The 72,089-nt window shown below is 35.1% G+C and overlaps 1 protein-coding gene across 3 annotated transcripts; it reads right to left on the reverse strand.

The window, feature by feature from the left end:
* Window positions 1–29,540: 29,540 nt before the first annotated feature.
* Window positions 29,541–47,047, reverse strand: LOC141708409 (importin subunit alpha-like). 3 transcript variants are annotated; one of them, XM_074512026.1, is made up of 11 exons: window positions 46,889–47,047; window positions 46,518–46,767; window positions 45,538–45,646; window positions 45,366–45,451; window positions 45,144–45,272; window positions 44,862–45,044; window positions 43,955–44,091; window positions 43,785–43,881; window positions 30,619–30,747; window positions 30,314–30,444; window positions 29,541–30,207 (listed from the first exon to the last, which is right to left on the reverse strand). In XM_074512026.1, the coding sequence occupies exons 2-11, from the start codon at window positions 46,743–46,745 to the stop codon at window positions 29,760–29,762; spliced, it is 1,677 nt and encodes a 558-aa protein (XP_074368127.1). In that variant the 5' UTR covers window positions 46,746–46,767; window positions 46,889–47,047; the 3' UTR covers window positions 29,541–29,759. The 3 variants fall into 3 exon arrangements, with proteins under 3 accessions (XP_074368127.1, XP_074368126.1, XP_074368125.1); XM_074512025.1 differs by having other exon boundaries at window positions 43,785–43,878; window positions 43,955–44,121; XM_074512024.1 differs by having other exon boundaries at window positions 43,955–44,121.
* Window positions 47,048–72,089: the final 25,042 nt, after the last annotated feature.

A 72,089-nucleotide genomic window follows, 5' to 3' on the forward strand; every position in this document is an offset into this window, starting at 1 on the left:
CTATACAGACATTTTATCAAACACTTTTCAGGCAGTCTAAATTCTCACTCATTTTCAATGGCACCCAAGGATATAATCTTTGATGGAGCAAAGTTCGTCCCCAACAACTATGATGCCATTCTCACTAAGAGTGAAGCTCCTTCGGAATTTCATTTTATCCAAGATTTCTTATCTCATAGTGAAATTGGGTTCGCATTGACACAGCCAACCAGTATATCTGGAACTCAAGTTCTGACATTCTGGCGTACTGGACATTATGATAATGGTGGTAAGCATGGGACTCCAAGCATTGTATTTACTGCAAATGAGGTTGAGTATGTTGTTACTCCCGGAGCAGTTCGTAAAACTCTACACCTACCTGAATCATGTTAATTCAGTTCTGCTGTGGAGGAGCCCTTGCTACAATAAATGATGGCTAATCTTGGGTATGAACGGAGTTTGGCTAAGTTGGGTCAACTCAAACGCCTATATTTTCGAAAGGAATGGAGCTTCTTCTTCGATTGCATCACGAAGATGTTTGCCAACAAATGCTCAAATTTTGATGTCATTCCTATTCTGACACAACAAATTGGAAGATGAACCAAAACTAGCAGTGAACTCATAGAACCTTTTAGGTTAGCAACGAGGGCTTTTACTGATCTTTTCACTGCTGACAACAAGAAGGGAGTCTTGAGACCTTTACAAATCCCTTTATCAGTAAAGCAAGAGCTGGTAAATGCTGATGATGCTACCTATTCATTGCTATATCCTGATGTCCAACCCACCAACACACAACAGCCACCAGAACCAACCATCACTCAACCACAGTAACCACAAACATCAACACATACAACTCAACCATCAGCACCTACAGTGAAGCCTTCTTCTTCTAGAGCAAAGAGGACAAAGACTGTACCTCAGACACAACAGAAAAGAAGGAAGATAATTTTAAGAGATGAGTCTAATGATGAGGAGGTACAGGTTCAACCATCAGAACCTGTTGCAAAAGTAGCTGAGAAGTTCTCTTCTCAGAAAGTTCAAGAAATTGGGAGTTCTAGGCCCCTCAAAAGGCTTAGAAAGATAAATTCTGATGACAAAGCTTCTAAAGTCTCTTGACCCTTGAAGAGATGGAAGAAACAAAGAGCTAACAGGGACACAGTTGAGTCAGATTCAGAGGATGTGAAAGCAACAGCTAGGAAGGGGATCAGGAATTTCTGATCTCAAAGGAGCCAATTCTGATTGAATCCCTTCCTTCTACACAACCAAAATTTGCTAAAGCTACTGAATCTACACCACCACTGTCACAATTCAAGTTGAAGACACTGCTCAAGATAGAGTGCCTACACCTCTTATGTCTCCTATCATTGAACAAGTACATGCTGAAGACCCAGGTACAAGTGCTGAAATAGATATTCACAAATGGGTTGTGCCTGAGGTTCTGTACTTGGAAGCTCCAACCATTCTTCAACATACTACACCAACAACACCAATTTTAGATGCTAATCTCAATGCAGATATTCCAACAACACCTCTTCTGAATCTAGATGATGAAGTTCATATATTAGGTGAGCATCAAAATTTGGATGTTGATTAGAACTTAGAGGATGATTTTGAAACCTCTATAGCCTCAGACACTATCATTTTATCAGAGAAAGTTGATTCTGCAGGCTCTGTAAGTTCTGATGCTGCAAATGTTGACACTACTGGTGAAGCTGCTATAAATGAAAATGCTGATGCAGCTGGTCCTTCAGGACATGCACCTCTACCAGCAGTTAATAAAGCTGATTTGATTAAAAAGTTTGTGAGAGGGGATGCACCAGTATCTTGGAGTGAAACTCCAAGAGGACAAGAATGCATCAAGGAGTGGAACAAAGTTGATTTTGTTCCGACTAAAAAAATTCTTGCTGAGCACCTGGCTAAAGCTGATGAGATGCTACTGAATGATGACTTCAAAGCACAGCTCAGAATTACTGCATTGAGTACAAGGCACCTTCAAGTTCAACACTCAATAACTCAAGCCAAGGTGAATAAAATTCAAGAAACTATGATTCAGGAAGACATGAATGTCAAATTGGAAAAGAACAGGTTTTTTAAACCAGCCTTTGACCGCATTGGGTATATTGAGAAAGCTCAGGAGAAACAGCAAGCTCAGATTGCTGAAGTACTGAAGAATCAAGCTTCTCAACAAATTCAACTAAATGAAATCCAATCTTCAGTGGAATTACTTCTCTCTCTCCTTCTACCTGATGATGCCAAAAAGGGGGAGAAAGTGATTAAGTCCAAATGCAAATCTGCTTTAGCACTAAAAAAAAGGATGATGGAAATGATGACCAGGGAAACTCTGAAAGGGGTAGAGGTCATGGTCAAGGCAAAGGCTCTTCATTCAGGAAAGCAGGAACTTCTACACAGAAATCAAGTTCTGATACTGATAGAAGAATAAGTTATGATAAGCAAGTTCTGACTAAGCCTGATGTTCTAATACAGGGTGAAAGTCGAGAATCACAAAAGTTTATGCAGATACTGAAGCTTAAGGGGAAGGAAACAACATTCTACTATCAAGACCCCAAGTTACAGAAGTTAGATGAAGAAATTTCAAAAAGACTATTTTTCAAAGACAATCCAGGAATGGAATTTAAAAGTCTGAAGAAAGAAGAAGCTAGACTTAAAGTAGAAAATATCAAGTCAAAGTCTAAAGCTCAAGTTATTGCAAAGAAACCACCTAAGCCTAAGGGCATTGTGATTAAAGAGAAGACAAACTCTTAGGCAATCAAATCTGAATCCAAAGCCAAATCACAGGTGGAAGTTGATCCTAGATCTAAGGGCAAAGCTAAAGTTGATGAACCTGTAAAGGTATATATGTCAATCATGGATCTAGAAGCAAAATCTGATGAAGATACTAGTTTGATTTTGAAGAAAAAGAATATTCAAACAACCTCTGACATAGCTCATGTTGTTCAAGATCAGGACTAGTAAATTATGATATTACAATGAAGCAAGCAACATCTGACAGAGCTCAAGTTGGCTTGATATCAGAAGATAAAGAAAAGGAAACCTCTGACATTGCTCATGTTAAACCTTCAAAAATTCTACTACCTGGGTTTACTAAAGCTCAACAATCTACACAACTTTTGAAGACTACATCAAGTGGTTTTGAAGCAAGAGTTATGAGAGGGAAGGAAGCTAGAGACAAATCAGGATTGGGTAGTTCTAAAAAAAGAGGGTAAATAATACTACCTCTGATCCAACTTCTTTGAGTGAACCAGGAGTAGGAACAACTCCTGAAAAATTGAATCAACTGGAGTCTGTACAAATGTTTTACCACTCTGTACTGAAAGAAGATATCATGCTATATTTCATGACAGATGGGAGGGTATTCCATATTAGAAAGAATGTTATTTGTTTGAAGTACTTTGAAGAATTGCAACATGTGCTATTTCTACTTCAAGTGAAAAACAGATCAACAGATGGTGCTGCCAATTACTTAAAATCTGATATTCAAAGGCAGAAGAAACTTTACACTGTAAAGTCTGACAGGCCATACTATCCTAAGTACAGAGCTCACAATGGTGATATAGTTGAGATGAAGCCTAATACCGCCAAAATCATCACTACATTTCTTGGTATTAAGGGACTTGAATTCAATCTAGAGTCTGATAAAGCCTATGTCATCAGACTAGATCAGGTTATAAGGAAAGCAAAAATAAATGATCTCAGGGCTGCTATGTCATCAGCCTATGTCATCAGACTAGATCAGGTTATAAGGAGGATGAAGAATGAACTTGAATATGCTGAGAGAAGTCTATTGAAGAACTATCTTAGAACAACTCCTGACATTAGAGAGATTACACACTGAAGCCAAGTCAAGAACTACAACTGTTAAATTCTGAAGGTTATACAGGTTAAAGCTGATATCACACTTTAAGGATGGTAAAAGCTACAAGGACTGTGAGTTGTAGTTACTTAGTCAAATTTTCATATGCATTTGTACTTAATGTTTTTGACATCATCAAATATCTACTGAACTTGTATATTATGCTAATTTACAAGTTGGGGGAGATTGTTAGATATATTTATGATGTCATGTCTAATAATGATTTGTGTTTAGTTTTCAGATCTTAACTAACAGGACAAATCAGGACTTAACTGGAAATCAGTACTTATACTGAAGTCAGAACTTAAGATATTAGAACTTAAGTCATCAGAACTTAAGATATCAGAAGATATTTATCAGGAGATAATATCAGGACTTAAGAAGACTTTCAGATAAGGAAGGTGGCTGACTGAAGGAAAGAAGATTAGGATAAACACAAGAAGAGATATGCATGGAGAAGAATTCTATGAAGAATAGAATACTTGAAAGAAAAGATAACAAGTTGATATATTTTATGATGCAAACTTATGTTCGATATCAATTAGAAGTTTATCTTGTGACTGTGTGTCTATATAAACACAACATAGGGCTTACACTATAAGTGTTATCTTAATCGAGAATATTATTCATTGTAACCCTAGCAGCTCTCGTGATATTTGTTCATCATAGAGATAGAATGGTTCCATTGTAATACTGTTTTACTAATAAGATTATTCTGTGTTTCATACTTGTGTTCTTAATTCGATTTGATTGTACTAGACACTGTATTCAACCCCCTTCTATAGTGTGTGTGACCTAACAGTGCAGACTGCTTGTTTTACTCAGAATGCAACACTTATCAACAAGCATGGAAAGACACCATATGAGATGGTGAAGAAAAAGAAGCCAAATCTGAAGTACTTTCATGTATTTTGATGCAAGTGTTTTGTTCTTAAGACTCATCCTGAACAGCTATCCAAATATGATCTAAAAGCTGATGAAGGAATTTTTGTTGGATATCCACTTTCCACAAAAGCCTTCAGAGTCCACAATTTAAGAACAAGGGTTGTCAAGGAATCTATCAATGTCTCTTTTGATGATAAGAAGATTACTGGACTTGAAGATTTCAATGATCATGATCAGCTGAGATTTGAGAATGAAGCTTTAAATTCTGATTCTGTAAATTCTGATAGTCTAAATCCTAATACTGCAAACTCTGATGGGTTAAACTCTGATGTTATTGAAACTTTGGTGACTACGTCAAAGGAAAATGCACCTGTGCAGGGGGAGCATATTGAAGATCCAACCACATCTCAAGAAGCATCAGAACCTAGAACAGGCTCTTCAAATTCTGATTCATCAAGTTCTGATGGGCCAAGTTCTGATAACTCTGGAAACTCAAATTCTGATTCATCAAGTTCTGATGGGTCAAGTTCTGATAATTCTGGAAACTCAAATTCTGAAGGATCCAACTCAAAGAGCATAATTTCAGGGGGAGCATCAGAAAATGTTGATGGAGACAACATGGATCATGGGGGAGCATCCAGTTCTAGAGATAACCTTCCTTCTGCAAGGAAGTGGACTAAAGTACATTCACCTGACTTGATTATTGGAGATCCTGAAGCATGTATTAGAACTAGAACAACAACATCAAATTAATGTCTCTATCATTCTTTTCTTTCTCAGACTGAACCAAAGAAAGTGGAAGAAGCTCTTCAAGATGCTGATTGGGTGCAAGCAATACAGGAAGAGTTAAACGAATTTAAAAGAAATAAAGTCTGGACCCTAGTGCCAAGACCAAAGAATAGATCTGTTATTGGTACAAAATGGGTGTTTAGAAACAAAACTGATAGTGATGGCATAATTATAAGAAATAAAGCAAGGCTGGTTGCAAAATGATATTCTCAACATGAGGGAATTGATTATGATGAAACATTTGCACTAGTTGCTAGATTGGAAGCCATAAGGATATTTTTGGCTTATGTTGCTCACAAAAAGTTTACATTCTTTCAAATGGATATAAAAAGTGCTTTTCTTTATGGAGAATTGGAAGAAAATGTATATGTTGAACAACCTCGAGGTTTTGTATATTCAAAATTTCCTGATCATGTCTACAGACTTGATAAACCACTTTATGGCCTTAAGCAAGCTCCAAGAGCATGGTATGAGACATTAGCTCAGTTTCTTCTGGAAAGTGGATTTAACAGAGGGACTATTGATAAAATTTTATTCTATCTCAACCATGGAAAGGACTTACTTTTGGTGCAGATATATGTTGATGATATCATTTTTGGTTCTATAAATGACAAACTTTGTAAATGGTTTGCCAAGCTAATGCAGTCAAGATATCAAATGAGTATGATGGGAGAACTTAGTTATTTTTTGGGCCTTCAAGTCAAGCAGAATGAAGAAGGAACTTATATTTGTCAATCTAAGTACACCAGAAATTTGTTGAAGAAATTTGGAATGCAAGACTGTTCAAGTGCATCCACTCCTATGGCCAAGCAATAAAATTGGATAAGGATACTGGTACATCAGTAGATATTACTGATTACAGAGGTATGATTGGCTCACTACTCTATCTAACTGCAAGTAGACCTGATATTATGTATGATACCTGTCTTTGTGCAAGATTTCAAGCAAATCCAAGAGAACCTCACTTAACAGCTGTGAAAATAATTTTCAAGTACCTTAGGGGTATAGCTGATCTAGGATTGTGGTATCCTAGGGAATCAGACTTTAAGCTAATAGGTTACTCAGATGCATGTTAGGTCACACACACTGTAGAAGAGGGTTGAATATAGTGTATAGCACAATCAAATCGAATTCAAAGAACACAAGTAACATAAAACAAACTTTATTAAACTATGTTACAATGTAGAACTGTCCTCTCTCAGTGATGAACAAATATCACGAGAGCTTCTAGGGTTACAATGAATAATATTCTCGATAATGATAATACTTATAGTGTAAACCATATGTCAGTGTTTATATACTACACAGTTACAAGATAATCGTTAATTGATATGGAATGTAATTCTGCTTCCTAAAATATATCAACCAGTTATCTTTTCTTCCAAGTATTCTATTCTTCATAGAATTCCTTCTTCATGCATATCTCTTCCTGCGTTTGTCTTGATCTTCTTTCCTTTCAATCAGCTGCCTTCCTTATCTGAAAGTTTCCTTTAAGTTCTGATATTATCTCCCGATAAATATCTCCTGAACCTTAAGTACTGATAACTTGAGTTCTGACTTCAGTATAAGTGTTGATTTCCAATTACGTACTAATTTGTCATGTTTAAGTAAGATCTGAAAACTAAACACAAATCATATTAGACATGACATTATCAAATATATCTAACTATCTCCCCCAACTTGTAAATTAGCATAATATACAAGTTCAACAGATATTTGATGATGTCAAAAACATTAAGTACAAATGCATGAGAATTTGACTAGATAACTACAACTTAAAGTCCTTAAAGCTTTACCAACTTTAACTTCTGATAACAACTTCAGTCTGTATACACATCAGAATTTGAGCAGTTGTAGATCTTGACTTGGCTTCACTTTCTGATCTATTCGATGTCAGGAGTTGTTCTGAGATAGTTCTTTAACAAACATCTCTCAGCATATCTGAGTTCATCAATCATCCTCCTTTTAGCATCTTTAAGCTCTGCAGTATCTTCACCAGTTTGGAAGATAGCATATCTGAGATCATTAATTTTTGCTTTTCTCAACTCCTGATCTAGTCTTATGACATAGGCTTTGTCAGACTCTAGATTGAATTCAAGTCCCTTAATACCAAGATATGTTCTGATCTTTGCAGTATTAGGCTTCATATCAACAATATCACCCTTGTGATCTCTGTACTTGGGATAGTATGTGCTGCCAGACTTCACAGAATAAAGCTTCTTCTGTCTCTGAATTTGAGTCTTCAAATAATTTGCAACACTTTCTGTTAATCTGTCCTTCACTTGAAGTAAAAATAAAACATGTTCTAATTCCTCAAAATACTTCAGTGGTATAGCATTTTCCCTTATATGGTAAACTCTTCCATCTGTCATGAAATATAACAAGATGTGTTCTTTCAAGAAGGTATGGTAGACCATCTGTATAGATTCAAGTTCATTTAATCTTTCAGGAGTTGCTCCAATACCTGGTTCACTTAAGGAAGTTGGATCATTGGTTGTGTTTTGCACTCTTCTTTCATCAGCACTACCCGATCCAGATTTATCTCTTGCTTCCTTTCCAGTAACCACTCTTGCTTCAAAACCACTTGCTGCAGTCTTCAAAGGTTGAGTATGTTTGGCTTTAGTGAATCCTGGTAGGAGTAACTTTGAGGATTTAACATGAGCAATGTCAGAGGTTTCCTTTGACTTATCTTCTGATATCAAGCCAACTTGAGCTATGTCAGAGATTGCTTGCTTCATTGTTATGTCAGAACTAACTATATCTTGACTCTGAACAACTTGAGCCATGTCAGAGGTTGTCTTAGAAATCTTCCTTGAAGTCAGAGTAAGATTAGCATCTTCATCAGAAATTTCTTCATCCATAGGAGGCACATAAACCTTTACAGGTTCACCAACTTTTTCTTTGCCCTTGGACCTTGGATCTATCTGCAATTGTGATTTGGCTTTAGTTGCCACAGGATTTGTCCTTTCATTTATCACAATGCCTTTAGCCGTAGGAAGTTTCTTTTTAACAACAAAAGCTTCAGATTTGGAGTTGACTTTTTCTAACTTAAGTCTAGCTTCTTCTTCCATTAGACTCTCAAAGTCCATTCCTGGATTTTCTTTAAGAAATAACTGTCTTGAAATTTCTTCATCAAGTTCCAACAGTTCATCAGAACTTATCCTTTTACCAGCATCAGAAGTTATTCTTCTCCCAGTATCAGAACTTGTTCTATGACTTGTAGTTCCAGTTCTACTTGATGAGAGACCTCCACCTTGACCATGACCTCTACCCATTCCAGAGTTTCCCGGGTCATTACCATCATCCTTTTTCCTCAGTGTCTTATCACATTTGCATTTGGACTTAATTACTTTCTCCCCCTTTTTGGCATCAGCAGGTAAAAGAAGAGAGAGAAGCAATTCCACTGAGGATTGGATCTCATTGAGTTGAGATTGCTGAGAAGCTTGATTTTTTAAAATTTCATCAATCTAAGACTGCTGCTTCTCTTGGGTTTTCTCAATGTTGGTAATTTTGTCAAAGGAAGGTTTGAAAAATCTTTTCTTGTCCAACTTGACAACTGTATCTTGCTGCATTAAGGTTTCTTGAATCTTGTCCACCTTGGCCTGAGTTACAGACTGTTGACCTTGAAGGTGCCTTGTACTAAGTACAGTAACTTTTAGCTGTCTTGAAATCATCATTAACTACCATCTCATCAGCTTTTTCCAAGTGATCAGCAAGAATCTTTTCAGTAGGGACAAAGGTAACTGTGTTCCACTCCTTAGTCCACTCCTGTCCACTAGGAGTTTCACTCCAAGGGACTGGTGTTTCCCCTATAACAAACTTTTTGACTATCTCAGCTTTTGAAGGAGCTTGTAGAGGTGCATGTCCAGAAGGACCAGCTACATCAGCATCTAAATTTGTAGCAGCATTACCAGTAGCATCAACATTTGCAGCATCAAAACTTACAGAGTCAACATCTTCAGCATCCTCTGATAAAAGAATAGTATGAGAAGCTATGGAGGCTTCAACATCATCCTCTAAGGGCTGATCTCCAACTAAGTTCTAATCAACATCCATATTCTGATGCTCACCTAAAATCTGATCTTCAGTATCTAGATGCAGAGAAGGTGGTGTAGGCAATTCTAGATTAAAATCAGCATCAGGAATTGGTGTTGTTGGTGGAGTGACTTGAGTTGGTAGAGTTTCTAGATACAAAACCTGAGGCACTTCCAAGTTATGTATGTCAATTTCATCACTTGGCCCCTGGTTATCAGCATGTATTAGAGATACTGGAGGTGTAGGAATGTGAGTAGTTTCTGGCTCATGTAGTGGAGAGTGATGAGTTGCATGAGGGTCTGGATCAGCACTAGGAGAATTGTGAGCTTCAACAGGGTCTTGTGAGATCAGAGATTCCTGATCCCCTTTCTTAGCTGCTGCTTCCATTCCTTTACCAGAATCTTCAGGCCTTTTTGCCAATGTTTTGAATCTTTTAGCTTTTAAGGTGACTTTAGGAGCTGTATCATCAGAATTATGCTTTCTAAGCCTTTTTAGGGGCCTAGAACTCCCAATATCAACATCTTCTTGAGAAGAGACCTTCTCAGTTTCTCAAACAACAAGTTCTGAGATAGGAACCTGTTCCTCAGCATCAGATTCATCTCGCAAAATGAATCTCCTTCTCTTTTGTTGTGTCTGAGGTACTTTCTTAGTCCTCTTAGGTTTGTAAGATGAAGGCTGCACTGTAGGTTCTGAAGTTTGAGGTGGAGAAGTTTGAGGTGGTTGAGTAAAAGTGGTAGGTGCTGATGGATGAGGTGCAGAGGGTTGAACATCAGGATATAGTGCAGTGTACTTAATAGGATCATAGGTTATTAAGGCTTGTTTGACAGATAAAGGAATTAAGAGGGGTCCTAACACAGCCTTCTTATTATCAGTAGATAATAAGTCAGTAAAAGCTCTTTTACCTATTCTGAATGATGAAAGTAATTCATCAGCATTTTGGGGCTTATTATCACAACAAAAATGATAGATAAGCTGACGGAATCTAGCAAAATAAACAGTAGATCTATCTTCATTCATTTTGTCCCCAATAAAACCTAAAACAACACGTGCATAGTCAAAATCAGTTTGATTTATAAGAGCATACCCGATTTGTTAGCTGAATATGGGAATTGCATCAAAACTGAAATATTTGTTTGCAAAAGCCTTGGATATGCAATCAAAGAAGAAACTCCATTCCCTCCTTATGAAAGATCTCTTCAACTGGCCCAGCTTTGCCAATGTCCTTTCATATCCCAGACTAGCCATCATGTTTTGAAGAACTGGCTCGTCAACAGTAGAATAAACACAGTTCTCATGTAGCTGCAGTGCTTGTCGAACCGTAGGCAATGTCATAACATACTCATCCTCCACTGATGAAAAAATAATACCTGAGGACCCTTGAGCACCACCATCATCATATACACTGCTTCTCCAGAATTCCAGGACTTGAGTAACAGAGACTGCTTCGGGTTCGGTCAGAGCATACCCAATATCAGAACTAGCAAGAAAGTCCTGAATAAAGTGAAGTTCAGATGGGGATTATGACTTGCTAAGAATAACAGAGAAGTTATTAGGAACAAACGTAGCTCCATCAAAAATCATGTCCTTGGGTGCCATGAGAATTCGTGAGAAAGAAAATTGCCTGTAAGGTGTTTGATAGAATGTCTTTATAAAAAATCGTCAGTAGATGAGAGAGAATAAAAGTAAAAAGAGAGAAATAAAATATGAAAGTAAATAAAAGATTTTACAATCTTTTCTCTCTTTTACTTATACACGGTAGAAAAAGTAACCGTTGAGACACCTGTCAGACATGCAGCAGTAAAAGATAATTAACGGGCACGGGTATTTAGTAACTGTTCCACTTACCAAGTAATCCCATTAATCAAGGTAGTTCAGTTTTATTTTAAATTTTAAAAACTGTTCCCACTTAATAATTTTTTTTAATACTGCCTTACCAAAATTCTGTAAAATTATGACCAATGAGAGAATGACCATTAATAAACCAAGTAAACAAATACTGCCACATCAGAATCAGAACTTGATTTGTATCAGAGCTAAAAAGGTCATCAGAATATGGTTAGTGTCAGGATTTAAAATGTTATCAGAATATCAAATGACTCAGAGATAAAATCTTGCATAAAGTTAAAATTTTATTAATATATTGAGGAAATACATTTCATGAACTTTAAACTACATGCTTAAAATTACAAGATTGTCCTAAGCTACAAATCCTAACATCAACAGCTTTAGTCCTAAGCTAAGAAGCCAGAAAAAGCTGACGGTGAAGATAAACAGATAGCTGCAATTATTTCTTCTTCCTACTCTCAACAAAAAGAACAGCAAGACGAATGATTCGCTCCTGCTGTCGGAGAGCTTCTCTCCGTTCCTCTTCCAAACGCTCAAGATGGCGATGATAGTCCATGTAGAAGAACAAGAGGTCTGTGAGGACCTCTTGGGGAACTGCCATTTAGGACACTTCAAATTGATAGTGAAAGTGTCAGAGTTCAAAACTAAGTTGAAATGAACCATATTTGTGATGAGTAAAAAAATGAGTTTGAGAAAATGAGAGATGTGTTGGCTGGAGTGAGGTGTTGGTTTATATAGCCAATAGAATACCAAGAGACGCTAGGAAAATTAAATGGTTATAGGTAGAAATAATTACACCTCATCTCCCTAGACTGATGAGAATAATAACAGCCATTGGAAGTTTAAAACAGGATTTAATACGCACACGAAACAAGTAAAAATTACTGTGCATAGATGAGTACCACTAACCCAAATTATGTTGACTGTTAGTATCTCACCCAAACATATTCTGATTGTAAATAAGATTGTTTCAGATTTTAACCACAAATAAGTCAAGTAAAGAATCAGAGTTTAATATCAGAACTTAGACTTATATCAGAACTTAACAGTCATCAGAACATGATTTCTTAACTCGAAAAGTGAATGCGTATTTCTGTAATTCTTCACACAAATTCTGTTTTCGTTTCTTCAGAACTTAATCATCAGAACTTCCATCAGAACTTGTCCTCGGAATTTATGCAACTGACACGTAAACTGTTCATCTAAAAGAACATTTATCACCACAGTAATTTTTATCATTCATATGGAGTGTATGTGTGTGTAGTAAGCTAAATATCAGATAAAGATTAAAGTCTGATTCACTTCAATACATCTTAAAAATAAGGCATAACTAAGAACTTTGCTTAAAATCTATCATTAGTTTAAAGCCTACTATAGAATGAGTTCATGCATGAGTCCACCTCAACTGTTTTGTGCTCATTTTATGCATCTTTTGAAATTCCATTTTACAGTGGCTTCTCAGTGTAAGTGAGTCACGACTGCTTATCAGAATTTATACTATTATCAGAGTATTTCTCCAGTAACCATAGAGTGTGAAAAGTCACCAAGAAAAATATTTATTTTGCTTTTCTGATGCATATTACTTAATACCAGCAATGCACTTGGGTCTTCCCTTCCACATTTTTACTCTAGATCTCAAAGGAGTACCTGATTTCAATTTCTTTTTCTTTTTCTGTTGATGAGTGAGGTTTATCAGCACTTAGTACATCCATCAGATCTACTAACATCAGAACTTAAGAGATAAGAAGCACTATTCCAGTTTGTGACTTAGTAATGAGATACACAAAGTAAACTTCAACTAAGCTCAGTATCAGAATTTGCTTATTTTGAGAGATTTCCACATAAATAATTACTTCAAACATGGGATCTTTAGTATATTAAAGACTACTAAGTCAGCATCTAGCATAGTTATCCTCATCGGATTGAATAATCACAGAAACATACATATCACTATCAGAGTTTAGAAATTCACATTAGACAATAATCAGTACTTAAGCAATTTTCAATTAAGTGCAGAATACACAAAGATAGTAATATCTGTAAATACTGATCATAAAGTCTGATGCATCAGAACAAAAACTAAGCAGATTTAGAGAAAGAACCTGAAACCATTCCAAGTTCATTTACCAATCTTGTATAAGTAGCTTCACACAGTGGTTTTGTGAAGATATCTGCTAGTTGTTGATCTGTTGGAACAAAATGCAATTCCACTGTACCATCATCCACATGTTCCCTTATGAAGTAGTACCTAATGTTGATGTACTTTGTCATTGAGTGTTAAACTGGATTACCTATCATAGCAATAGCACTTTGATTATCACAGTAAATAGGGATTTTAAAATATGTTAACCCATAATCCAGTAACTGATTCTTCATCCAAAGAATCTGGCACAATAGCTTCCTGCAGCAATGTACTCTACTTCTGCAGTTGATGTGGAAATTGACTTTTGTTTCTTGCTAAACCAAGAAACCAATCTGCCTCCAAGAAATTGGCAGCTTCCACTTGTGCTTTTCCTGTCAATTTTGCATCCTGCAAAATCTGCATCTGAGTAACCTATTAGTTTAAAGTCTGATTCTCTAGGATACCACAATCCCAGATCAGCTGTTCCCTTAAGATACTTGAAAATTCTTTTCACAGCTGTTAAGTGAGGTTCTCTTGGATCTGCTTGAAATCTTGCACAAAGACAGGTAGCATACATGATATCCGGTCTACTAGCAGTTAGATAGAGTAGAGAGACAATCATACCTCTGTAATCAGTAATATCTACTGATATACCAGTATCCTTATCCAATTTTGTTGCAGTGGCCATGGGAGTGGATGCACTTGAACAATCTTGCATTCCAAATTTCTTCAGCAAATTTCTGGTGTACTTGGTTTGACAAATAAAAGTGCCTTCTTCATTCTGCTTGACTTGAAGGCCCAGAAAATAGCTAAGTTCCCCCATCATACTCATTTGATATCTTGACTGCATCAGTTTGACAAACTTCTTGCAAAGTCTATCATTTGTAGAACAAAAATTGATATCATCAACATATATCTGCAACAAAAGTAAGTCCTTTCCATGGTTAAGGTAGAACATAGTTTTGTCAATAGTTCCTCCGTTAAATCAACTTTCCAGAAGAAACTGAGCTAAAGTCTCATACCATGCTCTTGGAGCTTGCTTAAGGCCATAAAGTGCTTTATTAAGCCTGTAGAAATGATTTGGAAATTTGGAATCTACAAAGCCTGGAGGTTGTTCAACATATACTTCCTCTTCCAATTCTCCATTGAGAAAAGCACTTTTCACATCCATTTGAAAGACAGTAAACTTCTTGTGAGCAGCATAAGCTAAAAATATCCTTATGGCTTCCAATCTAGCAACTGGAGCAAATGTTTCATCATAATCAATTCCCTCCTATTGAGAATATCCTTTTGCAACCAGCCTTGCTTTATTCCTTTTAATTATGCCATCATTACCAGTTTTGTTTCTGAACACCCACTTTGTACCAACAACGGATCTGTTCTTTGGTCTTGGCACTCGGGTCCAGACTTTGTTTCTTTCAAATTCATTTAACTCTTCCTGCATTGCTTGCACCCAATCAGCATCTTGAAGAGCTTCTTCCACTTTCTTTGGTTCAGTCTGAGAGAGAAAAGAATTATAGAGACATTCACTTGAAGTAGCTGTTCTAGTTCTGACACATGCATTAGGATTTCCAATAATTAAGTCAGGTGTATGTGATTTAGTCCACTTCCTTGCAGATGGAAGGTTTTCTCTAGAACTGGATGCTCCCCCATAATCCATGCTATCTTCATCAACATTTTCTGATGCTCCCCCTGAAACTATGCTCTCTGAGTTGGATCCTTCAGAATTTAAGTTATCAGAACTATCAGAACTTGGCTTATCAGAACTTGATGAATCAGAACTTGAAGAGCTAGTTGCATGTTCTGATGCTTCTTGAGATGTGGTTGTATCTTCAGTATGCTCCCCCTGCATAAGTGCATCTTCCTTTGGCGTAGTCGCCACAGTTTCAATAACATTAGAGTTTAATCCATCAGAGTTTGCAGTATCAGGATTTAGACTATCAGGATTTTCAGTATCAGAATTTAAGTCTTCATTTTCAAATCTCAGCTAATCATGATCATTGAAATCTTCAAGTCCAGTAATCTTCTTATCATCAAAGGAGATATTGATAGATTCCATGACAACCCTTGTTCTTAAATTGTAGACTCTGAAGGCTTTTGTGGAAAGTGGATATCCAACAAAAATTCCTTCATCAGCTTTTAAATCAAATTTGGATAGCTGTTCAAGGTGAGTCTTAGGAACAAAACACCTGCATCCAAATACATGAAAATACTTCAGATTTGGCTTCTTTTTCTTCACCATCTCATATGGTGTCTTTCCATGCTTGTTAATGAGTGTTGCATTCTGAGTAAAACAAGCAGTCTGCACAGCTTCAGCCCAAAAATAGGTTGGTAGCTTTGCTTCATCAAGCATTGTTCATGCAGCTTCAATAAGAGTTCTATTCTTTCTTTCAACAACTCCATTTTGCTGTGGAGTTCCAGGAGTAGAAAATTCATGTTTTATTCCATGGTCTTTCCATAATTCTTCCATGATCAAATTCTTGAACTCAGTGCCATTATCACTTCTTATGATCTTCACAGAATCTTTGACCAATTTATCCAGTTGCTTGACATGATCAATCAAGATAGATGTAGTTTCACTTTTTTTGTGCAAAAAATATGCCCATGTATATCTGGTGAACTCATCTACTATGACCATATCATATTTCTTCTTTGCAATAGACATGACATTCACTGGACCAAATAGATCTACATGTAATAGGTGATAAGGCTAAAGAATTGATGATTCAGTCTTGCTCTTGAACGAAGATATTCTTTGTTTAGCCTTCTGACATGAATCACAAAGACCATCAGGAGCAAATACTGATTTTGGCAGTACTCTCACGAGATCTTTCTTGACTAGTTCATTTATATTGTTGAAATTTAAATGATAGAGTTTCTTGTGCCAATCTCAGCTTTCTTCAATTGATGCTCTACTCAACAAACAGATTACAGAACCATCAGTACTTGTTGAAAGCTTGGCTTCATAAATGTTACCATGCCTGTATCCTTTCAGAACAACTTTGCCTGTAGATTTGCTTACAACTTCACAGTGTTCTTCAAAGAAATCCACATGATAACCTCTGTAACAGATTTGACTAACACTCAGCAGATTGTGTTTAAGTCCTGAGACCATAGCTACTTATTTAATGATGACATTCCCAAGATTGATATTGCCATATCCCAGTGTTTTTCCAATGTTGCCATCTCCATAAGAAACACTTGGGCCAGCTTTCTCCACAAAGTCTGATAACAGGGCTTTATTTCCAGTCATATGTCCTGAGCATCCACTGTCCAGAACTAGGATGTTTTTCCTGTTGCCCTGCAATCACAAAACCACTAATGATTAGTTTTAAGGACCCAGACTAGATTGGATCCTTTAGCCTTATTAAGTTTGTTAACATTTGCTGCGGATTTAGCATCAGAGTTTATGTTAACATTTTTCTTATCAGCATTTACACTATCAGACTTTGTATCAGAACTTACACTAGAAGGAACAATGCTAACTTTCTATAAGAAGGTTTTATTTGATAATAATCACAGTACAGACTACGATATTCGTTACAAGTATAAATGGAATGCCATAAACTACCACAATGAAAACAAGGATTTTGTGGCCTATATCTAACAGACTGACTCTTAACTCTTGACATTGAAAGTAAGGAGTTTATGTTCTTATTCTTCCTGCAAAAAGAAAACCAGATGGTTAGAACTTCCACAGTTATGACATGTTTTTCTAGGAGAATTAGAAACAGGCTTCTAATCATTGCTTTTATTCAAACCTTCCTTTCCATTCCTATTTTTCCTAGGTGACTTTACCTTGTTTACATTCTTAACATCTTTCAGCTTATGCTTAAGCTGCTTCTTTGTCATTAAGCCTACGTTAACTTCAGTTGTCTTTTCCTGTTTTAGTTTGTCAGAAGTTGATTCCTCTTTAACTTCTGATTTCTCAGTATCAGACTTTACAGCTACAAACTTAACAAGTTTTAACTTTGGCTTTTGTTTACAAACTATAGGCTTAATTTCTACAGTTCCTTTATCATTCTTATCATCTCCATAACCTAAGCCCTCTTTCCAGTTTCCACTACTTAACAAATTCTGAGTTGTTCTTCCAGAGTTAGTCCAAGTCCTGATAATCTCTCTTTCCTTTCTAACTCAGTTTTTAGAGATTCATTCATTTTAAGTACGTCATCCCTAACATAGAAAGCATCATCTCTATCTTTCTGAGTTTGATGGAACATGACTAACTCTTTTTCTAAATAATCATTCCTCTTTTTACAAGCAAGATTTTCAGAAGTTAATCTTTCACATGTTAAAGTTTGATCTCTATAACTAATGAACATGGTTTTAAGATATCTTCTCAACTCATTAATGTCATCAGTATGAAAGGCATAAGTAGTTTGAGGTACCTTTAACTCAGCAGCTTCAGAACTGCTATCAGCATTTGCCATCAAGGCATAGTTCACCTCACTTTCAGAATCTGAAGTGTATATCCAGCTTTTCTTTTTTGTGACAAGAGCCTTGCCTTTGTCACTCTTCACTTTCTTGCAATCAGGAGATATGTGGTCTTTCTCACCACAGTTGTAGCATTTGACATTTGTGTAATCTCCTCTGTCAGACTTCCCTCCTTTGCCTTCAGATTTTCTGAAATTCTTCTTCTCAGAACTTGCACCTTTCCTGGAAAACTTCTTTCCCTTCCTGAACTTTCTGTATGCAATCCTTATGATTCCTTTCACCATAAGAGCACACAGCTTCATCATCTCTTCATCAGCATCCATCTCAGGCAAACTTTCAGTTTCTGAGTCATCATCACTATCAGAACTTGATGACTCAGTATCAGACTTTGTGATGAGCACTTTTCCCTTGCCTTTCCTTGAGGTAGCTGCCTTGGGGGATTCTTCCTCAGCCTTAAGAGCAAATGTCCTTGACTTTCCTTATTTCCTCTTGCTTCTTTGTCCCATCTCAAGTTCATGAGTCTTGAGCATCCCATAAATTTCATCAAGAGTTGTTTCTTCAAGATTATAGTTGTCTCTTATAATTGTGGCCTTTAAATCCCAACTTTCAGGAAGAGCTAACAGGAATTTAAGATTTGAATCTTCAAGATCATACTCCTTATCAACTAGTGACAAATCATTCAAGAGTTTGACAAATTTGTCATATAAATCAGTCAATGACTCATTAGGCTTTGAGTCAAAGTGTTCATAATCTTGAGTGAGTATAGTCTTCATGTTCTTCTTAATTGAATTAGTTCCCTGGCATCTTGTCTCCAAGGCATCCCATATCTCCTTTGTAGTCTTGCAGTTAATTACCCTGTTTGACATTACATTATCAATGGCACTATGCAGCAAGTGCCGTACCTTAGCATCCTTAGCAATTGATGCGATATCTTCAGCAGTGTAATCACTCTTCTCCTTTGGTACAGACTTTGCTGCTTCACCTGCAACTACAACAGCTAGTTTTGTTGGCTTGTGAGGTCCTTCATTGATTTTATCAAGATATTCTGGATCTGTAGCTTCCAGAAACATAGTCATCCTCACCTTCCATATGGGATATTCAGATGGTTTCAGTATGGGAACTCTAATAGCCTCATATCTACTATAGATTTGAGTCTTTGGAGGTTCTTCAGTTTTGGTGGGCTTGGTTGGAGTTTCTGCTTCAGACATGATTGTTTTTGGATCTTAAACTGTTTGTGTGTTAACAGATAGGCTCTGATACCACTTGTTAGGTCACACACACTGTAGAAGGGGGTTGAATATAGTGTATAGCACAATCAAATCGAATTCAAAGAACACAAGTAATAGAAAACAAACTTTATTAAACTCTGTTACAATGTAGAACTGTCCTCTCTCAGTGATGAACAAATATCACGAGAGCTGCTAGGGTTACAATGAATAATATTCTCGATAATGATAACACTTATAGTGTAAACCCTATGTCTGTGTTTATATACTACACAGTTATAAGATAATCGCTAATTGATATGGAATATAATTCTACTTCCTAAAATATATCAACCAGTTATCTTTTCTTCCAATTATTCTATTCTTCATAGAATTCCTTCTTCATGCACATCTCTTCTTGCGTTTGTCTTGATCTTCTTTCCTTTCAATCAGCCGCCTTCCTTATCTGAAAGTTTCCTTTAGGTCCTGATATTATCTCCCGATAAATATCTCCTGAACCTTAAGTACTGATATCTTAAGTTCTGACTTCAGTATAAGTGCTAATTTTCAGTTAAGTATTGATTTGTCCTGTTTAAGTAAGATCTGAAAGTTAAACATAAATGATATTAGACATGACATTATCAAATATATCTAACAATGCAGATTTTGCAGGGTGCAAAATTGACAGGAAAAGCACAAGTGGAAGTTGCCAATTTCTTGGAGGCAGATTAGTTTCTTGGTTTAGCAATAAACAAAAGTCAATTTCCATATCAACTGCAGAGGCAGAGTACATTGCTGCAGGAAGCTATTATGCACAGATTCTTTGGATGAAGAATCAGTTACTGGATTATGGGTTAGAATTTTCTAAAATCCCTATTTACTGTGATAATCAAAGTGCTATTGCTATGACAGGTAATCCAGTTCAACATTCAATGAAAAAGCACATCAGCATTAGGTACCATTTCATAAGGGAACATGTGATGGAAGGTACAGTGGAATTGCATTTTGTTCCAACAGATCAACAACTAGCAGATATCTTCACAAAACCACTGTGTGAAGCTACTTTTACAAGATTGGTAAATTAACTTGGAATGGTTTCAGGTTCTTTCTCTAAATCTGTTTAGTTTATGTTCTGATACATCAGACTTTATGATCAGTATTTACAGATATTACTCTCTTTATATAATCTGTGCTTAAATTGAAATTTACCTAAGTGTTGATTGTTGTATGATGTGAATTTTTAAACTCTGATAGTGATATGAATGTTTCTGTGACTATTCAATCTAATGAGGATAACTGTGCTAGATGTTGACCTAGTAGTCTCTAATATACTAAAGATCCCATGTTTGAAGTAATTATTTATGTGGAAATCTTTTAACACAAGCAAATTCTGACATTGAGCTTGGTTAGGTTTAATTTGTGTATCTTATTACTAAGTCAAAAACTAGAATAATGCTTCTTATCTGTTAAGTTCTGATGTTGGTAAATCTCATGGATGTACTAAGTGCTGATAAGCCTCACTTATCAAAAGAAAAAGTAAAGAAAAGAAATAAATATCAGGTACTCCTTTGAGATCTAGAGAAAAATGTATGTGGAAGGGAAGACCCAAGTGCATTGCTGGTATTAAGTAATTTGCATTAGAAAAGCAAAACAAAATTTGCTTGGTGACTTTTCACATTCTCTGATTACTGGAGAAATACTCTGATAATAGCATAAATTCTGATAAGCAGTCGTGACTCACTTACACTGAGAAGCTACTGTAAAAAGGAATTTTAAAAGATGCATAAAATGAGCACAAAACAGTTGAGGTGGACTCATGCATGAACTCATTCTATAGTAGACTTCAGACAAATGACAGATTTTGAAGTTCTTAGTTATGCCTTATTTCTAAGATGTACTGAAGTGAATCAGACTTTACTCTTTGTCTCATATTTATTTTAAAGCACACACTTACACTCCATATGAATGATGAAAATTACTGTGGTGATCAATGTTGTTTTAGATGAACAATTTAAGTGTCAGTTGCATAAATTCTGAGGACAAGTTCTGATGGAAGTTCTGATGATTAAGTTCTGTTGAAACCATATCAGTATTTGTGTGAAGAATTACAGAAATAAACATTCACTTTTTGAGTAAAGGAGCCATATTCTGGTGACTTTTAAATTCTGATAATAATCAAGTCCTGATGCTGATGTGGCAGTATTTATTTCCTTGATTTATTTTTAGATCAATACTTTAACGGTTATATTTTATCGGAATATTGGTTTAAGTGAGATAAAGACAGAATAATCATTTGTTTAGTGGGAACAGTTTTTTTTTTAAAAACTGCATGTGCATAGTAATCATTACTTATTTCCCGTGTCCATTAACTTTTGTTTTAACTGCTGCATGGCTGACAGGTGCAACGTCTGTTCCACTTCTCAATAACTGCTGTCAAGTGGCGTGTATAAGTAAAAGAGAGAAAAGATTATAAATCTTTTATCTACTTTTGTATTCAATACTCTCTCTCTTTTCTCTTACTCTCTCTAAATTGACTTACGGTTTTTACACAGACATTTTATCAAACACCTTTCAGGCACTCTAATTTCTCACTTATTTCTCAATGGCACCCAAGGATAGAATCTTTAATGGAGCAAATTTTGTCCCCAACAACTATGCTGCCATTCTCACTAAGAGTGAAGCTCCTTCGGAACTTCATTTTATTCAGGATTTCTTATCTCATAGTGAAATTGGGTTCGCTTTGACGCAGCCATCCTATTTATCTGGAACTCAAGTTCTGACATTTTGGCGTACAGGACTATATGATGATGGTGGTAAGCATGGGACTCCTAGCATCGTGTTTACAGCAAACGATGTTGAGTATGTTGTTACTCCGGGAATAGTACGAATAGCTCTACACCTACCTGAAAATTGTCAATTCAATTCTGCTGTTGAGGAGCCATTGCTACAGTAAATGATGGCTAATCTTGGGTATGAATAGAGTTTGGCTAAGTTGGGTCAACTCAAACGCCCATATATTCGAAAGGAATGGAGCTTCTTCTTCGATTGCATCATGAAGACGTTTGCCAACAAGTGCTCAAATTTTGATGCCATTCCTATTCTGACATAACAAATTGGGTATGCACTCCCAAACCAGTCTCATTTTGATTATGCAAAGACTGTATTATGTTTTATAGGAGATAGAATGAAAGAGGACAGGAATGTAGTTTACTTTGCTAGGTTCTGTCAGTTAATTTACAGCTACTGTACATCAGATGAACCACAACCAGCAAGTGAACAAATAGAACCTTTTAGGTTAGCTAAGAGGGCTTTTACTGATCTCTTAACTGCTGACAACAAGAAGGGAGTTTTGAGACCCCTTAGGATTCCTTTATCACTAAAGCAAGCTCTGATAAATGCTGATTATGATACCTATTCATGGCTATATCCTGATGTCCAATCCACCAACATACAACAGCCATCAAAACCAACCATTACCCAAATACAACAACTACAAACATCAGCACATACCAATCAACCATCATCACCTACAGTGAAGCCTTTTCTACTAGAGCAAAGAGGACAAAGACTGTACCTCAGACACAACAAAAGAGAAGGACGATGATTCTGAGAGATGAATTTGATGATGAGGCAGAGGTTCAACCATCAGAACCTGTTGCTGAAGCAGCTGAGGAAGTGTCTCCTCAGAAAACAAAGGAAACTGGGAGTTCTAGGCCCCTCAAAAGGCTTAGAAAGATAAATTCTGATGACAAAACTCCCAAAGTCTCTCCACCCTTGAAGAGATTGAAGAAACAAAGAGCTAACAGGGACATAGCTGAGTCAGATTCAGAGGATGTGGAAGCTGCAGCTAAGGAAGGGGATCAGGAATCTTTGATCCTAAAGGAGCCAATTGTAATTGAATCCCTTCCATCTACATAACCAGAATTTTCTGAAGCCACTGAATCTACACCTCCACTGTCGCCAATTCAAGCTGAAGAAACTGCTCAAGAAAGAGTGCCTACACCTTCTATGTCTCCTATTCACTCTTCAGTACATGCTGATAATCTAGGTACAAGTGCTGAAATAGATATTCACAACTTGAATGTGCCTGAGGTTCTGTACTTGGAAGCTCCAACCATTTTTCAACACACTCCACCAGCAACTCCACTACTAGATTCTGATGTTCATGTAGATGAATCTTCTATTGCTTCACATACAGTAATTCTATCACAAGATGCTGATACTGAAGATTTTGCAAGTTCTGTTGAAATAAATGTTGAACATACTGGTGAAGCTGCTACAAATGAAAATGCTGATGCTGCTGGTCCTTCATGACATGCACCTCTACAAATAGTTGATAAAGCTGATTTGATTAAAAAGTTTATGAGAGAGGATTCACCAGTACCTTGGAGTGAAACTAATAGAGGCAGGGAATGGTTCAAGGAGTGGAACAAAGTTGATTTTGTTCCTACTGTAAATATTTTTGCTGAGCACCTGGCTAAAGCTGATGAGATGCTAATGAATGATGACTTTAAAGCACAGCTCAGAGTTACTGCATTGAGTACCAGGAACCTTCAAGGTCAACACTCAATAACTCAAGCCAAGGTGAACAAAATTCAAGAAACACTGATTCAGCAAGACATGAACTTTTTTTAACTAGATAAGAACAGATTTTCAAGCCTGCCTTTAACAGAGTTGAGGCTATTGAGAAAGCTCAGGAGAAACATCAAGCTCATATTGCTGAAGTACTAAAGAATCAAGCTTCTCAACAAGTTCAACTAAATGAAATTCAATCTTCAGTGTCATTACTTCTCTCTCTCCTATTACCTGATGATGCCAAAAAGGGGGAGAAAGTGATTAAGTCCAAATGCTTTACTGATTTAGCACTAAAGAAAAAGGATGATGGAAATGATGACCATGGAAACTCTGAAAAGGGTAGAGGTCATGGTAAAAGCAAAGGCTCTTCATCTAGGAAAGCAGGAACTTCTACACAGAGATCAAGCTCTGATGCTGATAGAAGAATAAGTTCTGATAAGCAAGTTCTGACTAAGCCTGATGTTCTGATACAGGGTGAAAGTCAAGAATCACAGAAGTTTATGCAGACACTGAAGTTCAAGGGGAAGGAAACAACAGTCTACTATCAAGACCCCAAGTTATAGAAGCTGGATGAAGAAATTTCAAAAAGACCATTTCTCAAAGACAATTCAGGAATGGACTTTGAAAGTCTGAAGGAAAAAGAAGCCAGACTTAAAGCAGAAAATGTCAAATCCAAGTCTAAAGCTTCTGTTACTGCAAAGAAACCTTCAAAGCCTAAGGGCATTGTGATTAAAGAGAAAACAAACTCTGAGGCAACCAAATCTGAATCCAAATCCAAATCACAAGTAGAGGTAGATCTTAGGTTCAAGGGTAAAGCTAAAGTTGATGAACCTGTAAAGATATATATGCCAACCATGGACCTGGAAGCAAAATCTGATGAAGATACTAGTCTAATTTTGAAAAAGAAGAATATTCAAACAACCTCTGACAGAGCTCATGTTGTTCAAGATCAGGACTTAGTAAATTCTGATATTACAATGAAGCAAGCAACCTCTGACAGAGCTCAAGTTGTCTTGACATCAGAAGAAAAGGAAACCTCTGACATTGCTCATGTAAAACCTTCAAAAATTCTACTACCTGGGTTTACTAAAGCTCAACAATCTACTCAACCTTTGAAGACTACATCAATTGGTTTTGAAGCAAGATTTATTCGAGGTAAGGAAGCTAGAGATAAAACAGGACTGGGTAATGCTGATGAGAGAAGAGTAAACAATTCTACCTTTGATCCTACATCTCTTTCTGAACCAGGAATAGGGACAACTCCAGAAAGACTAAATCAATTGGAGTCTGTACAAATGGTCTACCACTATGTGTTAAAATAAGATATCATGCTATACTTAATGACAGATGGGAGGGTATTTTAGATAAGAAAGGATGTTATTCGTTTGAAGTACTTTGAAGAATTGCAACATGTGTTATTTCTACTTCAAATGAAGAACAGATCAACAGATGGTGCTGCCAGTTACTTAAAATCTAATATTCAAAGGCAGAAGAAACTTTACTCTGTAAAGTCTGACAGGCCATACTATCCTAAGTACAGAGCTCACAATGGAGAACTAGTTGAGATGAAGCCTAATACTGCTAAAATCACTACATTTTTGGGTGTTAAAGGACTGGAATTTAATCTGGATTCTGACAAAGTTAATCTGATCAGATTGGATCAGGATATAAGGAAAGCAAAGATTAATGATCTCAGGGCTGCTATCTTTCAGACAGGAGAAGATACAGTTGAACTTAAAGATGCAAAAAGGAGGATGCAGAATGAACTTGAATATGCTGAGAAGAGTTTGTTAAAGAACTATCTCAGAACAAATCCTGACATTCAAGAGATCACACATTGAAGCCAAGTCAAGAACTACAGCTGATAAATTTTGAAGGATATATAGGTTAAAGCTGATATCAGACTTTAAGGATGGTAAAAGCACTAAAGACTGTGAGTTGTAGTTATTTAGTCAAATTCTCATATGCATTTGTACTTAATGTTTTTGACATCATCAAATATCTATTGAACTTGTATATTATGCTAATTTACAAGTTGGGGGAGATTGTTAGATATATTTGTGATGTCATGTCTAATAATAATTTGTGTTTAGTTTTCAGATCTTGACTAACAGAACAAATCAGGACTTAACTGGAAATCAGTACTTATACTGAAGTCAGAACTTAAGATATCAGCACTTAAGTTATCAGAACTTAAGATATCAGAAGATACATATCAGGAGATAATATCATGACTTAAGAAGACATTCAGATAAGGAAGACGACTGATTGAAAGGAAAGAAGATCAAGATTAAAACAAGAAGAGATATGCATGGAGAAAAATTCTTTGAAGAATAAAAGACTTGAAGGAAAAGATAACTAATTGATATATTTTAGGATGCAGACTTATATTCGATATCAATTAGAAGATTATCTTGTAACTGTGTGTCTATATAAACACAGCACAGGGTTTACACTATATGTGTTATCTTAATCGAGAATATTATTCATTGTAACCCTAGCAGCTCTCGTGATATTTGTTCATCACTGAGAGAGAACGGTTTCATTGCAATACTGTTTTATTAATAAGATTATTATGTGTTTCATATAGACGTTGGGAGTCCTTGAATTCAACCCCCTTCTACAGTGTGTGTGACCTAACATATAGACGTTGGGAGTCCTTGAATTGGACTTGAGTTAGGAGACTTGGTGGACAAGTCTCAGAATTAGAATAGACTTTGGAGTCCTAGGAAGTAAGAAGCTGATTCCTTATCCCACGGGGTTCCTTGGAGGTCAATCTACAATGATTTATTTCCCTACCAGGACTCATCTTCTCAGCTAACTTATCCCTTATTAATTAATTACGAAATTAATTAATATTCAGGGTTTTGGGCCCTCTCAAATGGGCCTAACTTTCAGCCCAATTCTGATATAATTAATTTAACATTAATTACATACTCAGGCCGCCTTATTGTATTCCCTATCAGGAACCATGCCGTTTTTTTCTTAAACTATGTAGATCACCCTGATATCGATGTTAGCAGTATAAAGGTCTGTGAGAAAACTGGTCACGGACCCCAGCATTGAGTCATTGTTGCAGTAAGCATCGAGTCATTGCGGAAGAAAGTAACTGCAGCATTGACTCAATGAGAGAGACATCATATTTTACACATTTCACAGTTTAGTCACCCAAATATTTACACTTACAGTTTGAAACCCTGCGCAATGAGTGGTTGCTGGGAGTCTGATATTTTTCTACAAAATTAATATTTAATAATTGAATTAATTAAATGTCTTTATTATCCATCATTTTTATTTAAAATTAATATTTAGTCATTTAATTGATTAAAATTTTCTATTATCCATTTTTTGTCACTAAAATTAATATTTAATTATTGAATTAATTAATTGTCTCTTTTATCCATCATTTTTCTTTATAATTAATATTTAATTATTGATCCCATTAAATGTCTCTATTATCCATCATTTTTATTTAAAATTAATATTTAATTATTGAATTAATTCTCTATTATCCATCATTTTTATTTAAAATTAATATGTAGTTGACTTTTTAAACTTGTAGTTGACTTTTATGATTAAATATTAATTTACAAAAAATTTGGTGAATATCGTATATTAAACTTATTTTAAGAGTTTTCTGTTGAAAAATGTTTACAAAATATTATTATAACCAAATTTAATTTTCCTAACCTAAGAGAGGCAGTGAGTTCGCGTGGAACAGAGCACCCAGCAATTAAGCATTGCGGCAATGTCCACCTCCAGCAATGTCTAATTGCTAGGTGCTCTGTCTCTACGGTCCTGTTGATTATTTTAAGGTCTAGTTGACTTTGTTTATTAAATCACTTTTTTCAAATTTTTCCAGTTACTACTGCATATTTAATTATTTTAAGAGTTTTGGTGTTGATGTTTAAAAAATATTAATATTACTAAACTTGGTTTTGTTAACAAAAAGAGGCAGTGAGTTTCGGTTGGAGCAGAGCTTCCCGCATTACTTCAATGCTGCATCGCAATGAGACATTGCTGGGTATCAAAAAAATTGTCTCACGCTAGAAAATCCTTTAAATAAAAAAATTATTTAAATCTGTAATGTATCAAAATTTCTCACACTAAAAATTTTAAAATAACATTAATATGCAATATTATGTGTAAATTTAAAAATAACGTTATTATTATGTAATTTAAATAGAAAAGTTAAAAGAGCTAATTTAGTACTTGCCAACAATTTTTAGGTTAATACAATACATAATTTCGAATACTAGTCCCTAGTTGTCCTTAGGTGGATTAGGACAATTTCTTCGATCATGTTTTCCTCCGATCTCCCCACAATTATTGCACTTGCGAGGCTTGATCTTTGAAGTTGACGTCTCAATTCCACTTTTAAACTCCTCGTTTTTTTTCTTCCTTTAGTTTCCGACCTTGGAGGATCGAATATTGGATCATGTTGGTAGTCCTCTTGAGTTTCCGCCTCATGGGTTCTTTCGCTACGCTCTTCATCCGCAAAAGCATCTTCCAAGTATCTCTTCTCTCTATCAATCACACCCATTAAGTATTTATACCGTGAAACGGAACAACTACCAAGAGCAGCTAAATCTTAAAAAGATTTGCACAATGCACCATACCTTAATGATTGTGATGCACCATCATTACCAATAGCGGGAGGAGCATATGGAAGAGGCCCCGCAATTTTGTTGTCGTTCATTGTCCACCCACCCATGATGAGACTTTCCAGTATCTTGATTTTTTGTTTTTTGTCAAGATAACGGATTATGTGTTTGTAAATCATCCCTGAATGTTCAAACTTCTTACACGAGCATTCAATTTTTTCGTACATGAAAACCGTCACTCAGTATTTTGTTCTGCAATTCTCCGGCACGGTAGCCTTCTCTACCAAATAAAGTTTCGACATAAAAGTTTGATTGTTTTTGACACTGTTCACGATGTAACATGTACTTTTTATAAGCTCCTTTTGAAAACGTTTGAACATTTCTTTCATTTAGATTTTAAACAATTTTAACAATAATGCATTCATAAAATAAATGATTTCTACTCCGTTATTATCGAAACAAAAATTAATTCATAAAATTCCTGCCGCATGTAAGCATTGCGACAATTGTGTCCAGCGTTATTTCAATACGGGTGGTACAGCGTAATGAACCAATGCTGGTTTCCGCAACGAACCAATGCGAGGTACTGGGTGGTTACTACAACCACCCGGTGTTGCAGACCAAAACCCATATATATATATATATATATATCCTATATAGCATTCACATACTTAAGATGAGAATATGCTTGGTAACCAGGATCTATTTCCGAAAGGAACTAAAAAAATTTTACGTAAACGCGAAAAATAAAAACTACAAATCATAATGCCAAACACCTTTGTATAAGTCAACCTTTAATCTAAAGGACGAGGGACGAGCTGCCTTGAAAGACTTGTCAATACATTATATAATCCTTACTCGGTAAAGGAGTTTGGACCTTGTTTAAATATTAAAAGGGACCCAAAGAGTCGCTCCGTATACCAAAAAATTTAATACGATGAAAATTATAATATACAAGGAAAGTTCTCATGTACGGGGACCTGCTCCTTAAAAATAGCAGTAAGGGTCTAATAAGGTTCCAGTACTAAAAAAACATGCGGGCTTGATTTCTCATAGGGCAGGCACCATGATCCGAAATTCTATAATCCTTTGTGCATCTCCAGATATCATAAACCCTAATTTTGTCCTAATATTATCAGTTCTCTATGGTTTTATACAAAAACCCGAATAAAATCTTAATTCTTATGTCTTGCCTGTGAAGGAACTTGGCATCAGCACTGGTTTAAATAAAAGTTTACTTTACAACCAGTGTTTCAATTCTTATAAAACCAACAGAAACTGCTGACATTCAGACATACATGATGCATCAAATTTAATAAGTTAATCGTTCAAGCGATACTGACATTAATACTAAATGAGCAGAATAACTTCACACAACCCTAGTAAGTTTTAAACATTCGCTGGTTATTTTAGAACTAAATACACCAAAAACTCTTAGGCTGATCTACTTCCATTTCATTCGCTAACATGTCACTGTGCCTCAAAGCGTACTTTGTCTCTTTTTCCAACCTCTCATAAACCAGACAAATTTGTAAATCAGGCTGCTGCATTTCCTCTTTGAATGTACCAGTTACATGAAGTATAATGTCGCTGTCATCGTAGGATCTTTTAATATTTTCATCATACCGGGGTTTCTTCCAGCTTCCCAGCCCCTTGGTTACATCAGCCAACTGAAACTGTGCCCCTCGTAGTCTTACCAGAAGTTTCTTTAATTCTGCTGCATCAATTGGTTGATCATTATAAGAGACTTTCAGGCCTCCTAAAATTATTAAACCTTCTAAAAGAAAGGAAACAATTTCCTGATCAGCACGGAATACTTTCAGGATAGACCAAAAGGGCTCAACACATTTACTCCTCAAGTCTCTGTCCGTAAAAAGTAAAAAAAATAATTGCATCAAATTTTATTAATAAAATGGATAGAATAATGTTACAAAATGAAAATATAAAAAAAGGTAACACTAGAACATACTCAATCCGATCAGGGCCAACACCATATATTGCATTAGAAATTGCCCAAGCCGCCTCCTTTTTTATATCAAGCAGTTTATAGTTTTCCACAACCCCGCAGAGACGTTCAATCAACCCAGAATCAATTACAGCCTATCGAACTCAATCAAAAGGATTAAATAGCTGCAACTAATTAAATGTGCAATGCACAATGATATGGACATAAAAGGGACTAAAAAAATCAAAAAGTAAAAGTATGACTTTAAAATTGCATGCAATTAGAATAGTTTATCAATTTATACAATAAACTTATAATTCAACACTGACCTTTATATGATTTTTTTTCCCAGCAGTTATGTTTGAAATTATCCAGCAAGCATTCTCCACAAAATCCCTTTCTTCCAAATGTAACGCGTGCCCTAGGATCGGCAGTGCATCCTTCTTTGAAATTATAACCTAGAAAGCAAAAAGTTAAGAGGATATATCATGTAACACATCATAACTATCATGAAAATCAAACAGTCTACAAATTCCAAACACAAACTAAAAGGGATAAGCTAGGAAGCACGGGTGGGGGTGCGTAGTTCGGGGATACGAGAATTTGGGAAATTTCAAAATTTGGGGATTCAGGTGCGCGGTGATACGGCAAATATTAAAATATTAAAATATATTTTATAAATAATTTAGTAGTCATAACTCATAAATTAAATAGATAATAAAACAATAATGTATCATCCTTAATAGAAGTATTTAATAGAGGTACTAAACAGCTGTCAAAAAAGGGAGTAAGTGATGATCTGCCTAACACATGTAAAGTAGGCACGTGAACCGTATCTTATTTATAGAAATAATGATAAAAAAAATAAAACAAAACAGTCAACCGACTTATATTCACACAGCCAAACAAAACTGATATACCCCATATATACACACATACATACAGAGCTGTAGTACACATCTCAACTACTATATCAACACAGATCGGCGGCCACGACAGAACTAATAGATGGAACTCCGGAAAACAGCTACGAGAACAACGACGACGACTCTCTTTCTTTTCTCTCCATCTTATATTTTAATTACGATTTATGCCCTTCCCGCACCCCCTTTCCCACAACCCCACGAATAGGAACAGTAAAATATGCGGACAAGCCACGTGGTGCATCCCATACGTATTTGGCCTCACCCCCGCACCCGAACGTATCCTGTGCGTAGTACGCTGGGTAGGTGCCGCACCCCTGCTTTCTAGGGGATAAGAAATGGGAACAGATTAAAAAAAAACCAAAATTCTTTTATTGACACATTATCGTGTATATCCACTGTCTTAAGAGAATAAGAACCGACTATATTGAATCTTTAGTAGAAAACCAAGCACAGTGCACATTTATTCTATCTTGCACACAACAAACCACATTACAACAAGGGAGTTTGGATGGATTTAAATATACATGCTTTCTACGATATCCAAGAAAAATCATGCATTTAGTATTATGTTGTAAAAAAAGAAATTATTTTAGTAGACATAAACCCAGTGACAATTTACCTGTCAAAAGAAAATAGACTGCAGAAGTATGTAATAATAGCACTATGCTGACCAGCCTAAATAGGTAAAACTCATATTTACCAAGAAAGAAAAAGATATGGAATCTTCATTCGGTGTCAGTTTTCATTCTTTAGCATTACAGCCATGAAAAAAATCAAACCCTTGCATTCTTTTGGAGATTTATATTACGGGTTAAGTTTATTAATTACTTTTGGGAAGTAGTGGTGGATTATCCAGGCAGGCTGTTAATATATTTTAAAGTGAAGAGCATTATAGTGTACCTGCCATCCTGCACGTTGGCTATCAAAGTTGACACATTTTGCAATACTAGAATACTACAGGTTAAGAAGTATCATTAGTTACACTGAATTTAATTTTCTGTTACAATATGTGAAGTATCATATATTCTGCCCCCCACAGGTAATTTCTCATATATTTTAAAGCTAAATTTGACAGACACAAAACTACAATAAACTAGCATACTATCATAATATATACACACACACACATTCATATATCCATCAGGTCACCATGTTGGCCCTTTCTCCCAAAAAAAAGGAGTTAAGTTTACAATGGCAAGACTTTTTTCCCTGATATTGAGCAACATTTGAAGTGTTAGGCTTTTTGGATGGAACCTAAAACTATAATAGGAAATGGTGTTCACTATGCCAAAAGTGCCACAATCAGGAAAACTGACGCAAGTAAAATAGATACATCAAAAGCGATTCCCTGTGCTAGAACTTCCAAAACTTCTAAGGTCATCGTGAATTGGTTTTTTAAATTTATTGTGCCATTATGTCAAAATTTTGCAAACTGCAAAATCATGATAAAAAACTTCACTGGATTAGTTCCTACAGGCTGCATACTTTTTCCATGAACAAAGGAAGTGCTGACTATAAACAAAGTAGAAAAAAATTCATGAAGTTACATTTCATCAAGGGCACGCATCAATACATCTATACTTTAAAACAAAATTCAAACGAGCTATTAGTTTTCGATTACCATATATCTAATACATGGGAAAAGGGTTTCTATAACTCACGACAGAGAATTTCTTAACTTGTTCACCGGAAATAATTAAATTATTGCTTCTAGTATCTTGTCAATAACATTATAAACTTTATTCTTTTTAAATATGGGGAGTGTCATTTTTATAACAATGTCAATTTATTTAATAATTTAAATGATACACATTTGTTATTACATTTAACTTACAAATTCATTGTTGCCTGACAGAGAACAGAGAACGGATCAAATGGTAACTCATTTGACTGGGTAACTTGGTAACTCAATAATAGCCATTAGATTGACTTCATTTCAACGGTTTAGATTAATTGTAAAGCATAGTGCACGAGCTTTAGGTTAACGAACGTTTAAACACTCTAACACACTCCCACCTTAACTAAAATCATAGTTTATTAAACACAATATTTGAATCACCTTTACATAATTAAGTTTTATAAGACACACACATCAAATTTAATATTTTGAAAAAAAAATTTAAAATAAAATACATTGCATTTGAAAATAAAAAAGTAAAATGTGTTTAGTGTTCATGTGTTCGGTAGATTTTTTAGTTTGTCGTGAACACTTGTTTCACTATATTGTAATCCATATCCCATGTTTTTTAGCTAATGGGATTGAAAAAACTAGAAAAAATATAAAATACATCATTGTCACTCTAAAAAAATAAAATTAAAATAAAGAGCATAAAATTATTACATAACACATGAAATGGTAGAACACTAATAACAAAAAATACATAATACAATATAAAATATAGAACAGAATATAAAAAAAATACTTAACAAAAGAGAACACAAAACACAATATAAAATACAGTTCACAAAAATTATTACAGAACACATGAAATTGAAGAACACTAATTACAAAAAATACGGAACACAATATAAAAATATACTTGACAAAAGAAAACACAGAACACAATATAAAAAAATATAAAAAATATAGTACATAAAATAATTACAAAAAAATCATTTTTCAAAAAAATTAATTGTCATCATAAATTATTCTTCAACGTATAATAATAACAAAATGCACAATTATTAAAAATAAAAACAATTGTATACTTAATATTTACTAGACAAAAAATATTAAAAAACACCGTAAATTGAAAAGTAAAAAACTATTTAAAACACATAGAACACATATAAAAAATTTAAATAGAACACTAAGCCAAAATTGTTGAACATAAAATAACATAAGTTAGAATAACAAAGTACTCATTACTAGTAAAGAATATGTAGTAAAAAAATAATTAATGAACAAAAAAATAATTATAGATCAAAAAAAAATATTTTGGGCACAAAAAATATTAAAGAGCACATATAAGAGCACACAGGTATAAAAAAATTAGGGAACACTGCAGGAAAAAAATACAAAACACTCAAAAAGTAAAATTTAGAACACTAAAAGGTTAACCTGTAAAAGTTGTTACATGTGGTGACAACGTGTGTTATATGCATGGACCTATTAGAACAAGTTACTTAGTTACCATACTAATTTAGTTAGCCACTGAATTTGACCAAGTCGCAATACTGGTTGAAAATTTTATACCTCTTTTCGTATAATCTTCACACGAATCTTTCTGATCGTTAAAAACAACAAATTTATGTAATTTAAATACGCACTAAAAGAAAATTTTCCGGTGAACTCTAAAAACTCGAAGCCTGAGTATGTGTTTATGACACACTAAAAAATAGTCTTTATAATGTGAACTTCAAAAGAAAAAAATTCATGTATCATTCATGTCAATATTACAATATTCTATTGATATGGTATTTTCTAATTAAGATTGATTGATATAGTATTATTCAGTAACGGTTTAATCTATTTAAACTTGAACTCAATCATCTCATCTTATAAAAGATATAATTGTGTTAGAACAAAAGTTGATTTAATAAGTATAGGCTTTTATAATATTATATAATATTTAATTATATAGATAGAGAGTTAAATTCTATGGAGTCCTTATTTTTTATGGAGTCCTTATTTTTTGTGGAGTCCTAGTCCATGTACATTCTGCAATTAAAATATTATGTAAAATATTACGAAATATATTATTTTGTGAAACATCTTCCACAAACATCTATTATAATGAAAATTTTGCGAAACGCATACAATTAACGAGTAAAAAATTGCAAAACATAATATACTAGAGAACATGTTTAGTTTGCAGAATATTATGTTAAATGCATGTTACACTTGCAAAATATATAAGATTTGCAAGAAATCAATTAAATAATTATGTTTATGTAACATGATTCGCAAAATTGTAATATCATACGTAATATTTTAATTGCAAAACATAATTGGGCTTCAACTTTCTTCTAAGGATAGATATTTATATTCAATATACATAGAGAGAGGCGCTAGCTCTCAAGAGAGACCCCTCTTAAAAACGGAAGAAAAGAACCATTTTTTTAAGAATTAATTTTAAAACTGAAAAATGATGTAAATATTTTTTATTTTCACAGTTCTATCATAAAATTAATTATAAACAACAATTTATTTGAAATTTTTAAAAATCATGTAAAAAAGTTTAGAATCTACTTTTGAATCTCATAAATTTTAAGAATCTGTTTTTGAATCTCATGAATGTAAATTCGAATCTTGATTTTAAAAATTATCTAATGACTATTATAATGTTAATGAATAATTTTAAATATTTCGAATCTCATTTTAAATCTTAGATTCTCTCGTTCCCTTTTTAAGACGGTTCTCTCTAAAACCTTACTCATATATATAGGCTAACGTTCATATATATAACGGGAACCGAGAACTTAGGCTTCATTTTATACCAAGTGAATGGATAAGAGGAAATAAAGGATTCATACTCTTTGTTAAAGAAATCAATGTCCAGACGAATTCAAATAAACTGAATGACTCCTGAACGAGTGGATCAGGTCCATAAGTCACACAACTATCTTTATTTTATACTCCCTCCGTCCCTTTGAGTTGTTAACACTTGAAATAAAGTGTTCGACACGCATTTTAAGGCTACTATCTAGTACAGTTACATAAATTATTTAAAACAAAAAATTCTTCTGAATTAATATTAAATGTTCAAACTAAAATTTTCAAAATAAGTTATATAAAACTATACTAGATAAAAGTCTTACAATATGTGTCGAACACTTCATTTCAAATGTTAACAACTGAAAGGGACGGAGGGAGTACCGGTTATGTATATCTTTTTGTTAGGGTATTGTTCTAAAGTTACTAATTATTAAAACTCAATTCTTTTCCTGCAACTTCTAGTTAACTTTTTAATTATAATTTGAAACATTGTTTTTATCACATTTTACTTTTTTACGTAGTATCAATATTATTAGACAAGACATTTTAAATAATATTTCCTAACTCATTTTCTGTATGCAACAATATTTAAATGTTTTAACACTATCATATATGTTATTTTCAATACTATGTAATCATTTATAAAATGTTATTCAGATTTAACAAATGACGCTCTCACAACGTTTATTAATGGCTTAGAAGTTGATTCATCCAAAAATAGACCATACAGAAAAATTGTTCAAATTTAACAAATGACCCCTTAATCTCAAACATCCTGGTTCCTCTAGCCCGGTTCATCTCAATTATTAAGGTTCAATTATCTAGGTATCCAGATTAGTTGTTTAATTGGCAAGACCAATACACGTTAGTGATTTTTAAGAAACAAGTGATTAATTAATTTCTAAAAAGTCATAGTAAAGAACATGTAATTAAACATATGTTTAACGACATTGTAGATAAAATATTAACGGTTATGGTTCCAAAAAGTTTCAATTGAATAGAATTTCCCGTTAAAACTGAACATTATATATATATTACTATTGCAACCAAACTCAAGATATTTTTAAGTCTGGTTAACTTATTTTTAATAAAATATTATTATTTTGATAATATTTCATTATTACGTTTCATCTAATTACATCCTACATATGGACATTTTCATACTTAATATCTTGCTACCCTATAATTACCCATCTCAGTTTTATCAAAACTCAACTTCCATGCATTACATCTTTAACAGATCTCATTTAAAATTACAAGGCATTATTTATCATTAAAAGGAATATTATCATGCAAAAAAACTTAAGGTTATGACTTCGAGGTATCTCTTAATCCTAGTGCAAAATATTCCTAGGAACTCAACATGAAAAGCAATATATTTCTTCACTGCCCGTTTTACTTAAATAAATAAACCATTAAGACTTCTTAGACTTTCTAACTTTCATTTTTTTACAATTTGAATTCTACACCTATATGTTTTTTCCCAAGCATTTGGCCACATGATCCTAGTCTCTTCAACATTCAATCAGTAATATTTGAACTAAAGTGATTGTTTAGCAATTCTCTTGCATCTTCATAGTTGTTAAAAGGCAATGGCACCACAGACACGCTGTCATCGCTATAAGGCATTCATCTGAAAATATATTTTTCATCTTTTCTTCTCAATTCAATTCTTATATTAATGCTTTTTAGAGTATCTCCAATAGAGGCATCCCTTATATTGCCAACTCATCTAAAATAACAATATTTTATTATCACTTCATTCGTATCATATTTGGTACCTTATACAATGTGCCTAAATGGTCCCCACATAATTCAAATACTTGTTAATGTAAGACAAATAAAGAAAAGAAAAGCGAAATAAAATAAAATAGGTACAAGTGATATACACTTTCAATACAAGGATTTGTGTTTTATCATTTGAGGAGACACCAAGAGGGAGTCGGAGTTTGACATCTCTTCTTTGGGCACTCTTGCAGCTCCAACGGGTAGGTTGCCAAGAGTGCCACACCACATAGATGTTAATTATTATTTCATGTGATACTTGAACATCACGTGCTGATGACCAACATAAACTTATTTTCCAAGAACTCGGATTTATTTTCTAGATAACACATATCATTCGTCAATTTTAGAATTTCAAACTTCATCATATAGACTTTATACATGAAGACATTAAGATGAGAATTAAAGTGAACATAAAAGAGAATTGTTATATATGTTACTCGGTTTATGTGTAATTAGTGTATTGGAAAAACTAATGAATCCAATGTAGGTTCTAGGGTATTAAGTTTATTTATATCAGGAACTGCTTGCTCCTGAACAGTATATTTGACTGTTTTTTGTGTATTTTGTATGTTTAATGGATAGGGAATGTAGAACCAGGAGAGGGACGGATAGATATAGCAGATTATAAATAAAAATCAGAGAGATTAGGCAGAGCTAGAGAGGAATCAGAGAACACAGAGTTTAGAGATAGAGCTTACATAAGAAGAGAACTAAAGATAGAAACGAGGAACAGAGAATACAGAGTTTAGAAATAGAGCTTACGTAAGAAGAGAGCTAGAGATAGAAACGGTAGAGAGAAGGGAGAGGGAGGTTGGTGGAACAAAGTTCCGTTTCATATATTCATAGTGAACGACAGAATATACAACCCGTAGATTTAGTTTCAGACTACAGTAACTTGTAATAGTCTCAAGAGACGCAATGACCCTGCCTCAATACCAATTACTTATTACTTATCCTACTATTTATAAGGACTACTTGTCTTATTGATAACAACGGTCTTGACAAAAAGTTACGAGCCTAATTAGTTATTATCAAGAAAACAAGGATTCGCCACCCAGGTGACGTACTGCGCATTCCTTTGTGCGAAGGTGCAGGAGTACCCCGGGGTGCGGCTGAGTGTGTACGGGATGCGCCACCCAGCGCATCGCGGTATTTTCGGGTAGAGTGTGGAAATGGCATAAGTTGCTAATTTCACCGCTGATTCTTAGCGTTATTTTTTTGAAACCCAAATATCTATATTCAAGCCCACTAATGGAGAAGGAAAGAAAGTCCTAATTTATACTACTGAGTAGTATGTGGAATGGCATGCATATAATATCAAGTAGCTATGTGTCAGGAACTTGTGAGTTTCTGACCTAATTTTTGGTATTTTCTGTCTTAGGAATGTAATCTACAACTAAATATAGATCAGATATAGAGATTAGAGAGTGAAATGAGAGAGAGAACAGATAGAATAGATCAGAGAGATAGAAGAGAGATTAAGATCAGAGAGAGAAAGGGTTGTTAGAGAGAGAAACCCTAGAGAGAGAGAGAGACAGAATCAGTTAGAGAGGAGAGAGAGAGAAAGAGTTGGTGGCAAATGCCATTTTCATATTATCATTCATAACCGAAATGTAACATTACACACAGTATTTATAGACCACCCTTACTAACAGACTTACTAACAAACTAAGGTAAAGTCTATAATACCCTTATACAAAATACTACTACTACTAACACAATACTACTAATACCACTAACCTGCTGATTCTGACAACCCCCTCCCCTTCAGGCAGGCAAACCATGTCATGGTGTCAGAAAACCAGGAAAAGAGCAGTTCAGTAAGTCTTCATCTTCCCAAGTTGCTTCATCCACACTGCAGCCTTGCCACTGAATTAATTTCTGGTAAACAACCTTGTGGTCTCTAAGAATGCTCCTGGAGTCCAATTCCCTTGGTGGCCTCAAAGTCAAAAGTGCCCTGATCATTCAGCTGTGGTAATTACCTTTGCACCTTTAGCTGACCAATTGCTTTCTTTAGTTGAGATACATGAAAAACAGGGTGGACCCTTGAAGATTCTGGTAATGCCAACTTATAAGCAACAGGGCCAATTTTCTCAAGTATCTCATATGGCCCATAGTACTTAGCTGAAAGTTTCAAGTTTTTCCTAATAGCAACTGTAACCTGTCTGTAGGGCTGTAATTTAAGATACACCCATTCCCCTGGTTAAAAGACTCTCTCAGACCTTTTAACCTTTTAACATCAGCATATGCCAATCTGCTGCCTTAGTGCTGGCCAATGAAAATGCTCCATAATCCTCTTAATGGTGGCCCTTCCTCCAGAGTGCCCTCCAAGGCTTTTACAATGGAATTCCTCAAAACTTTGCCTTCTCAGCCCTCCTTGTCTTCCCAAGACCCACCTTCCTTTGTACTTTAACAATCCATTCCATAAGTAATACTCTTTTGGGCCTGTCAAATCCACTGCAGCTCCAGTGATCAACTGCTGTAATTCAGAATCTCCCAAATAGCTGTCCTTGATCTGCTCCTGCCATTGAGGAATCACCTCTGAGAGTAGCATATTCATTCCCATAATGTCAGTCTTAGTTGTAGGAGAGATAGCAATATCCTTCCCTTGCCATTTGAATTCAAATGTGTGAGTCTGGTAGTTGCATTTGACATCACCCAATGTGGATAACCACTCTGCTCCCAGTATAACTGCCCAATCTTCCAAGTCTACCACATTAGCAGTGATACTAAACTCCTGGCCATCCCATGTCCATACAAATTCTTTGCACAGAGCTTCACTGACTATTCCAGCTCCATTTGGTAGACTAATACTAACTGGGTTTGTCTCTTGAATCTTTAGTTTAAGAAGTTTACATACGCTAGCTGATATCAGATTCAAGCTGCTTCCTCCATCAATCAACATTTTAATAGCCTTACCATCTTTAATGGTCTCAAACTGCAAGGGTCTTCCATGATTTTTTTCTTTTCCTCCTAGTGCTGCTAGCAACAAAGCTTGATCCTTCCAATCTTCCTTATTTTCTCCTTGTTCTTCATCAAACCTAGGTTGCCCTTCTATGTTACCCTCTAACTCCTCTTCTGCCACCATTAGAAAGGCTTGTGGTTTTTTACATTCGTGGCCCTTGCTAAATTTTTCATCACAATAGTAGCATAATCCCTTCTGCCTTCTTTCTTCCCTCTAACTATAGGTGAGAGGCCTGAGTTTGGCAGCAACCACATCACTGACCTTATTGGATGAGGTTGCAGTAAGATAAGAAGTCATGTTGCTACTGGTAGAATGTGCAGCCTCATTATTGAACTTACTCCCACTCCGTGACTGTGATACAGACTTATTAATCCCTCCTGAATTCCATTGTTTCTTTTGTTGCAGAGGTAGGGTCTGTTCATAAAATCTAGCCTGCTTTAAAGCTTGTTCTAGAGATGTTGGCTCAAGTAACCTGATCATGCTCTTTATTTCAGCTTGCAAGCCTCCAATAAAATTCTCCAAAAAATACTCTGGTGTTAGACCAGGTATTTTTGCCAGCAATTGACCCCTGCACTTCTCAAACTCATCAAAGTATAACTCCACAGTGGTCACCTGTTGCAACCTCTTGAATTTGTCAAAAACCAACTCAGTTTCTACTTCACCAAATTTTGCCAGGAATCCTTGAGTGAACTGTTTCCACGTAATCCCTTCTTTTCCTACTATGGAAGACTTATACCATGATCTAGGTACTCTAGACATATGCATAGCTGCAATTGCAGCTGTCCTGTCGTGGTTCACATCAAAAATAGAGAAATATTCTTCACAATCCCTCAACCACTCTACAGCATCTCCTCCTTTCAGAGAAGGAAAACTAAGTTTCAGATGTTTCAAACTACTAGCATCAGAAAAGAGTTCTGTTGAGTCAGATCTATTGTTCCTCACTTCTTCATTTCAGGTGTTCCTAAGCTCAACAGTTTGTTGTCTCAATTTAGCAGCATGTCCAGATCTCTGAAGACTCCCTTGAGGTTTGCCTGCACAGCAGGTTCATCCACCACTTCATTCTCACTATCATGTACATCCTTTTCCTCATCTAAGTCCTGTGTCTTCATCAAAGCACTCATTCCAGCTAACAACTTCTCCATCTGAGTCTGCATTTTTCCAAACTTCTCTTCTGATCCTTCTATATATCCATGGAAGTCCTGTTGTAACATTCGCATAGTTCCTTGTTGCGATGTTTCAGCAGGTTTAGTGTACTTCTTACTATAAGTCATGGCTTCAGTATCACTTCACAATAGGCACTAGTGACCAAAATGATTAATATTCTCACAGTAATTCTATCAAACACCTGATGAGCACTAGTTCTACACCACAACTTCTCCAAAACTCTACTAGAACTGCTATTTTTGTTATTTTCTGATTAAGTGAGCACAAAAACAGCCTTATCTACTATAAACGAGCACTTAACAACTGAAACTCAACGGAGACTAACAGATCTACTCACTACAATCACAGATCCTGATAGAACAAGTAAGAAACAGAGCACCTGACTTGTTTTGTTCATAACTGGAGCTTGAAAACTGCGATTACTCTCAATCCACAACCGCACGACTCGTTTCAACTAGTAGAACACAGTAGAAGCACTGGATGATCTGGAATCAAGGCTCTGATACCAATTTGTCAGGAACTTGTGAGTTTCTGACCTAGATATTTCTATTTTTGGTATTTTCTGTCTTAAGAATGTAATCTACAACTAGATATAGATCAGATATAGAGATTAGAGAGTGAAATGAGAGAGTAAAAAAATTATGATCAGAGAGAAAGAAAGGGTTGTTAGAGAGAGAAACCCTAGAGAGAGAGACAGAGTCAGTTAGAGAGGAGAGAGAAAGAGTTGGTGGCAAATGCCATTTTCATATTATCATTCATTTCCGAAATGTAACATTACACACAGTATTTATAGACCACCCTTACTAACAGACTTACTGACAAACTAAGGTAAAGTCTATAATACCCTTATACAAAATACTACTACTACTACCAACACAATACTACTAATACCACTATCCTGCTGATTCTCACACTATGTTGCAGGGACTAGAGTACATAATGTCAAAAACAACCTGATCTGAATCCTATGATGTAGGAAAAACGTGTGAACCATAACCTTGGATCATTGAACCGCAAACCAGTCTTAACCCCGAGGGATTCCTAAAATTATTGAATGAAACCAAGAGTTCCAGAGAGTTGTATGTATATTAATCAAAAGATAACTAACAATTAATAATCTCTTCAACATAACGAAGCAGACAACAAAAACCCTACTGAACTAGGCAAAAAGGAATGGGCTAAAATAAAAAATCAAAATTCACAATAATAATAAATGATATATATATAAATACCCTGCCTATGAATATTCCCTCAATCCCATATTATGCATCTCATTTGAATTATGCACACATAAAAAAAATTTAAAACAATTGTTTCTGGAATAGTTTACTCTCATTTAGTTTGTCTAGAAAATTCAAATATGTGTGCTAATAAGAAAGAGAAAGAGAGTAGTCAAAATTAACATTTATAATATTCCAGGAAACATTAATCAAATTATTCTTAATTTGTTTTCCAATAAGGGTATGGAAGAGATAATGTATATAGAAGGTAACATGAACGCAATTTTGGGACAAACCAAAATTGAAAAAGACAAATAAAATGAAAGAGGGAAAAAATAATATGGCAAACTAAATATGATTATACTAATAATTAATAATATAGATATCTCTTTTATTTATACTTGAGTTACCACTTCCCATCAGTACGACTAGGTATTTTTAACAATTGATAACATAGGACCCTCATATTATTCTGGACACGGATTTAGGGACACATCATAGCTTTTGATGAACAAGTATCTGGTGCATACCCTGTTAAATACGTCAAAGGCAGAGCATAGAACAGTGGCATGACTGCACACAAATTGCAATAGAACAAAAAACTCGCAGTCCTAGAAGTCATATTAGAAAAAACAAGTGCAGCTGGTCCTCCCATTTTAATTTTTTGCACTTCTCTATGATGGGTGATTTAAATAATATAATATGACCAGTGTGATTGAAGTTGACAAAGGTAGCATTCTTTTTGCAGGAAAAATATAATGTAATAATAGTAGAGGAAGGACATATGATAGAACCGTGGAAGTCGCAAGCATCACTTATTCTCAAGAAGTTATTTATTATCTATTACTAATTAATTTATGTTGAGATGATTCTGAATACAATGTAATAAAAGCCAGAACTGAGCACCCATACTTGAAGCTTCTACCATGTGATGTGTTTAAATAAAAACAAATAGTATAACCATATAATATTACATTCAGTTATATAATCATACCTCTATATCATCATCACTACCCCATCTCACTATAGTTCCCAGTGTTGTAAGTGCAGCAATGGCATTGTCACATAAATCCCAATCATTATAAAACCTGCTAAAAATAGAGACTATAAAACCAAAATTTGTAACTTGCTGCAAAGAAGAGAAAATGAACAAAATCCACTTACTTGGTAATCTCAATCAGGCGATCAATTAGAGGTGCAAAATCTTTTTTTGAAATTACCATCTCTTGTCTTCCATCACAAAGGTATAAGAGTCCCAAGCATACATGAGGCGGAATTTCTGAACTTTTACTATCAAAAAGCTTTAAGAGAGAATCATACACCATTTCGAACTGCCAATGGTTTAAAAATAGTTAATAACAAGAGTTATTTGCAAAATGCATCCCCCTGGTTTGGCCAAAATGCGTTTTTTACCTATACTTTATATAACTGCACTTTGCATCCCCTAACTATTTTTGGCGCGACAAATTGCACCCTTTTCGTTAAATTTGTTAAAATTCTTAGGGGTATTTTAGGAAATTAAAATATTTAATTATAATTATATTATTATTTAAGTTTTTTGACCCTCTAAATGATACTTTTCAAAAAAATTTAAAGAACGGAAGTTGTAGAGAACGAAAAAATCTTTTCAAAATAATAACATTAAAAAATTATCAAAAAATTTACGAAGCCAAAATTAAATTAAATCTATACTTAATGAATTTATTAAAAAGAATATTTCAGTTTTGAACATTTTTATTTCCGGAAGATCTTTTCATTCCCTACAACTTCCATTCTTTAATTTTTTTCAGAAAGTATCGTTTAGAGGGTTAAAAACCTTAATTAAAGATTTAAAAATAATTAAATATTTTAATTTCCTAAAATACCCCTGAGAATTTTAACAAAATTAACGAAAAGGATGCAATTTGTCGCGCCAAAAATAGTTAGTGGATGCAAAGTGCAGTTATATAAAATATAGGTAAAAAACGCATTTGGACCAAACCAGGGGATGCATTTTGCAAATAACTCTAATAACAATAATATTCTAGATCGGTTTTAACAAGGAAAATGGAATAGGGTCCTGGAAAATAACCTTTGCAGGTGGGAGCATGGGATATACTTCACAAACAACTGCCAAGGTCTGACTGATGTCATATATAACATTAATGGTTGAGCCATCAATGAGAAGACATAAAGGTTCCACAACTACTTCAAGGGTTTCACTGAATTGAGATTTAGGGACTAATACAGCCATAGTGCGCAACAACCACATGGCCTAGAAATTTAAGAGGTTACTTTTAAATAACCTTAATAACATAATTTGCAGAAATAACAAAATCAAGAATAAGTGAGTAATTTCCCTGAAAATGTTTACCTGGCTCTTCACCTTTTGATCTTGAGAGCATATAAGGTTCACCAAAACTGAATCTTTGATACTTTCTACTATCCATTGATTGTTAATTGTATAACTAATAAAAGTTTGGAGGATGATTATAGCCTGAGACTGTAAGGAAATTAGAAGATACAATTAGAAGATGCGGAGTAGTTCCATTGTAATAACTCTAATTTAAAAAAGAATTGGATCAATAGGGTAAACCTGGATCCGTGGGTTTTCTGTATGCTCGAGAAACTGAACAAAGTGATTAAGAACATCGTGGTTTACTTCATGAATCAGCCTCGGATCTGTTTGTCCACATTTCAGAAACATAATATCACTTCAATAGTACAATCAACTGAAAAATAAAGGAAAAAGGTAAAAAGTATTTTACCTGTGGAAACCATTTCAGCCAGGTTTTCTGTGTGCTTTTGAATCTCCTCCAGCTGCTTCGATTTTATGGCTCTCTTGATTTCATTAGTTAGCACGAGGATTCTTTCTTTCTGTAATATTAGTAAAGAAAACAAAGTAACATCTCTGTTTCAACAACATTTATGTTTCTTTTCAACTACAATTCTCTATAGTATGGTCCACCCATATATATGTTACTTTTACTCAAAAAGAGCCTAGCCTAGTTAGTTATTTTAACAAATCATTGCAGTACAGATAGAGCATTGATATTGTGTATATCAGTAATAAAAAACACACTAGCTAACTGAAACAGCAGAGGACAAATATTACACAAGTATAGTATATATAGGGCTGTCGGAAAATTTTGAAAAATCCGCATACGTATCCGAAATAAAACGGATATTATCCGTACACTAAACATTATCCGACGATTGCGGATACGGAATAGGCACATTCATATCCGATAATATCCAAATCGGAAAAAATATATATTATATTTAAATATTTTAAAATTTATTATATTAAATTACAGTGTGTGTATGTGTGTGTGCATATATATAGATATATATTAAATATTATGTTTATACAATTTTTTTGTAATTGTAAAATTGTATTGACATATATAAAGAAAATCATTTGAGTTCAACAATCTAAAGATAACAATTATATTGAAAAATTAAATAAATTTAAATTTTTGAAAAATTAAAATATGATTAAATCAATTTAACTCTTATTTTATCTTTTAAAAGTGAATAGTTAATTTTTACTATATTTGTTTCAAAAAATTTCAATTTTTAATATAAAAATAAAAATTCTAATTGAAAATCAGATCCGTCGAATCCGGATACCGATATTATTAGTTAAATATTTCCGGATTCGGATAGTAATACTAATTTTCGGATTTGGATCCAGATACAGACCGAATTATCACAGCCCTAATTAGTATAGAATAGGATAGCAGACCTCCAAGTCGACAGTAAATTCGAGGAATTCGGTAATGTTGGGTGGGTTGGTAACCATAACAGTAGATAACGAAAACCTCTCTCGGGTTAAAGTTCGGTGAAGGAAAGAACTAATATTCTCGCTGTGACCTCTTCTTTTCCTCTCATAAGTCTGCCTTTCATCTTGTCCTTCTTGTCGAGATCTTTTCACCCCGCTGCTGTGCAACACAATATCTGTGTCTATTTCCATAGATTCAACAATCGTCCTACCGCTGCAATTAAAATCCAATCAAGTAGATAAATAAACAACATATGACGACGAGTACATAACAAAATCAATTATTCAAATAGAAATTAGAAGAAAACACATACATAAAACTTAAACAAACATACCCTTTGAGGATTCTGGGTTTTCAAGGTTAAAGAGCGTCTTCTTGTCCGCTCTGCTGCACAACGCCAGATTGCGTGTCGGATTTAGGGCTTTCGGTTACGCAGTGGGACCATGGTTGTAGAAATCGAAAATCGGACCAAATCGGTTGAGTTATCGATTTACGATTTATCGGAAATCGGGGATTTATCGGAATATTAAATCGGAATAAAATCGGATATATTTTAATATTATTTTTTAAAAATATATGTAAAATATATACTCTTTTTGGAATAATGTAAAATATATAGGGGTATAGTTGTACGTGTAAAATTGTAACTGAGGTGCAGCGTGGACCATGACTTTGGGAGCAGTGAGTGTTGTCTTTTTTTACAAGCACCATTCTTCGTGCCTTGTTCATTTAAAAAATAAGGGTCTGGATTAGTTTCTTCTCCATATTTGCCTTTCTCTCCCATCTTTTTCTATTAGACAGTCTGGTTTCTTCATTTTAGATCCCCGACCTTTATCGCTCAGGAAACTCTCCTCTTTTCTCTATCATTATCTCTCAACTCTCAACTATCTCTCCATTATCTCTCAACTCTCAAGTTTCAATTCTCTCTCATGTCATATATATTCATCTCTTTTACCCCAATTCCTTTCATATATACGCATGTAAGCAAATTGAATCTCCTTTCCCCTCTTTCCTCCTCTCTTTCTATGTAGTATGAGTAGGGAAATTGAAAATATTTTATTTTTGTGACCCGTTGATTGGTGTATTTAACCCGATTTTACCCGATTTTTGATCCGATAATACAAAAACGTATTATGCAGGGATTTACCTGAATAATATCGGGAGCATCAATCTAACCGATTTATCGGCCGATTTATCAGCGAATCGGCCGATATCTGCAACACTGGGCTGGACACGTATATTGAGCCGGTTTGGTCTTTTATATACTTTATTTGGTCTTTTATATACTTTATATTATGTTTATATAAGCAATTTTCTTTTATTTTGTATACATAAAAAATAAAATATCATAACGTGGCAATAAAACTTATATTTATACAATATATCTATTATCTATTATTCTCTAATCTATTTTTTTATGGGGTCTTTTGGTTAAAAAACGATATGAGTTTGGAATAAGCAATCGGATTAGACGGGTCTGGGATTGAGGAATCATTAATGATATCATATAACTCAACGGAGCCGGTTATAGTAATCCTGCTACTGTGAAAAAATATGCTACACGCGCTCAATTGGGTCACCGTAGATAAATTCCCCTATTTGGGAGTATTGAATACACCCTAAATTCGAGAAACCGCCCCTTTTACAGCTAGGTTCTGAAAGACTATGGTCAAAAATAAGAATTTTTTTTTATCAAACTTTATATTCTAGTTTCTTTTTTAAAAAAATTTATGTTTTTTCAAAATATAAGAATCAATAAAAATTATTCAACAGGCTTTAGAAGGAATTTCGGGGGGCATTTCATTTTTAATTGGAAATCAACAAACATGTTGTTTATTTAAATATTTTTGATTCATTGATTGAATCAAACTCTTATATATTGCATATGTCTAATTTAAAGGGGATGTATTCATTTCAGATTTTAAAGTACTCTTAATAATCTATGAATTTAAAAAAAATCTATGAATTTTAAAAGATTTTCGTTGATTTATTTGTTCGCAGATTTTGATGGAATTTATCTAAAATTTTTGTAGAGTCTTGCAGGTTCTGTGGAGTTTTTTGAGAAATCCATCAATATCTCATGTATCTTGAACAGATTTCAAAATATTAAAAATATACTAGAAAATCCATTAAAATCCATAACTTTTGTAAATAAAATAAAATCAATGGACTTTAAATACAATCAGATTTTGATGGATTTTTTAAAATCCAAATTGAATACCACCAAATTTTGATCGACTTTTTCAAATTTAAATTGAATACACTGAGATTTTAAAAAACTTTTTCCGATCTTTGTTGAATACCTTCAGATTTTAAAAAATTATTTAAAATCCAAATTGAATACCCCATGATTTTCAAAACCCATAAAAATCCTTCAAGATCCGAATTGACACCGCCCTAACTTGTTTTACAACTATTAAACAAAAAGTTAAATATAAGCGATTAAAAAATAAAATTTTAAAAAATTTGATGTTAATTTTTAATTTTAAAACAAATAAAATAAATTATTATTATTTTGTATTAAATAAAAATAAGCACAACTTATTTAAGATTAAAAAGATATGATATTTAAGATATATATTTTACGATTATATTTAAATTTATAAATAAAACTGAAATTATGAGATTTAATTTGATACCCCATACCCCTGTCTCAAACTGACCTCCCCCTAAGATATCAAATCTGATTTCAGAACGCGTATAAGATTTTAAAAACAGTCAACCAGATACTAGGTATGAGTTTGGAATGAACGAAATCCATACATTATATCAGAATAAGCCGAACTAAACGACCCATATATGTAATAGTCGGACATGGGTAAAAGATATTTTATTTATTTAAAAATGATTGATTTGCCCCAATATCCATTGTAATTAAAAATATATTGTCATTAATTGTGACACTACAATACCGCTATGCCATTACGTCCTTTATATTTTTCATCAAGCACTTAATATGTGTTTGTCGCTAAAAAGTATAATTTCAATTTCATATTACAATTTATGAATAACATTTGTAGTCATACTTGTCCTTTTATATAAATTGATTTATTTAGTTATATATTTCTAAATATTTAAATTTGATAATTTTGATCAATATTTCACCTATAAGGATAGCCATTATACGAAAAATATAAATAAATTAAAATATAATATATATTTAGTAAATAATATAATATATTTTAAAGTAACTATTTATTAAATTTACGATTAAATATAAAAATTAATTAACAATATTAAATAATCATGCTCACGCTAATACGAAAAATGAATAAATAAATTTTATAATGTGCATTCATTTAATAACAATTATATTGTTAGAAAGTATATGTAATATAATTTTTTAAAAAAATGCAAAGTTTTAGTTATTTGACCAAATTTACCGAAAAATCAGATAGGTAAAAAATTATAGGATAAATGGAGTAGTGTTAAGTGTACACAAAACTCATAAATTTATTTAATTTTCTATGAAACTATTTTATATTTTAATATAATTATTTTCATATTTGAAATTATAAAATATGAATGAAGCTTATATACACACACTTATATATATGATTTGAATTCATCTATTTTATATTAAAAATGAAAAATAATTATATTAATCACATAAATTATTGTATTATTTTTTAATTATAACGTTAGAGCATTAAAAATTGAAGTACTAATATTTATCAATATTTTGTCGAATTAGGAAAAGTTTGGCACATCAAACGAATATATATATATATATATATATATATATATATGATTACTGAATTTGTATATGAAAAAAGGTTGAAATGATTCATGAAAAAAATGACAATAATTGTTATTCCCTAACAATCTAACAACAAAATTACAGAAGGGGGGTTGAATGGAATTCTGGGGTTTCTTTTAGAAGTTTAAAATCTCTTTTGAATATATATATATATATATATATATATATATATATATATATATATATATATATATAGCTGTGGATGAATATGTAGTAGTGCGGATTAAAAGATTATAAGTATTCAAACATAAAGTAATTAAACAAGACATTTTAAAAACTTTCTGGTGGATTGAACTTTCCACTATAGATAAATATAGATTCGGGAACTCTATGATGCAAGAATGCACACAGCTGCTTACAAGTGTTTTACAAAGATGAACAGAGAGAATTCCTAACATGTGTAACTTTATCTATTTCTCTGCTCAACTCCTATTGTTCACTGGTTCGATCAATCATCAACACTTGCTACACTTGGTTTATATATTGCCAAGTTACATATGAATAAGACAAACAGTAAAAATAAGTATCTAGGTTTATTCACATGTTACTTCATTTCTCTATCCAGCATATTTAAATATCTTCAGTTAAGCATGGAAATTGAAATGTTTCTTTGTTCTCTAAAACCTGCAAACAGGCTGTCATATTCCTTTTGTATACAATCAACCAATGTGACTATCAAGTCGCTTTCAACTACTATTTGAATCTGTTATCCGTTGAGACTTCAGCATTATCCTTTGATCCTTCACTTGAGTTATCCGTTGAGTCTCTAATGGATTATCCGTTAAAAGTGACTTGAGTCATCAGTTGAAGCTTTAAGTTTATCCGTTGATGATGAATTCCTTAGTAGTTGACACTCTTTCACTTATACATAATTACAAGGCATTTTTTATTTACAATTAACCAACCTATTTTGTATATCTTTCTAGTAGTCAACATGACTCATAATTCACTACAAATTCGAAACTTCTAAGCTGCTTGTTGCATACAGAAATATGCTACAAACTTGTTTCATTCAAGCTACTCCATCAATTGATGGTTACAAATCATTTAACTTATCTACTTAAAGTGTTTTCTTAAGTTATCATCAAGCATACAACATATTCCTAACAATCTCCCCTAATTTATGTCTAGTAGAATTATCGGCATAAATTCGGGTTAATCTTGATGATAACAAAACACCCTAATTAAAACTAAGACTGTAAGCAGTAGATAAATTGCAAAATGCTTCAATTAAAAATTGAACAAAGAAAGTTGAGTGTGGTTACATGTCATTTCAAGGTGCTCCTTTAGTCTGAGTTGATTATTTCTTTTTCCTTGATTCCCTAATCCTCTTTCTCAACCTCTTGTCATTCTCCTAAATTTGGTGTTGAAGTTGTCTAAAGAATTCAGCTTCATTATCATCATTAAGATCCAGCATCTCCTGCATTTAGTGGAGTGTATCATTGCTTGATATTTGTAGCTGATCTTCAAGTCTGAAAAATCTTCTAACACCCTTTTCATCTCTAAACTCCATCATCCAATAAAATCTCAAATGCACCGTGTCACCATTGTATGGGATAATTAAAACTCTAGGCAGTGCATTTGGATCTCTTCAACTTTGTATGATTTGGATGATCTTGCTAAGTACTTCTGATTTGGCAGCTTTGGTGAAGCCAAAATCTTTCTCCATTGCAGTGAACACCTTCACTAGGACATTATAACCTTCATTGAGAATTCTGTGTAAAGGCAAAGTGATCTCTTTGCCTCCCTTGTATTTAAACACCAATCTTTGCAATTTTTGATCTCTTGAATGTCAGGAGTTGTCCTGAGATAGTTCTTCAGAAGAGTTCTCTCAGCATATTCAAGTTCATTTATCATCCTCCTTTTAGCATCTTTAAGTTCAACTGTATCTTCTCCTGTCTAAAAGATAGCAGCCCTGAGATCATTAATCTTTGCTTTCCTTATTTCCTGATCCAGTCTGATCAGTTAAGCTTTTTTAGACTCCAGATTAAATTCAACACCCTTAATACCCAGAAAAGTAGTGATCTTGGCGGTATTGGGCTTCATCTCAACTAAGTTACCATTATGAGCTCTATACTTTGGATAGTATGTTAGATATATTTGATAATGTCATGTGTAATATGATTTGTGTTTAGTTTTCAGATCTTACCTTACAGGAAAAATCAATACTTAACTGGAAATCAGCACTTATACTGAAGACAGAACTTAAGATATCAGAACTTAAGTTATCAGAACTTAAGGTTCAGAAGATATTTATCAGGAGATAATATCAGGACTTAAGATGACTTTCAGATAAGGCAGGTGACTGATTGAAAGGAAAGAACATCGAGACTAAGACAGAAAGAATTGTGCATGAAGAAGGAATTCTATGAAGAATAGAATACTTGGAAGAAAAGATAACTAGTTGATATATTTTAGGAAGCAGAATTATATTCCATATCAATTAGAAGATTATCTTGTAACTGTGTAGTATATAAACAAAGGAATAGAGTTTACACTATAAGTGTTACGATTATCGAAGTTATTATTCTTTGTAACTCTAGCAACTCTCGTGATAATTTGTTCATCACTGAGAGAGGACAGTTCCATATTGTAATAGAGTTTATTGTGTTGAATAAAATCTGTTTTCTGTTACTAGAGTTCTTATATTCGATTTGATTGTGATAAACACTGTATTCAACCCCCTTCTACAGTGTGTGTGACCTAACACAGTATGGCCTGTCAGACTTTACAGAGTAAAGTTTCTTCTGCCTCTGAATATCATATATTAAGTATCTGGCAACACCATCTGTTGACCTGTTCTTCACTTGAAGTAGAAATAAAACATGTTGCAGTTCTTCATAATACTTCAACCGAATTGCATTCTTTCTTATCTGGAATACTCTCCCATCTGTCATAAAATAAAGCATTATGTCTTCTTTCAGCTTGGAGTTGTAGACCATCTGTACAGACTCTAATTGATTTAGTCTTTCTGGAGTTGTCCCTATTCCTGGTTCAGTAAGGGATGTAGGATCTGAGGTAGAATTGTTTATTCTTTTCTCATCAGGATTACCCAGTCCTTTTTTATCTCTAGCTTCCTTCCCTTGAATCAATCTACCCTGAAAAACATTTGTTAAATATAGGTTGAGCAGATTGTTGAGCTTTAGTAAACCCAGGTAGTAGAACTGTTGAAGGTTTAATATGAGCAATATCAGAGGTTTCCTTTTCTTCTGATGTCAAGATAACTTGAGCTCTGTCAGAGGTTGCTTGAATATTCCTTTTCTCCTTCAAAATCAGACTTGAACCTTCATCAGCATTTACTTCCAGATCCATGGTTGGCATTGTTATTCCCAGTGGACTAACAATGAGATTTACAGAAGGGGGGTTGAATATAAATCTCAAAACTTTTTCAAGTTTTGAGCAGTTTCTAAGGCTAAGTGTTTTTGTGAGCAAATGTGTGTGTGAATTGCTTAGAGCTAATGCATACATATATATATTCAAACACAAATGTGAAGAACACAGAGAACTTAAAAACTTTTCTGGTGGATTTGTTGTTCCACCAGAGATGTGTTATTTCAGAAAATCTGTGATTCAAAGAATTAAATCACAGCTGCTTCCTAGTACAAACTAGATGATTTTCTCTCTGGATTTTTCTAAACAACTCTGGAAAATTCATTTCTAATTACTAGCTGCTACTTGGTTTATATATTACCAAGTTTACAAGTGAAGACAAAAACTATAAAATACAATTAAAAAGGCTCTTCATATGTTTCTTCTTCATTTCTCTATCCAATGCAATTTAGGCTTAGCTGTTAATCTTTGAATACTTCCTTGTTTGCACCAAAATGGAAATGCTGCATTTTCTTGATTCCTCCTAGAGGCTTCCACATTCCAGTTTGTCTCTGTCAACCCATGTGCCTCTGTCAGCTTATGAATTGTCACTATCAACTGCTAATGAACTAAGCATCCGTTGAAGCTTTCATCCGTTGGCGCCTTATCCGTTGAGGCTTTATCCGTTGGTGCCTTATCCGTTGAGGCTTTATCCGTTGAAGCTTTATCCGTTGATGCATTAGCAGTTGAAGTCTTTATCCGTTGAAGCACTTATCCGTTGATGGATATTATCCGTTGAAGCTTTAGAGACATTCGTTGAAGCTTTGTTTCTTATCCGTTGAAGGTCTTCAATATCAGTTGATACTTCTTCACTTATACAAAATTACAAGGCATGAAATATTTACAATTAGCCCTCCTATTTGCATATCCACTAGTAGTCAACATGACTGATAATTTCCTACAACATCTAAGAATTACAACTTGAATCCAGAGAATGAAATGTGCTACAATACTGAACTTATTGCTAAGTAAAGCTACTCCTTCAACGGATAGCCAAGTTGGTCTTATCCGTTGAGGCTACAAACACTAGATTTCTACTTAAGTGTTTTGTTTAACTTATCATCAAACTAATACACATATTCCTAACAATCTCCCCCTATTTATGTCTACTAGAACTGTAGGCATAAATTTGGGTTTAGCTTGATGATAACAAAATACTTGACAAATATATTAACTGTAATAAAGCAGAAATTCAAAAGTGCTGCAAAGATGTGTATGCTGAGATGGAATTGAAGAATTACATTATTTCCAAGGGTGCTCCTTTAGCCTGAGCAGATTAATTTCTTTTCCTTTGATCCCTTGTTTTCTTTCCTAGCCTCCTGTTATTCTCCTCTATTTGAAGTTGAAGTTGTCTGTAGAACTCAGCTTCATCTTCTTCATTGATGTCCAACTTAGATTGCATATCCTTGAGAGTTTCATTACTGGCAATCTTGAGCTGATCTTCAAGTCTGAAAAATCTTCTGACTCCTTTGTTATCTCTGAACTCCATCAACCAATGAGGTGATTTGTGAACTGTAATTCCTCTTTCTTGAATGAGTAATGTTCTAGGCAATGCATTGGGCTCCCACCAAGTCTTCCTTATGTTGGCAATCTTGTTGAGAATCTCAGTCTTGGCAGTCCTGGTAAAGCCAGAATCCTTTTGTATGGCTGAGTAGACTCTAATCAAGGTAGAGTAGCCTTCATTCAGAATCCTGTAGAGAGGCCAAGTTCTTTCCCCACTTCCTTTATATTTGAACACTAGTCTTTCTGGTAGCTGTCTGTAGGCAGCTATTCCCCTTACTTCCTCCAGCTCATCCAGATAGAGTTCAATGTCTGAAAATTCTTTTATGTCACAAATGTGAACATAATCATCCTTAGAGGCTTGTGGCTTAGGCTTAGGCTTCTGAGTGAATTTGATTGAGGTTTTAGGAGGTCTTGATTTGATTCTTCTTTTCTGCTTCTTTGATGGTGGAGAAGAGGTTAAGAAGGTGGGAAATTTGATGGTGTCCCAATCAATTGGTTTCTCCTTAGGGATGATTGTTTCACCATGAATGTTTATGAAGGGGTCAGGCACAATGGGTTCAGGAATAGAAGGTAGTGGTTTGGATTTTGATTGGGTTTCTTCAGTTTCATCTACCATCTTTCTCTTTGCATTGGCCTTCTTTCTATTCCCTTTCTGCCATTCCTCTCTTTCCTTACTTCTTTCTTCCATATCATTATCAACCATGTCCCCCATACCTTCATCTTCACTTCTGTCTTCAATTTCTTACTTTTCTTCAGCTTGACTTGACTTTAGCTGTTTTTCAAGCTTTGCTTGTGCTCTTTTGTCAGCCTTTAGCTTTTTGGCTTCTTCCTTCAACCTTCTGGTTTCTTCCCTCTTGGCTATTGAGAATTTGGGATGTCCTTGCATCACACAGATGCTCTTTCCCTCTCTAAAGATAATAGCCATGTTCCTCCTTACAACCACATTCATGGTCTCTTTGTGCTTTATGATACTTCCACCCAAAGCCTTGTCTTCATCAGGCTTTGGAAGAGGAAAATCCACTTCTTTCATCTGAGCAAGGCTTAGAGGGTTCTTTGTAGAGTCCTTGTTGGATCTGTTGTTGGGCTTGAGAACCATAGGTTTCAGATTCTTGGAAGAAGTCTCTCCAACCTTATTCCTCCTTACTGGCTTGAGCTCCATAATAATTTGTTCCACCTTTGTGCTATGCTTCACAGATTGTGATTTAGAAGTTGTAGAACCAAAAATTTGTTGCATCTTTTCATCAATTTTCCTCCTTTGCTCTTTGACTTGCAATTCAGCTGCTGCTATCTAGATTAGATCAATTCCATCAAGCTTTCCTTTGATTTGAATAGTTGGAGAAGTGGTGATGGCGGGAACTAGCACTTGAGATATTTGAACTGTTGTTGATGGCTCTCCTTCCCCTTCCCCTTTATTCTCCCCCTTTTTGTTATCATCAAGGGTAGGGGTCAAGCCTTGTGCTTTTGCCAGCTGCATTAGGAGATTTGTCTGAGTTTGTTGATTCTGAAGAATGGTGACCATAGAGTCTTCAATGATCTGAACTTTGTCTTCCAACCTGGCCAGCCTCTTGTCAGCATCAGATTCTTTCCTCAGTCTCCCCAACAAATCTTGCATGGTACCATAAGGCATGACTGAATCCAACTTCTCAGCATTGTAGGATTTCAGATCAGCAATGTCCTGCTTGAGTTCATCCACACTTAGATTGTGTTTGAAATGCTGCAACTGCAAGAGATGCAGAGAGTCCAGATGAGCTTAAAGAATTGCCTTGGTACCAGCATCTGTAGACTCCTGAAGGGCCTTCTGAATAGTCATTACTTGCCTGACCAAAGTTACACCAAACTCTCCTGGTGTAGATGCCATTGCCCATGCCCAATCAGGTAGTTCTGGAACAGAACTTGGGCCTGCTTCTCCCCCTAAGTTCATGCTTTCATCCAAAGAATAAGAGTCATCATCATTAGAATTTACTCCAAATTCTTCAGACGGCTCACCAGCTTAAGAAGGCAGCCTGTTAACAGCAGCTTTGTCTCTGAGAAGAGATTCTGAAGTGTGTACAATGTTTAAAGTCTGTTCTGCCTCCACATTGCCCTGAGCAGCCAACAATTGATAGGCTGGAACATGGTGAGTAAAAGTGTCAGCATCCAAGGAAATGTTATCAATTACAGCTTTGTAATGTTGCTGAAATTGTCTTTCCTTTTCTGCATCATCCACTATCATTGACTCACTAGCAATGGCTGGATCCACCCTTATAGCTTCTGTACCTGCCTTTCTCTCATTTTCTCTATTTTCTTGCATCAGGGGCTCCCCCTGGCTCACACACACCCTCACACCCTCACCCTCACCTTCTACGGTGGCACTCCCCTCACTCACTTTTGCCATGCTGGAAGAAATAGCATGCATATGATGACTCTCAACCTCTCCTTTTGCCTGGGAGCAACCCAGCCTCTCACTCAAATTATCACTCCCTTGCCTCAAACCTAATAGTGATTGGATAGTAACCATGTCCTCTACAGTTGGAATTGATTCTGTTATATGTGTAGAGACCATCAACGGATAGGGAGTATCCGTTGGAGTGGAAACTGATGGTATCAACGGATAACTGCTGTTAAGCTTATCCGTCGAAGAACAACCACTTGTCAACGGATGAGAGATATCTGTTGAAGAAGGAAAAGATGTGGATATTGAAAGTGACACAATTGTTGAATCTGTGTGAATTGATTTTAAGTGAGGTGACACAGATTCTTCAACTATATCTGAAAGAATTGGCTGATGATCCAACAAATCATCTAAAAGATGATGATCATCAAGTTTTGAGTGGGGCTCCTCCCTGAGTTTTAATGAGGGAGAATCAGGAATTGATGTGAATATCATATCCACATCCAGAGAGGGTGATGGAGAGCTTGATGATTGATGTGTTTCTATTATGAGAGAATGGGGCTGTGACTCCACATTTGCTGGAGTCACATCAAGCTGAATTTGAGAAGGCAAAGATACAGGTGGATGTATCTGTGCTGTGTGTGCGCCTTATGTGGAAACTAGGGTCTTGGCCTTCTTCTTTCTTGAAAAGGCTTTGATTGGTGAATTTGTGGCTTCAGTGTCCCTCCCTCTTTTGTTCTGTGTCCCTGGTTGGGGACTATTTTCAATAGTTTCACCCTTTTGGGAGGATGCAACTAGGGATGTGTTTGACTCCTTTTGAACCACCACAGTCTTTTGAGAGACTGTGGCTTGGCTGGCTGGGGTACCACTCACCTCTCCCACCTTATCCTGGGGGGTTTCTTGATGTTCACCCCTTCCCTCACCACTCACACCCTGTTCACTCCCTTCAGGGTTTATGGTAGTTGTTACAACTGTTGTCTTTTGAGAGACAACAGAGGTGGTTTTCTTTGACTTGTGTTGTGAAATTTTAGTTTTGGTGGCTTTGGTAGGAACCTGTTTGGACAAAGACACAGATTCCATTGCCACACTTGAAGGCAGGGAAACAATGGGGTTGGAAACAGTAGGAGTTATAGAAGAGTTTACCTCACTTACCTGTGGTGCATTCATGATTGGCAAATATACCAATGGCACCTGGCTGTTGAGGTTCATTCTCAAAAGGTCTGCAAGGACCCTTTTCTCTTGTGCCCAACATTTGAGTTTATTGTTCTCATTAGATATAACCAATCCTTCAGCAACATGGTTAGCCAATAACATAAAGAATCTAGTATAGTAGATGTTATGTGGTCTATTAGCTTTGTTACCTAATCTGGAACCTAATTCTAGCATGACATAGTTGCTAAAATTAAAGTACCTATCAGAAACTAGCATATAGAGCATATTAACAAGAGATGAAGTTATGGCATCAAAGTTGCTAATCTTCCCAGAGAAAACCTTGATAAAGGCATCTCCAAGAAAACTCCATTCTTTCTTAAGGCCCTTCCTTCTAATACTACCTAAACTAGCAGAATCAAAAGCATAGCCTATGGAATCTAACATAGCAGATACATCTTTATCAGAGTGTGGTGTCATGGCATTATTCTCAGGCAACTTAAAGCAAGACTGTAAATCATCACAGTTAATGCAATAATCCTTACCTTTGAGAGAGAAGGCAATAGTCATATCTGTGGAGTTGAACTCTGTAGTTGTCCAAATCTCCTCAATCACCTCACAGTAGATGGTTGGGGCTTCCAGCATTGCATAGCTTAGTTTGCAGTTTTTGATGAAGTCCATCATCTTGTGATAATCAGAATAGGCTTCATTCTTTTCAACCAAGGCTATGAAATTATTCTTTTCATAAACAAATCCAGATTGAGACATAATTTTGACTACTGGTGCCATTGTTGTGAGTAGAGGTTGCAGAGAAAAACTTGAGAATTTTGGGAGAGAAGGAGAATAAAAATTGCAAGAAAGCGTAAAGTGAAAATAAGAATTCAATGGGCTTTTATACTTTCTTAAATTAAAACGTAAATAAAATGATTAAATGATACTTTTAAATAAATTACAGCCGTTTAAGAGTAAAGAAAACTGTAGAAATTCTGAAAACTGCCTTTAATACAAATACATACAACAGTGTATATCTGTATCAACGGTTAAGTAAAAGAATCAACGGCTGTGACTCACTTAAAGTAACTGATGTGACACGTCAACGGATAAGGTAAATAGTTATCCGTTGATGATCAACACCATTTTATCCGTTGAGGGATAAAATTACCAGAAATGTATTTGTCTTTCAACGGATAATGAACATCCGTTGATAGAACAATTTTGGCTTTCAACGGATAGAGAATATCCGTTGATAGAATAATTTTTACTTAAAGCCAACTTTGTTCTTGCAGCAAATTCATTTCAGGCTCCAAGGCAGATTATAAAGAGGACATAGATTTATGAATAATTAAGCATACCTAGCTCACTTACTAATCTTGTGAATGTTGATTCATCAAGTGGCTTGGTAAATATGTCTGCAATCTGCTTTTCACTTGGAACAAAATGAAGTTCCACTGTACCTTTCATCACATGTTCCCTAATGAAGTGGTACTTGATGTCAATGTGCTTGGTTCTTGAGTGCTGCACTGGATTTTCAGTAATGGCAATGGCACTTGTGTTGTCACAGAATATTGGAATTTTGTCAATAGTTAATCCATAGTCAAATAGTTGATTCCTCATCCATAGCATCTGTGCACAGCAACTACCAGCAGCAATGTACTCAGCTTCAGCTGTTGATGTAGAAACAGAATTTTGTTTCTTGCTGAACCATGACACAAGCTTGTTCCCTAGAAATTGACAGGTTCCAGTTGTGCTTTTCCTGTCTATTTTGCAGCCTGCATAATCTGCATCTGAGTAGCCAATTAGATCAAAACCAGACTCTCTAGGGTACCAAATTCCTAGATTTGGAGTCCCTTTGAGATATCTGAAGATTCTTTTAATAGCCACTAAGTGAGATTCTTTAGGGTCAGCTTGAAATCTAGCACAGAGACATGTAGAAAACATTATATCAGGTATACTAGCAGTTAAATATAAAAGTGAGCCAACCATGCCTCTATAACTTGAAATGTCCACAGACTTTTCAGCCTTGTTTAATTCAAGCTTGGTGGCAGTGGCCATGGGAGTTTTTGCAGGTGAACAGTCCATTAAGTCAAACTTCTTTAAAAGATCATAAATGTATTTAGTTTGACTAATGAAAATTCCACCACTAACTTGTTTAACTTGTAAACCAAGAAAATAAGTTAGCTTTACCATCATGCTCATTTCATATTTACTTTGCATTAATTTAGCAAACTTTTTACAAAGCTTATCATCTGTAGATCTAAATATAATATCATCTACATAAATTTGAACAAGTATTTTAGAGCCATTAACATTTCTAAAGAAGAGAGTTTTGTCAACAGTACCTCTTGTGAAGTGATTATCTAGAAGGAATTTTGACAAAGTCTCATACCAGGCTCTAGGTGCTTGCTTTAGTCCATAGAGTGCTTTCAACAGATAATACACATAGTCTGGAAAGTTTGGATCTTCAAACCCTGGAGGTTGACTTATATAAACTTCTTCCTCCAATTCCTCATTTAGAAATGCACTCTTGACATCCATTAGATAGACTTTGAAATTGGCATGGGCTGCATAGGCTAGAAAGATTCTGATGGCTTCAAGTCTGGCAACTGGAGCAAATGTCTCATCAAAATCTATTCCTTCTTGTTGAGAATAGCCTTTAGCAACCAATCTGGCTTTATTCCTTATGACAATGCCATTTTCATCCATATTGTTTCTGAATACCCATTTTGTGTCAATAGAACTCTTGTTCTTTGGCTTGGGTACCAGCTTCCATACTTTGTTTCTCTCAAATTGGTTTAGCTCCTCTTGCATTGCTAAAATCCAATCTGGATCCAATAGAGCTTCTTCTATTCTCTTAGGTTCCTCCTGTGATAGAAAGCTACTATACAAACATTCATCTTGAGTAGCCCTTCTAGTTTGCACTTTAGATGTAGCATCACCAATGATCAGCTCAAAAGGGTAATTCTTGGTCCATTTCCTTTGAGATGGTAGATTAGCTCTAGATGAGGTTGCCTCAGTATTGTCATGATGTGAGATAGAATGTTGATTGGTTGACACTCCCCCTGAGTTGCTGATCCTTTGAAAGGAATTGGGAGCTCTATCAACTGATGAAGTGAATTGATTATCCGTTGACAGACTGTGATCAACGGATGCTTCATTATGAACTTCAACGGATGATGCACTTTGTCTTTCAACAGATGCTGCATTGCTTCTTTCAAAGGAAGCTGAATTATGACTTTCAACGGATGCAACATTCTGTGCATTATCCAAAGGCAGATTTTGAATTCTTCTTGAGATGCCTTCTTCATCATTCTTATCTTTACTATCATTACAATATATCTCAATATTGTCAAATTTGAGTCCCACATGATGTCCCTCATCTGCTAGTCCATCAATATTTTTATCATCAAACACAACATGCACAGATTCCATGACAATGTTGGTTCTTAGATTGTAGACCCTATATGATTTTCCAGCAGAATAACCAACAAATATTCCTTCATCAGCCTTTGCATCAAACTTCCCTTTGTGATCAGATTGATTCCTTAAGATGTAACATTTATAACCAAAGACATGAAGAAAGTTTAAAGTTGGTTTTCTTCTCTTGAATAATTGATAGGGAGTCATGCCTTTTACCTGATTGATTAGAGAAATATTCTGAGTGTAACATGCACAGTTAACAGCCTCAACCCAAAAATAAGTTGGGAGTTTTGACTCTTCAAGCATTGTCCTTGCAGCTTCAATTAGTGATCTGTTTTTCCTTTCCACCACACCATTTTGTTGTGGGGTCCTTGGAGCTGAGAACTCATGCATGATCCTATTTTCTTCACAGAACAACTTCATGGTTGAATTCTTGAACTCAGTTCCATTGTCACTCCTAATATTCCTTACTTTGAAGTCAGGATGATTGTTGACTTGCTTGATCTGATTGATAATGATTTCACTAGCTTCATCCTTTGATCCAAGAAAATAAACCCATGAAAACTTTGAGAAATCATCTACAATCACTAGGCAATATCTTTTCCTTGAAATTGACAATACATTGACTGGTCCAAAAAGATCCATATGTAGCAGTTGTAATGGTTCATCAATTGCAGATTCAAGTTTCTTACTGAATGATACTTTCTTTTGCTTTCCTTTCTGACAAGCATCACATAGTCCATCCCTTGTGAATTCTACTAGAGGCATTCCTCTAACTAAGTCCTTTTTGACTATATCATTCATTATCTTGAAATTCAAGTGGGACAACTTCTTGTGCCATAGCCAACTTTCAACTGAACTTGCTTTGCTGAAAAGACAAGTAATGGATTCTGCATCTGTAGAGTTGAAGTCAGCTAAATACACATTCCCTTTTCTAACTCCAGTTAGAACCACTTTATTGTCCTTCTTACTTGTGACAATACAGGCTTCAGAATTGAAGGAAACAGTATTCCCTCTGTCACATAATTGACTGATGCTCAATAAGTTGTGTTTGAGACCATCAACCAATGCAACTTCATCAATGATGACATTTTCTTTTGAAATCAAGCCATATCCCATAGTGAATCCTTTGCTGTCATCTCCAAAGGTTAGGCTAGGGCCAGCTGTCTCCTTAAACTCTGTGAGCAGGGTGAAATCTCCTGTCATGTGTCTTGAACAACCACTGTCCAAGTACCATAGATTCCTTCTTTTTCCCTGCACACAACAAAATCAATCAAGTTGATTTTGGTACCCAAGTTTCCTTGGGTCCAGCCTTGTTAGTCTTTTTCCTAGAATTCATTCCTCCTGCATCTTTTGACTTAGGTAACTTTGTGTCAACCTTGGTCTCAGATGTGGTTGGTTGAAGTGTAGGGTTAGTCATAGAATCATTTAGCACATTTAATTGAATTTGATAAGGCATAGATTGTGCAAACATATTATTCCACATAGGCATATTGTATGGCATTTGAGGCATACTAAATGCAGTAAAATAAGGATTATTAATATATGGCATGTTTGCAAAGTGTGCATGGGGATTCTGATGAGACATAACAGGCATAACATGCAGAGGTGACATAGACATGTTAGGCATGGAGGGATTTGAAGGCATGGGAGCATTCTTGACAGATTTGCAGTTATTAGATAGATGATTAACACTCTTACAATGAACACAGCTTTTTCTAGGAGCATACCTATCAGGTGTGTAATTGTTATGTTTATTAATCCCTACCTTCCCATTTCTTTTAGATTTTCTTTTAGTTTCATTTTTATCCTCAACCAACTTAAGCCTATTTTTCAGCTGATCTAAAGTCATGTGTCCTATATTCACCTTACTGACATCTTTGGATGTGCTAGCTCCTTCTTTGATAAAGTTCTTGAAAGTTGAACCATCCTTCTTATTGAGATTTTTATTTTTGAAATTACTTGCCTGTTTTAATTGATGAGCCTTCAACGGATGCTCTTTTTCTTCCTTCAACGGATAACTTTCATCATCCGTTGATTCCACATCCGTTGACAATCCATCAATTAATTCTAACTCCTTTTTGTTTTTCTTCCAGGCATTCTCACAGAATGATTCAATTCCCTGAACCTTGGCAATCTGAACACTAACATCCCTAGATGTTTTCCAGGCCTTGATTACCTCTTGCTCATTTTCTAACTGTTCAGAAAGAATTTCTACTTTCTTAACAGCTTCTTCAAGTTCACTCTCAACAGTCAGGCATTTAAGTTTAATCTTTTCAAGCTCAATTACCTGATCCTCTAACACAGCATTCCTATCACTTAAAAATACATTATTCTCTTTGATCCTAGTGTTTTCTTTAGCTAGTGATTTAAGAGAAACACGCAAATGATATAATTCATTGGACATATCATTTATGGCTTCATTGCATTCATTTTTAGAAAGTTGAGAGAGATCAGTAGTAATTACCTGGTCGCTTGATGAACTAGTTTCATTTTCATCAGAATTAGCCATCAGGGCTAGGTTGACATATTCCATATCGTCATCTTCATTGACTCCATCTGCTGCCCAATCATTTTGAGTGAGAAAAGCTCTTTCCTTTTGTTTGAGCAAATCAAAATACTTCTTTTTGTAATCAACTTGCTCAAATTTCTTCTTATAAGAGGTTGGCTTCCTACACTCACTTGCAAAGTGTCCACTAATGCCACAGTTATAACATTTGAACTTGGATTTGTCCACCATGTTTTTGTTTGGCTTAGTGAATTTTGTATTTTTCCTGAACTTCATCTTTGCAAACCTCCTGGACAGAAAAGCCAGATGTTCATCAACATCATCAGAGTCATCCTGACTGGAATTGTCTTCATCCTCAGCTACTTGCTCTTTACCCTTGCTTAATTCTGATTTTCTTGTGCCAATTTTGAGACTTGTCATTGTCTTCTCCTCATTCCTGGCTTAAATCTTCTCACTGTCAGCTACAAGGGCAACTATTCCTCCTTTTCTCTTTCCCTTTTCCAGCAGCTCATCCTGCTCCATTTTAAGTTCATAAGTCTTCAAAATTCCATATAATCTTTCAAGTGTGAAGTTCTTATAATCTTAAGAATTTCTTAGAGAGACAGTCATAGGCTTTCATTCCTTTGGTAGAGACCTCAGAAATTTTAAGTTGGAATCCTTGACTTGGTACACTCTGCCATACAGCTTCAATCCATTTAACAGTTTCTGAAATCTATTGAAGGTATCATTTAATGATTCTCCCCTTTCAAAGTGAAAATATTCATACTGTTGAATAAGAAGCTGCATCTTGTTCTCTCTAACCAGCTCAGTACCTTCACAGATGATTTATACAGTATCCCAAACTTCCTTTGCAGTTTGGCTATTGATGACATTGTCAAACATATCTTGATCTAAGCCATTAAATAAAATGTTCATGGCTTTCGTGTCCTTGCGGATTTCTTCCATGTCTTCAATAGTCCATTCTGCTTTTGGCTTGGGAATGGACTGTCCAACAGCAACTGTTGCAGTAGCAGCTGTGGCCACTTTGTGAGGGATGTGAGGACCATTTTCAATACAGTTGATGTAGATTTCATCTTGAGAAAGAAGATGTAAATGCATCTTCACTTTCCAGTGATGATAATTATCTTTTTCCAGGACTGGAATCTTTATCCCAATATCCTTCCTACTCATGTTAATAGCAGGAGGATTCTTCTGTGCACTCATGATGTTAGCAGAATAGATCTTTAAACTCTTTGTATGTTAAGAGCTTGCTCTGATACCAATTATTATTCCCAGTGGACTAACAATGAGATTTACAGAAGGGGGGTTGAATGTAAATCTCAAAACTTTTTTAAGTTTTGAGCAGTTTCTAAGGCTAAGTGTTTTTGTGAGCAAATGTGTGTGTGAATTGCTTGGAGCTAATACAGACAGATATATATATTCAAATACAAATGTGAAGAACACAGAGAACTTAAAAACTTTTCTGGTGGATTTGTTGTTCCACCAGAGATGTGTTATTTCAGAAAATCTGTGATTCAAAGAATTAAATCACAGCTGTTTCCTAGTACAAACTAGATGATTTTCTCTCTGGATTTTTCTAAACAGCTCTGGAAAATTCATTTCTAATTACTAGCTGCTACTTGGTTTATATATTACCAAGTTTACAAGTGAAGACAAAAACTGTAAAATACAATTAAAAAGGCTCTTCACATGTTTCTTCTTCATTTCTCTATCCAATGCAATTTAGGCTTAGCTGTTAATCTTTGAATACTTCCTTGTTTGCACCAGAATGGAAATGCTGCATTTTCTTGATTCCTCCTAGAGGCTTCCACATTCCAGTTTGTCTCTGTCAACCCATGTGCCTCTGTCAGCTTATGAATTGTCACTATCAACTACTAATGAACTAAGCATCCGTTGAAGCTTTCATCCGTTGGTGCCTTATCCGTTGAGGCTTTATCCATTGAAGCTTTATCCGTTGATGCATTAGCAGTTGAAGTCTTTATCCATTGAAGCACTTATCCGTTGATGGATATTATCCGTTGAAGCTTTAGAGACATCCGTTGAAGCTTTGTTTCTTATCCGTTGAAGGTCTTCAATATCAGTTGATACTTCTTCACTTATACAAAATTACAAGGCATGAAATATTTACAATTAGCCCTCCTATTTGCATATCCACTAGTAGTCAACATGACTGATAATTTCCTACAACATCTAAGAATTACAACTTGAATCCAGAGAATGAAATGTGCTACAATACTGAACTTATTGCTAAGTAAAGCTACTCCTTCAACGGATAGCCAAGTTGGTCTTATCCATTGAGGCTACAAACACTAGATTTCTACTTAAGTGTTTTGTTTAACTTATCATCAAACTAATACACATATTCCTAACAGGCATATATATCTTTACATATTCATCAACTTTTGCCTTACCCTTGAATCTAGAATCAACTTTCACATGTGATTTGGACTTGGCCTTAGCTGCCTCAGTATCTGTCCTCTCTTTGATCACAATGCCCTTAGGCATAGGTGGTTTCTTTGCTATGACTTGAGTTTTAGACTTTGACTTAGATTTGTCATTTTCAGCTTTCAGTCTAATCTCTTCTTCCTTCAGGCTTTCAAAATCCATCCCTGGATTATCCTTTAGGAACAGCCTTTTGGAGATCTCTTCATCAAGTTATAGAGTTTGTTCATCAGAACTTATCCTTTTACCAGTATTAGAACTTGTTCTTTCACTTATAGTTCTGGCTTCCCTTGATAAAGAACCCCTACCTTGACTTAGACCTCTACTACTTTCAGAGTTTCCCTGGTCTTCATTATCATCATCCTTACCCTTCAGTGGTTGATCAGTTGTGCATTTGGACTTAATTACTTTCTCCCCCATTTTGGCATCATCTGGTAGAAGCAGGGAGACAAGCAATTCCACAGAGTTTTGGATTTCATTGAGTTGGTCTTGTTGAGCAGCTTAATTCTTTAAATATCAGATAATTGAGCTTGCTGCTTTTCTTGAATCTTCTCTATATACTCAATGCGGTCAAAGGCTGGCTTAAAAAACCTTTTCTTGTCTAATGTGACATTCATGGTTTGCTTAGTCACTGTATCTTGAATTTTGTCCACCTTGGCTTGAGTTATTGAGTGTTGACCTTGAAGGTTCCTTGTACTCAATGTAGTAACTCTGAGCTGTGCTTTGAAGTCATCATTCATCAGCATCTCATCAGCTTTAGCCAGGTGCTCAGCAAGAACATCTGCAGTAGGAACAAAATTAACTTTGTTCCACTCCTTGGTCCACTATGTTCCTCTGTTAGTTTCACTCCAAGGAACTGGTGCATCCTTTCTCACAAACTTCTTAATCAAATCAGCTTTACAAACTGTTTGTGGAGGTGCATGTCCAGAAGGACCAGCTGCATCAGCATTTATATTTGTAGCAGCTTCACCAGTATTTTTTTCAACAGAATTTGCAGAATCTTCAGTATCAGCATCTTGTGATAGAATGAGTGTATGTGAAGCAATAGAAGATTCATCTTCATGGACATCAGCATCTATCAATGGAGTTGTTGGTGGAGTGTGTTGATAAAGATGTAAAGTAGATGGAGCTTCCAGATACAAGACCAAAGGCACATCCAAGTTGTTGATATCAATTTCAGCACTTGTGCCTGGGTTTTCAGCATGTACTGGAGAGTTTATTGGAGACACAGGAGGTGTAGGCATTGGAGTAGTCTCTGGCTCTTGGATTGGAGATTTGTGAGCTTCATGAAGTTCTGGCTCAGCATTTGGAAGAGATTCAACTACAGTAGATTCTTGTGGGATCAGAGATTCCTGACCCCCTTCCACAGCTGCTGCTTCCATTCCTTCTTCAGAGGTTGATTCTTCTACAGCCCTCCTTGCTCTTTGCTTTTTAAGTCTCTTAGTTGATGGAGAGACTCTGGGAGCTTGATCATCATAGTTTAGCTTTCTATGCCTTTTTAGGGGCTTAGAACTCCCAGTTTCTTGAGCTGTCTAAAAAGAGACCTTCTCAGTTACTTCAGCAACAGGTTCTGATGGTTGAACCTGTATCTCATCATCAGACGCATCTCTTAAAATTATCATCCTTCTTTTCTGCTGTGCCTGAGGTACTGTCTTAGTCCTCTTTGCTCTAGAAGAAGAAGGCTTCACCTGATTATGTGCTGATGGTTGGTTGGTATGTTCTGATATTTGTGTTTGTTGAGTGGCAGTAGTAGGTTCTGATGGCTGTTGTGGTTGTGGTTGTTGTTGTTGTTGTGGAACATCAGGATATAAGACAGAGTAAGTGGAAGCATCAGCATTTACAAGGGCTTGCTTTACTGCTAAAGGAATTCTAAGGGGCCTCAGAACTTTTTTTTTGTTATTAGCAGTTAAAAGATCAGTAAAAGCCGTTTTTGCTAACCTAAAAGGTTCTATGTGTTCACTTGCTGGTTGTGGTTCATCTGATGTACAGTAACTGTAAATTAACTGACAGAACCTAGCAAAGTAAACTACATTCCTGTCCTCTTTCATTCTATCTCCTATAAAACATAACACAGTCTTGGCATAATCAAAGTGAGACTGGTTTAGGAGAGCATACCCAATTTGTTGAGTTAGAATCAGAATGACATCAAAATTTGAGCATTTGTTTGCGAACGCCTTGGTGATGCAATCGAAGAAAAAGCTCCATTCTCTTCGAATATGTGGGCGTTTAAGTTGGCCCAACTTTGCCAAACTCTCCTCATACCCTAAATTAGCCATCATTTATTGTAGCAATGGCTCCTCAACAGCAGAACTGAACTGGCAGTTCTCAAGTAGTTGTAGAGCTTTCCTGACTGTTGCCGGAGTAACAACGTACTCCACCTCCTTTGCTGTAAAAATGATGCTTGGAGTCCCATCTTTACCACCATCATAATAAAGTCCCATTCGCCAGAACGTCAGAACTTGATTTCCAGATAAAGTGGATGGCTGCGTCAAAGCGAACCCTATTTCACTGTGAGCCAAGAAGTCCTGAACAAAATGAAGTTCCGACGGAGCGTCACTCTTGGTTAGAATGGCAGTGTACCTGTATCTCATCATCAGACTCATCTCTTAAAATTATCATCCTTCTTTTCTGCTATGCCTGAGGTACTGTCTTAGTCCTCTTTACTCGAGAAGAAGAAGGCTTCACCTGATTATGTGCTGATGGTTGGTTGGTATTTTTTGATGTTTGTGTTTGTTGAGTGGCAATAGTAGGTTCTGATGGCTGTTGTGGTTGTGGTTGTTATTGTTGTTGTGGAACATCAAGATATAAGATAGAGTAAGTAGCAGCATCAGCATTTACAAGGGCTTGATTTACTGCTAAAGGAATTCTAAGGGGCCTCAGAACTTTATTTTTGTTATCAGCAGCTAAAAGATTAGTAAAAGCCCTTTTTGCTAACCTAAAAGGTTCTATGTGTTCACTTGCTGGTTGTGGTTTCTCTGATATACAGTAACTGTAAATTAACTGACAAAACCTAGCAAAGTAAACTACATTCCTGTCCTCTTTCATTCTATCTCCTATAAAACTTAACACAGTCTTGGCATAATCAAAGTGAGACTGGTTTAGGAGAGCATACCCAATTTGTTGAGTCGGAATCGAAATGGCGTCAAAATTTGAGCATTTGTTTGCGAACGCCTTGGTGATGCAATCGAAGAAAAAGCTCCATTCTCTTCGAATATGTGGGCGTTTAAGTTGGCCCAACTTTGCCAAACTCTTCTCATACCCTAAATTAGCCATCATTTACTGTAGCAATGGCTCCTCAACAGCAGAACTGAACTGGCAGTTCTCAGGTAGTTGTAGAGCTTTCCTGACTGTTGCCAGAGTAACAACGTACTCCACCTCCTTTTCTGTAAAAATGATGCTTGGAATCCCATCCTTACCACCATCATCATGAAGTCCCGTTCGCCAGAACGTCAGAACTTGATTTCCAAATAAAGTGGATGGCTGCGTCAAATCGAATCCTATTTCACTGTGAGCCAAGAAGTCCTGAACAAATTGAAGTTCCGGCGGAGCGTCACTCTTGGTTAGAATGGCAGTGTAGTTGTTGGAGATGAACTTTTCTCCATTAAAGATTAGATCCTTAGGCGCCATTCAAAAAGAAGTGAGAAATAAGAATGCCTAAAAGGTGTTTGGTAAAATGCATGTGTAAAAACCGTCAGTTAATAGAGAGAATAAGGGAAAAGAGAGAGAGTATGGAATACAAAAGTAGATAAAAGATTTAAAATATTTTCTCTCTTTTACTTATACACGCCACTTGACAGCAGTTAAGACGAATTGGAACAGTCTTTACACCTGTCAGCCATTCAGTAGTTAAGACAATAGTTAATGGGCACGTGAAATAAGTATTGATTACTATGCGCATGCAGTTTTTCAAAAAAAAAATTGTTCCCACTAAACAAGTAATTATGTCTGTCTTTATCTCACTTAAACCAATATTCTGATAAAATAGAACCGTTCAAGTATTGACCAAAAATAAATCAAGTAAATAAATACTGCCACGTAAGCATCAGAACTTGACTATTGTCAGAATTTAAAGGTCATCAGAATATGGCTTCTGGACTCAAAAAATGAATGTTTATTTCTGTAATTCTTCACACAAATACTGATATGGTTTCCGTAGAACTTAATCATTAGAACTTCCATCAGAACTTGTCTTCAGAATTTATGCAACTGACACTTAAACTGTTCATCTAAAACAACATTGATCACCACAATAATTTTCATTATTCATATGAAGTGTAAGTGTGTGCTTTAAGCTAAATATCATACAAAGAATAAAGTCTGATTCACTTCAGTACATCTTAGAAATAAGGCATAACTAAGATCTTTGCTCAAAATCTGTCATTTTTCTGAAGTCTACTATAGAATGAGTTCATGCATGAGTCCACCTCAACTGTTTTTATGCTCGTTTTATGCATCTTTTGATATTCTTTTTCACATGTGCTCCTCAGTGTAAGTGAGTCATAACTGCTTATCAGAATTTATACTATTATCACAGTATTTCTCCAGTAATCAGAGAATGTGAAAAGACACCAAGAAAATTTTAGTTTGCTTTTCTAATGCATATTACTAATACCAGCAATGCACTTGGGTCTTCCCTTTCACATATATTTTTCTCTAGATCTCAAAGGAGTACCTGATATTTATTTCTTTTCTTTACTTTTTCTTTTGATAAGTGAGGCTTATCAGCACTTAGTACATCCATAAGATTTACCAATATCAGAACTTAACAGATAAGAAGCACTATTCTAGTTTTTGACTTAGTAATAAGATACACAAAGTAAACCTAACCAAGCTCAATATCAGAATTTGCTTGTGTTAAAAGATTTCTATATAAACAATTACTTCAAACATGGGATCTTTAGTATATTAGAGACTACTAGGTTAGCATCTAGCACAATTATCCTCATTAGATTGAATAGTCACAGAAATATTCATATCACTATCAGAGTTTAGAAATTCACATCAGACAAGAATCA

Source organism: Apium graveolens, chromosome 2 (assembly GCF_009905375.1).
Source record: "Apium graveolens cultivar Ventura chromosome 2, ASM990537v1, whole genome shotgun sequence".
Lineage (NCBI taxonomy): Eukaryota > Viridiplantae > Streptophyta > Magnoliopsida > Apiales > Apiaceae > Apium > Apium graveolens.

Bases quoted from the DNA above. Each gene is read 5' to 3' on its own strand.
- LOC141708409 (XM_074512024.1), bottom strand. From the start codon at position 46,745: ATGGAAATAGACACAGATATTGTGTTGCACAGCAGCGGGGTGAAAAGA. The intron at 45,045-45,143 runs GTAAACATTTTC...TTAAATTTCTAG, and splicing joins ATCAAAAGGTGAAGAGCCAG to GCCATGTGGTTGTTGCGCAC. The intron at 43,882-43,954 runs GTAAGTGGATTT...CTCTATTTTTAG, and splicing joins CGCCTGATTGAGATTACCAA to CAGGTTTTATAATGATTGGG.